This window comes from Saccostrea echinata, unplaced genomic scaffold (assembly GCF_033153115.1).
Source record: "Saccostrea echinata isolate AGI-Se365-2 ecotype Australia unplaced genomic scaffold, CSIRO_AGI_Sech_v1 ptg000002l, whole genome shotgun sequence".
NCBI lineage: Eukaryota > Metazoa > Mollusca > Bivalvia > Ostreida > Ostreidae > Saccostrea > Saccostrea echinata.
The window spans coordinates 7,334,542-7,406,630 of NW_026889751.1; the positions used below are offsets into that span (position 1 = coordinate 7,334,542).

Below are 72,089 nucleotides of genomic sequence, written 5' to 3' on the forward strand. Positions count from 1 at the left end.
TCAGTCGCGATATTTCGATGCACAGTTGAAAAAAAAAATGAAAACTTTCCTGAGAAAGACGGTGTATGACATGCATTGGGTTACATTTTAAAATTTAATCACATAGTAAAAGAAATTGAAGAGTTATAGACCATGTATCACTTTCAAGAAAGGTTATGTATGTGCACACAGACGTATTTTCTATGATTTCTTACCTCTTGTTGAAATCGTAGGTATGTATCCTTAAGTAAAACCACAACTTTGTTCACTTTAAACAAAGTATATCAGAATTGAGATATTTACTGGTATATCTCTGATGTAGAGCCACCTTAATACTTTAAAGTGTTACATTACACCAAAGGATAAAGTTCTGCACCCTACTGTCAGCACTGTATAACATGAAATCTTGTGTGCATGTAAGAAGTTTTATAACATTTTCAACAGTGAAATACTATATATATGTTAATTGACTGGGTTCGAGGGTAACATGCGTTTTGTCGGACCCAATAACCAAACTGTTTGCCTGAGGCGGTTAGGCTGAAAGCAAACGGTTTGGTTCGAGGGGTCGACAAAACGCATTTTGCCCGAGAATCCAGTCAATAAATGCTTTGTTATACCTTTTTACTTTGACATAACATGATGTAAAATTTGTTTACCCGCACTGCGGTTTAAACTTGTTCAATTCCGTAAAGTTCTGTCGAACTCCAACGAATGCAAATAAGATACAGTTGACCCCGCCCACACTGTGATGTAAGCGGTCCAACACCTCATCGACAGGTCCAATATCTTATAACAGAATTAACTGCGGTCAAACATCGATTTTTTTATGAACGCTCAGTAAAACATTTGAAATGTTAGACTTTTTTAAGTATAGAATTATATAGGAAAACAATTTTTAAAGGTATAACAATACAATTTATTTATTGAATAAAAGTGATATTCTTTCACAGTGTGAAAGAATATCAAAGTGGTATTCTGTCACACTGTGAAAGAATATCAAAGTGATATTCTGTCAGAATGTGACAGAACCCTTATCACTGAGAAAGGAGGCAAAACTTAAGATTTTCCTTCCCTTCACGAAGAGAGTTGTAAAAATATCTCTGGCCTGTTATAAGATAAAGTATATAAATCATTCTGTCAGAGCTTAAAACACCCAAAGTTTCTTCAAATATGCTGTTGAAATTAAATGCTTACAATGCTTTCAATCTCACGATTTGGCGTGGGTTAGGGCTGAAAAATAAGATCGGGATCGGCATCTTTCAAATACCACCACAAAACAAAGGTATGTGGCAGACGATTATGTAAAATATAATTTAATTATTTTATTTGATAATAGTTTTTCTTAATAGGCCTAATGCTTTTATGTTGTGTGTGCTGCTGCTGCTTGTTATAATTGAAGGTCTGCTTTACGATTGACGACCCCGTCTCAATCTTTGAACGCAAAAAGTAGCTAAAGCACAGGAACTACGGCCTGCGGAAAATCCCATATTTCCATATTTTAGTTTAATCTGAGTACATCACATGTGATTTCTAACCTTTAATGCGAAAGTGGCCTGGTGTCTCCCTAACACCGTGATTCCTCTGTATTTTCATCCATCAAAAACCGGTTCTCCGAATCTTGCGCACACAAAAACAGTCAGACAGCAATGTATCCATTATTATTGATTACAATTAAGTCTTTCACAAAATATTCTTTACACAACAGAACCCTACAGCATCCGAATTCAAAGCGTTACCTCTTTCCATGCCGATTTACCTCTGGCGCCATTTTGTCATAATCTACCATGAGCAGTTACTGCAATATTTTTATATACGAATATCTGTCTCAAATGTATATATGAGAAACAAGTTCAAAAACTTCACTTGGAAATAAAGTGGATTGATATGTGATCAGATCTTTTGAGAAGCCCTTCGGGCTAGGGACCAACCCACTAAAGTAAAGTTTTAAAACTTGTTACTTACATGGATTTCTTAAATATGTTATTTCCTCATCGAAAATCTTTTTACAACACTATATGAATTGAAGACGTCTTAATAATTCTTAAAAGAGGAAGGAAATCCACCCTTTGTTAACTAGTAACTCTTTCTGGTGCTTCTCTGTACAAGTATATAGTTTCTATAAATAACACAGATTTCTTATTTTTAACAGAACACTATCTTTTTTAATTATTTGCAGTAAGAATTTGAACTACTGGAGGTCTTAGAACTCTATAGGCAAGTATGAAATACAGTTGTTGTTTGTGGGTGAATACTTTTTTTTTTAAATCTCATATTTAATTTCTCAAGAAAAAAATCATAATCATATATAGATTTCTTCTCTAGAGTACAATGAGACATTTAACTTCCTAAAAGCAATCATTATATATGACTTAACTGTGAGGCAGAGATAAGAATTCCATTTTTATGTCAGCTGATATTCATATATTGTTACAGTTGATATGACTTGTTTTCACGATAAAATTTGTAGATAGATACATGACTGTAAATAAGGAAGTTTGTTGGAAAGAAAGTGGTGATGTCAGTGTTTTAGAGTAAAGGTAAGCCAATTTTAAGGACGCTCTAAACACTGATGAAAAAATGTTTTCATAGACTTTTGGAAATTTTTATCATATGATGAATATACATATTGAGTTTATCTCGTTCATTTTCAACATAAGATATCTGGCATTTTTCTCCAGGAAAAAATGTTGGAAGACAATGAATTATTAGTACAGAAATCACTGTTTACTTACATTTGTGAGAAAACATGCAAATAGTGTATTCAATAACTTTACCTTGGACTAATAAAATGTTAAGAATACTTTAATCTATTTCAAATTATGTCATTTACACTAGATTTCCATTTATTCAATATTACATCAAAGGGAATAAACTGCATAAAACTGCCATAGATTTAGAACTCTTCTGTGAGCAGTGTTCAGAGCATCCTTAAGATGCATGTATACTATAAATGACAAGGTTAAGTTTGTAAAAGACTTTTGATCATTTCACAACAACACGTATGAACAGGAAGTGAGAAAGATACTCCATTTTAATGTGTATCATATTATCTTTTTTATGAATTTCCGTCCTAATACTTGAGCTTAAAAATAAATTTAAAGATAGGTTTAAATGTCTGCTGTTATATTTTAAGATCTTTCATGGATGAAACCTAAACCGAAGGGCATTGCATGATGATCTATCTCACTTGTCCTCTATAAGGTCTATTGTAATTCGAATGAAGTCAACATTTGATTTCAGATACACACACTTCTGACTTAGAGAATCTGGAAAGTTTATGAGCAACACATTGGAACATATAAAAAGAGTAATTATGGAAGATAATCCCAGAGTACATGACTTAAATCGACAAGTCGATGATGTAAAGGTTGTGATGAAGGACAATATAGGGAAAGTTTTGGAAAGAGGGGATAAGATAGAGGATTTACAAGGCAGGGCAGAAGGCCTAGAGCAGACTGTGAGTTCCTTTTTATTAATGGGTGCTGATTACTAATTTTGTCTTGATACTTGTTTTGATGTGCTTTTAAGAATTTTGATGGGGAAAATGAGGTCAAGGTATTTTATCGACCACTGTTCGTTATTTTAACATTTTTCATCTATAATAAGTTGAACATATTTTATCAAAAGAAAAAAGTCATAAGAATCAGACACAAGTACTAAATCTTAGTCTTCTTCTTACACAAAATTTTGTAAATATCTATAATTGATGATATATTGGTATAAAATTATAACTAGTTTACTCTATATGTTGATAACTTTTAATGTCATTGTGCAATATTTACATCCACTGAATATTATCTTCTTTATTTATTTAGAAAAAACACGGTCGTTTATCAATACTTCAGTGCCTCTAAGCAAGCCACTTGTAGATTTCTTGAGTATAGTGGCTCTTCCATCAACATGATCAATGAAACATACAATGACGTACATATCAATTATAAAATATTTAACGTACTTAATCCTGCTTTATATGATTATACAAACATAAAGACATGTATAAACAATAAAATGTTTGTCTTTGTTTGATAGTGTGGGATATTAACGTTGCAGCTATTGCAGAAAAATACATGTATATAACTGGCTTACGTGGGGTATGCATTAATTCTACTATAGCTGCAACATTATTTCATATACTAACAATAAAATAAAGCATTTAATTGTGTAATGAAACACTGGTTTAAAGTTGCACAATTTGTTCACAGGCACAAAACTTTCAGAGGACTACTAATAAGATAAAGAGGAAAGAATTATGGCGGAACCGCAAGATGACAATAATATTAGCTGGTGTCATTATAGTGATTGTCCTTGTCATAATTCTGATTGTCCTAGGAGCAAGTGGAGTATTTTCTGGTGAAAACTGAGAATGTACAGAAGTATGAAATCGACTTGATACACCAGGATCATGTCGCATCTTACTTTGGTTTAGTAAGAGGTTTCAAGAGGATTTTTAAAAATAGACAATACTAAGTATTTACATCCGATTTCTGTAATATTCAGAGAGTTACATTATAGGTACAATAAACATCTATCATGAGATGTAAATTTTTTTTAAATGTATCAAAAGGTTTATTACTTCTTTAGGAGCAATTGATAAAGCATTGATTATTTATTATAGATGTATCTTAGATGATCAGAGCGAAATGGTAAAAGATTATAAAGACGTCAGTTTTGACGTTTAAAACAGGAGTTTTAAGACACACTGTAAAAGATCTTCGTGCTTGCATTCAAAATTATTATAAAGTAACCAACTGAACACTTACCCAGATATGACAGATCAAGCATCCCATGACAACTAATAAATGTGATTTTACTGTAAACTCCAATTCTTGTATCCATTTAATGTTTGTTGAAATTTATTTTATTAATAAATGATGTAGAAAATAAAACAAAGGTGCATTTTATGAAAAATGCAGTATTGAATGTTCTTCACACATACGATTTTTAGATAAACAATCCACTGTTACAGTACGATATACATGTAAATTAAAAGTATTTCCCAACAGGAGCTCAATCGAGCTTACGAAAAGGAAAATGGGCAGGATATGCTAGGATATAATCATCTATGATTAGGTGGACAACTGTACAAATGTTCAAAAGGTCTGTTAACGTTGTTGTGATTATGTTGACATGGAATGTCATGATTGAAAACGGAAAATTTGTAATTCAAGATGAATTTATGTTAAAGAGCAATGATGGTAAGGATGTTTTATAATTATATGATATAAGAGAACAAATAGTTTGATATTCATTTGACAAAGGCCGTTTCCAAACTTTCTTCTGAGTGAAATCCTTCATAAAAGAAGAAAGAACAATGACATATTAACCTTGGTATATGCTTCTCTTTGTTTATATTTGTTCAAAACGTCAATCTCTGTGTATTTACACCCACTGAATATTTTCTTTATTTTTATGAAAACCACTTCTTTTACTCAATCCATTAAAGGGACCTGGACACAAATTTGAAGTTAGTATTTTCTAAAATTTACAGTATAATATAATGACATATGTTGCTAGAGCATTTCACACAAAAATATTTAAATTCGTGTTTAGAAACTTCTTTTAATCTGGAAATTATTAAACCTATGAATTTCGGGACGCGTTTGACTGACACACATACTTGCACTTTCACGAAGCAAATTTTATCTTTAATATTCAAGAAAAGTGGAAAATTTGTTGTGTATTAATGAAAAAAAATATTTAAAATTCTAATCCAGAAAATTCAGAGTAGAAAGGTGAGAAAGCAAAACCAACTCACCAGTATTGTGTGCAGATTAACAAATTAAACACGTAAACATAAACACTAAAAGAGCTCGTGCCCTGTTAATAAACACAGGTGTTTGACGTGATGTTATGAAGAATGTTTTTGTCTTTGAAATTTAAGACTTTTTGTGTAAGTTCAATTCATTAAAAAAGGCTATTTTTTTTAAAAAAATTAAAACAGAAATTTAAAATTGTAAATAAAAATGGTAATGCAAGCATGTCCAGGTGCCTTTAACACCGCTAAACTAGTTAGAATAGCTTTCTCATGGCAACCTGTATTATCATCCGTAAAACATATATGACATACAGACCAATAATACATGTCTGTAAAATGAAAACTATTTTTTAGATCAAGCTTTTAAAAAAAATAAAATAAAATAAAATAGCAAATTGTAGTGAAACAATTTACTCTGGATAATTTATTATTTTACTTTATGTTTAATCAGTAAGGGAAGTTTTGAAATGCTAGGCTCTCTCTCTCTTTCTCTCTCTCTCTCTCTCTCTCTCTCTCTCTCTATATATATATATATTCTTCGATTTTTGCTTTTGAAGATCTTGAGATGAGATTTACCATAAAGTAAATTTTAAGAAGAAATGCCAAGACCGTTAATTTGACTTGAAAAATCATGCGTCTCTTTTCAGAATAAAAGACGAGAACTGGTAAGACACTATAATATGTTAGTTCATGTGTAGATTGTAGACTTGCTTAGAAATCGGTGTTTTATGCAGTATACTAGTAAATCAAAATAAATGGATAGCATTATAGCGTTTTAATTTCTCTACCTCAGAGGACGAGAGGAAACAGACATGCAGTTTTCCTCACTGATTTAGAACATGAAGACATCAGTACAATAGTAGAAAAGGAACAACGCAAACATTCAGCGTCCACTAATCAACCAGCCATTGAAGAGATTGCGAAAGATACAACAGATGCTGCCTTGGATCCGGTGAAAACTATTCTCGTCTTTCCTTCTATCATATAAAGCAACTTAAGATTCTTTAAAATTCACTCATCAATAACCGCATAATCATATCGCAACACTGGAAAATACAATATATGTTACAAATGCAAATGAGAAATACGCGAGAAGTATGCAATTGGCCAAGAATAATGCGATGTTTTGCAATTTGGTATTTTAAGCTGCTATATGTATCCAGTTTTAATGGTTTTTAATATATAATGATGTCATATATTTGTACTGACTGTGTTTTAATTAATGTATGAAAATGTTATATCATTATAATGTTTACGTTATATAATACTAGTGTAAAATCACATATTTCGTGAGGTCAGATTTTCGTGGTTTGAGGACAAAATACGGGTTCGTGGGGATTTGGTTTCGTGGATTAAGAATTGTTGAGTAGTAATATACAATGTACATGTATCTGAAAAAGTACATTTCGTGCTAGGCATAAATTCATGGATCTCCGAAAACAACGAAATTTTAACCCCCCAGAAGTAGTGATTTCACCTATTTTATATTACTTAAGTAGTTGATTAAAAAAATACAAACAAGAGTTATTTGTTCCATTAATACATGTATATATGTTGAATTTTAGACATTTTTTATACTAAGATACAATTCTTAGGAAATAATATGAGAGTGTTGTTTACATATAGCAGTTTAAAAATGAAGAAGACATTGGTTCAGTAAAGAATGAAGAGAAGGAAATGGATAGCTTTATAGTTGAATGTAAACCAGCAACGGATTCTTCAAAAACTGGAACGGAGTCCTGTAGCCAGTTTAAGGTAGTAATTGGGAACTTTTATTGGACCAAATTTTAATGAAGGAAGATTTTAAAAATAATATTTCAAATCTTTTTTTCAAAAGCTACTTTTATATTACTGTCAAGAAATGTAAAAAAAAAAAATGAAATGGAAATTTTGTTCATCAGAGAGATTTTTTTCTTTTCAAAAATTTCAAAGATATTTATTTCGAATAACAGAATTCATCATCAGATCTGTCCAAATCTGCTTCCAACGAGTCACTGAATTCAAATAGCTCATCTGTTTTCCATGACGATGTTGCAAAAACTGAGAAAAAGGTTGCCATAGAAATTAATAAAACAACGAAAAAAGAAGAAGAAGAAACAATGCCATTGCTTGGCCCCCAAGAGAATAAACCGGTAAAGAAATATCAAACTTCCATTGTATCCACCCACTGCCTACAAATTTCAATTTTTTAACAATGGTAACTTGAGGTCAAGATCTTGTGAATGAAAGGTGCCCACAGATTTCTCAAATTTGAGATACACATTCTTTTAATGATCCTTTACGAATATAGGTTGGTAGAATAGGGTGTATCCGGACATAATTTTGGGGTAAACTCATCGGAAAAAACATATTATAAACTGTCCATTTTCAATGAAAAATGAAGAAAGTCTGGTATAAAAATGGGAGTTTTTTCCATCTCAGACAAAGGAAATGTATCAATATTGCCTACAGTCTCTCAGAAAACGGTTTTTCATATCTTCTTGATCTCTACTTTACAATGATATTAAACGGAATCAGGGTATCGGTGTTACATTTGGCATGATTTCAAATTTAATTCCATGAAAGTGCTTTATTTTCTACATAATTCTATTGAAGCCGTAAAGTACGGGAAAAATTAAGGTTAAATCAATTATGACGTCATCATGAATCTAGCACCAAGAAGAAAGTCTAAACTCATTTGCTAGATCTTGACCTTAACATAATAAAAATTTTAATGTTGAATAATTATATTTTTCATCCGTAAATACCTTTGAAAAAAGTGCTTTCAGTGACTTTTTTATGTTTTTTATCGTTTCAGGTATATACTTTAGCAATGACACCAACCTCAGAACAAAAGAGAATCAGGAATAACAATTGTCCACTTATTTTCTTTGTTATTTTATTCTTCCTTATTGCAGTCGTGATTATATTTCTCATAATGTTTTTCTTTGTTTGATAATTCTGATTGGATTTGAATTTTGATTACAAAAATGGATGTTAATTCCAAACAGGACTATCTAGTATTTCGTTTTTCATTTTCATTCGGTATGTGTGTTCTTGATATGCGCATAAAAGCAAGAATTATTTAAGGAGGAGAAGGACCTTGAGCTGAAAAAATATTTGTCATTCAATTTTTTTCATATTTTGTATATTTCTAATTAAGTATGTCCCACATATCTTAAAGCAGTTATATCATTAGGTTTCTAACCTTATTTTGGAGATATTGATTGACAAATACTACGCCCTACAGTATCTAAGTGGAGTTTTAATTCTCCATGTTTCCGGGCGCATTACTCTGTCCATAATGGGATTTTTTAAGCATACATAAAAAATATCAAAGTGGACATGTATCTTTTAAATATTTCAGAGTATACCTAGGATTTAAAATTCGAAAAAGCAAGTTTTTTCTATCACACTGCACCTGGATAGGGAAAATTACGCACTTTTTAAGACAACTTAAACAATAAAAAACGTAATTTACAAAAAATTCTATCATTCAATATTTTTTAATTTACGTTGAAATGCAAATCCTTCAAATTATTGATTAACTGTAAAAGTTTCGAATGATGAAGCTGACCTCATTATTTCACAGGACATCGTTAAAGAGGAAAACGTGTCATGTACGGGAAAAACCAACTATGACGTCACACGTAAGCTACATAAGCGAAATAAGATATACCTACATAAGATTTCCGTCATCAGCCATGCAAAAATAATTTTTGTGTTCCCCGTTTCTCAAAATATTTCGTCATATTGTTATGAATCCATTGTGACAGTAATAGTTGTTTATTGATTTATTCATTGTTGATATTGTTGAAATATATAATGCAACATTAATAGGAATAATGATAGTTAATGATTATTCCTGAGATATGAAGGAGTTACAATTGTCATGTGTATTGATGTTTACTTTTGTGCGGTACTGTACTACAGTGCATGTAAACATTAACAAGGATCGAATAATTCTTGTATCCAGCAAGAAATACAACCCCAAGATGATTCAACAATTAGTTAGAGGTGCAGAGACAACTATTTATCAACTTAGTCTATCAGCAACTTGTGTTATATAGAATTACTACACGTAATTACCCAGCTGACAGCCAGCTATAATTATGTCAACACGTGCTCAGCACATCGTCACCTCGAAAAGATGATTCAGCTTTAAATACCATTTACCATGATTTATAGACATAATAAACAGAATCTACACCTTTTAATTACTCACGTATGAAGGTTAAGACATCGTTAAATACTTTGTATAAGCTGCATCAGTCGTAATCTCTAGGCAGAATTCAGCAATGTTTTCATTCGCAGACGGCCATGTTCCTTCATGAATAATTATGAAGGGTCACGTGATAAACACTATATAAGGCCGATCCCGACCTGAAATCATCACTTCGGTCACATAGCAAAATGAGTCAGCAGCAACTTTTCCAGCCAGACCATCCGGCTCCGAAGGTGAATATTTTGCACCTTCTCTATTAGTTACATAGGTTTGAACATACATTCCATTCATGATCTATTGATGTTTAGTAGGAACACCACCTTCTGTATCATATTCAGCATCCCTACTCACCTTCCCTAGAAGGTGCAACTAGAGAGAGTTCAACACCTTCCATCACCTTTTATCAACTTCTACTAGAATTATAACTGCAATTATATAGCCTGTATATTATCTACACTATATGTACCTTGGTTAGGTACCATAGTTAAATACACTTTCAGTTGATAGGTCATCTTCTACACCTTCTCTGTACCAAGTGTACCTTCTAGTTATCAATAGAGATTATCACCTTCTCAGAACTTCTACACCTTCTTATGAATAGCCAGGCATCACCCCGAGAAAACATCAACACCTAGAGACCTGAGCTACATTAAAGAGCGCGTTTGACTCTGTGCTTTTTAACTTAATAAATTCATAGATATTTTTAATCATCTTAGTCATTACTTGATTTCTGACAGGTGCAGGAGGGCCCACAAACTTTGAAACGTCTGCAACCTTTACTCATAAAATAGTGGGTCATTATAATACTACTGGTTTCAGCAGGTGTATGCGTTTCAATATACTGATTATGACCTGTTTTTACATAATAACACCGCCCCTCTGTTCACCGAGTATGATCTTGCTGTACTAACAGATCGTGTATGACGTCACCGACTTGTTGGACGCGAAGTTTAGGGAAACAGAGGAGTGGATCAATCTTTTTCATAATTTGTTAATGTTTACAAGAATGTTTAAACTTTTTGATTTTTTTATATAAGATGGTAATTAAAGTTAAAAAATTGTCAAAAAATTATACAAGAACTGATGCTTTACACGTTTTGCACTTATATAAACGGAGACTATGACGTAGTTAAACAGAGTCATGTGACCATGTGTCCTTCATCCCCTTAAATCAACCCACGGGCTTTTAGATGGCTTGAATCCAACTGACAAACTGAGGGAATGAAAAAGTAAAGGTGTGGAACTTCTCAGACAGGGAACAAAATTTCGCCGAAAAATATTCAAGAATCAAATAATTAAAAAATATATACTTTCTGTTAGCATATATTCACATTTAAACAGTCTACAAAAAAGTACCAAATATCATTCCAAAATTCCTTGTACTTCCCAAGATATTCTAAATCAATTCCAAATTGACCTTTTTTCCATTACTTCTTTCTTAATTTGGTCATTCACGTATATACACGATGTTTGAACTACTGCATAGTCTTTCAACATTTTTAAGGTGATTTTTTTTTCATCCCAGACCTAGCTGAAGTTTAAATCTCTAACAATTCCTTTGGACTAAAATTTTATATATAAAAATGATCTGCCTCAACAGCCGTACAGCCATCTTGTGTAAAAAGGGCTACGACTAGACAAAATTTTCTCAGACCATCTTTAAAAAACTTTGTTTTCCCTCTCCCGACCGACTGACTAAATAAGTCCCGACTCCAAACTTTTTTTAACCTCCAAGAAATAATTATTTTTTAATTCATTTTGAAGTTTCTTATCCCATTAATAACTATTTTAATATCACATTCGCAACTTTTTTTTAATTAAAAAAAATATACCCCCCTACCTACCGATCCAATTTTTTATCTTGATCGGGAGAGGGCAAGCAATTAAATTTTTAAAGATGGCCTTTATTAAACCGCTATTAATATTGTTGATTATTTAGAAAGGCGATATAATCAAACCAGATAAATTTTTAAGTTACATAATGAGTCAAAATCATGTGTTTCTTTTAGCATATCTGTATCATAAAGCGAAAAATTTATGAAAATAATGAGTATAGCGAAGATATGAAAACTTAACTGAACTGTAAGGCAAGAAAAGACTGCACAATATAGGTGTTGAAAACAGAGGCTGTATCTACCGTTTCGTTGTTATCGTAAATGTTAAAGTCACGTCACGTCTTTTGTTAGCGTAAACTTGTAAACAACATTCAATTGGAGCATGCAAAGGTGAGAAATATGTTCTAATAATCTTTTTTTAAAGATTGTATCAAAATTCTTGGTCTACCGACATTCATTTTTGGTACTTGAGATCATGGTAACTTCTTCAACTTTTCTGCGCACGCATACAATAAGAAGGAAGAAGTAAAGCAATATTTTCGTGTTGTGCCATACAAAAATTTTTTTTCTTTATAAAAGTAGATCTTTTAGGTTCTGGAACCTGTAATTTTCCAAAACCTATTACATGTACTTTTAGGACTTGAACATTTGCAAGGGGCAGGCAAAAATTCTATGTTCGTCAATTTTCCCGTTTGTGCGTCACGGTGTCGCTTTATCAAGGGATTGAGTGCCACTAAAGATTTTGAAATTTGTGGCTCCAGGGTCGGGGGCTCTGTTTTTTTTTTTTTTCAGGAGGGAGGCTCTATTGATTATAAAGTGAAAATGCTTTTTAAAAAAAAAAATAATTCTCTACTCCTGGATATTAAGAAAGTAAATAAATGGATGGTTATGTTTCTTCCAAAATTGTGAATTTCGTGGCCCCTGGGTTAGGGGTTCTAGTGTTAAGGTGGGGTTGTGTTGAATCTACAGTGAAAATGACGTGTGGAAGTGAAGATAGCGTACAGTGATCGATCTAAAAAAATCTGCAAACAATACAAACCTGTGAACAGGATTTAAAACAAGGACCCCTGAAATTTCAGAGATGGAATAAGGTGGCAAGGAGGAGTAAGCATTTTGTCTGGCCACACCTACATGTATTGTCTGGCCACACCCACCGTGAGCCCTCTGTATTGATCAGGTAGACGGAACATTCCGTAGTCAAATTAAGTATAAAAACAGAGACCTAACAATGGCATGAAACAGGATAGCCAAAATACGATCCAATGATACATGTAGGTTATAATTGCTAACAAGATCATTATAACGACCATAAACTTTACGAAATGTTGACATCGACGATGTTGTTGAAATCACTGTAACATCAACATATCTGTCAGTAGCCTGTCTCGGTTTAAAAATTGATCGTACTCAGAGCATGCTCTTTAGTATCGAATAATTTGGGAGACATAATCACCATGTGCAGCTGAGAGCGGAATATTATTACATAAATAAGGAAAGTTGACGATGGAAAAGTTATCTCCTTTGTCATGCAATTGTCATACAATTTAGTTGCTAGTTGGCCCTTATCGTCTATTGTCAGTAGAGAATCCAATATTGAAACAGATGTGGAAATCCATAGTGTCCTTTATTTTGAGTTCACTTGGATATATCGAGTGGACATATAAATGGAAATGACTATTGTTAATTGACAAAACATCGTCGAAATATCTGAATGTCGCTTTGAAGGCCATACAAAGCAAGTGTTTTCTTCTCGTTCTAAAGTTTTTGAATAAATTCTGCTTCATAGGAATATAAAAACAGGAGCACAATTAGTTGCCATCGGACAATGATGTAATAAGCTAAAGTATTTTTACCAGATTATTGAATTTCCAGAACACTTGGTCAAGAGTTCTTGTGCCGGGCAGGGCACATTGTATTTTACTGAGAGAAGTTATTCTCTTTGCTATTCACCTATGATAACTAATCATTTTCAATAATGTAATTTTAAGGTCAATTGATTAAAAGAATTATACAAGAATCTTTATAATAATATGATTATCTCTGGATTTTGGGCAAAATAGATTCATCTATCAGTTTATATTGTTTTATTTCACAATTCTATGGATCCTTTACAGTGTTGTATTATGCAAAGGTGAACGTTAAGGCCATTGTGCCTCTTGTTAATGTAGAAAATCAATATTTGTTGATATAGAGCTAGAAGGGAAAAAAATATAATATATATTTCCGAAAACATATTATTAAAAACCCTTTTCATGTAGTTTAAGAACAATCATATAGATGTGATGTATTCTGGACGTGAATTTATGAAGATTGTTTCCTATTTATTCACATAACTTTAATTATAATCGCGCTCTTAATAATTGAAGAAAGTTTGAAAAAAGTATGTTGTAAGTTCATCACAATAACAAACTCATTGAAGACATCTTTCATATTTGCGCGAATTCTAACATTCACATTTTAAATTTTTTTTTCTCCAAAGGAAAAGTAACTAAATTATTCTTATGAAAGTTAGGCCCTATACATTATAGTGATGTCAAAACGTATAAAAAAGGTACAAAGTACTAAAAGAATTAGCGAAAAATGGCATTGATTTGAGAAACAATTTTTAATTTTAATTCTCTTTAATGCAGGCATACAATAAGCGGAGTGAATTTAATTAATAAAAATCCAAGAATTTTCCATGAAAAATATTTTTTCTCTCTCAAAATATTTACGATCAGATTAAAATTAACTTCTGTCAAAGTAAATGATATCGGTGGGTTTTTTTTTTAAACAAATACTTATACATGTATTTTTGATAAATGCAGATGTACTAAAATGGGTCAATAAAAGGGGATTATTTTGTTTGTTGATACAGAAATGCGATCAAGCGTTCAAAGAGGTGTTCTGTATATTTGAGTCTTAACAAAGCCAAAATACTTAAAATACAACGTACTCGAGAACTCGCCATTTTTTTTTTATCGAACTGCACCCGTTGTAATATCCATTTAATCACCAAATGAAACAGCAAAACTTAAGTTCACATTTTTATAAATTAGATCTATCCCATGTTATGTTATATTTGAAATTGTGTATTAATAATTGTATAAATAAAGAAACTTATGTGTCCTGCAATGGTTGAAGCTAGCATACTTTGGTACAGAATTTTGTTTCTTAAAGGGGCTGCGACACAGATTTGAAGCTCATATTTTCTAATTTTTTTCTAAATAATATCATGACCTATATGTTGATAGAGCATTTCACACCGAAATATATTAAAAGTGCGTTTAGAAACTTCTTTTATCTGGAAATTATTAGAACTACGAATTTCGGGACTCGTTTGTTTGACAAATATCTTTGCTCTTTCACAAAGTAAACTTTATCCATAATACTTAAGAAAAGTAAAACAATTTTTTGCGTATTAAAAATAAATATAAAAAATATAATCCAGAAAGGTCAGAGTAAAATGCGAGAAAGCAAAACCAAATGACCAGAATTGTCAGTCCGTGCTCAGTGATGTGTGCCGACTAACCAAATTGCACACATGTACACCCGGTAAAACGTACTAGTAAACACTAACAGAGCCCTGTTTACAAACACATGTTTTGACGAGATGTTATGAAGAATGTCGTTGTCATTTATATTGAATTCTTAGAATTTTTAGAAGTTTTTGTAAGTTCAAATCATTTAACTGAAGTTAGTTTTTGAATAAAAATAGACTTTTAAATTGTAAACAATGCAACTGTGTCCAGGCCCCTTTATCTTTGGTGAAATTTTCACAGTGACTTTTTCGTCGATGAAGTTTGGGGAAATTAGCCTGGTAGGATAGCTACTCGCTTTTTCTACTGTTATGCTAAATTGGCAAAGAAAAACAATTCCGATTAAAGTTGAACGATGTTTATTGTAAAGTCAGCAGATAGAAAGTGAATTTGCTAAATTCACAAACTATCCGGACTCTGCATCGGAATTGAACTCTTGACCAATCAGGAAGCTTGTTACAAAAATTACTACAGGTAAGTCGGCAATTTCTCTTGATAGGCTTGACACTGATTACTTACATTATCAAAGAGCCGAAAGGTGATGAAGTCAATTAGCTAAATTTCCGTTTTGAGTTTTTAACAATAGGAAGATTAGGTGAAGCCGAAACAAAATAAACAAGATCTAAATCGTACAATTAATTTAATACCTGTGTCATAGCAAAGTGTCAAGCCAATCTCGCAAAGAATTTGCCAACAAAAAGGCCGAAATAAAGAAGAATTTTACAGTTTATTTAGTAGATAAAATGATTGTTTCACAATCTGTCATGAGTAAATTGATTTCCGAAAGGTGACAGATTGCTCAAATTCCACATTTAATGGATTCAAGAAAGCGTACTTTATTTTTTGTGATACAGAAAAATAAAAATTGAAATTATTTTAAGAATGTTATAGTTAGTTTTAAATTCTATGAATTCTAAAACTTTAATGTAACAAAATACCAAACAAAAGGTAGTGAATCTTATAAAACGGGGGCCTTTATCTGTTGCAGCATAAATGCTGATTTCTTCCAGGGTTCGAGCTTGCTGATTTTTAAAAATGTTTTCCTCGCTATTTTGAATGCTTCTTTATGTTTGCTGATTTTTAAGTGCTTTCTTATACAAATGTACTTGCTAGTATGAAAGCGTTTTTATACTTGCTGACTTAACTTTTTTCTTATAGTAGAACATGTACCTTATGATTTTATTGCTTTAATTCTTATGGTTTCTGATTTGATTGCTTCCTTGTGCATGCTAATTTAAATAATTTTTATGATTGCTCATTTGAATGCTAGGCATGCTTGTTATATACTAAGCTTACTTTGAGATAATGAAGACCATTGCTACTTAAGTGTGGTAGATACTTATTCCACAAGAGTAAGAATGGAGTAGAGAATTTCACCATGTCACAAATTATTGATATTTCAAAACAGGATTGTAGAAGAGTGCTAGTAATACAACATGTAATTATCTTGTTAACTCATCGGTGAGTGATGATGCTGACTGGTTGCTATTTATGTTGATTAGTTGCTGTTAATGCTGATTGGCTGCCGGATTTGCTGATAAGTTGCTGTAAATGCTAATTGCGTAATTGCTGTCAATGCTGACTGATTGCCGGTATAGCTGCTAAGTTGCTGTCAATGCTAAGTGGTTGTTGTCAATACTAATTGGTTGCTCTCAATGCTGATTGGTTGCTATGAATGATTTTAGTCGTTGTTTATGCTGATTGGTGTCTGAATGCTGGTTGAGGCTTATGCTAATGAATTGAGATGCTGAATAGGCTGATGCTGATTTATGTGATAGAAAAAACTCTGCATTATTTACGTCTTGTATTTAACTATTTATCACAAATTTATTTGTGTATAAACGAAATAATTGGTGGGTGAAGTTTTGATGGGAACTTCGCCTACTTTATGTATTAAAAAACTCTCTCATGATACACATAGAAGTTATATATTTTCCTTATATCCATTAATCATGCAGTTTTCTCATATATGTTAATACACGCGTGTTGAATTGCTAGAACAATCCATAAAGAAATTCATGATTTTGTTTGATAAAACATACCAATATAATTAATGTTCTCATTTTTTTCAAATACCATTCTGCAATTGATATTTTAAAAATCCTTCGAAATGGCTATAAGAATTCACTACGATGTAATTACGTAATATTCTTTCCTCCCAGCTTACATGTAGGACAAGAGACAGGATGTTTATACTTATGACATTAGGAAGTCAGTTACTGTTACATTCATGCCTCTGTTTTTGTTGTAAATACAATGTATGTGTTGACATGTGTACATTTTATTTTCTATGGCTGCCCTAAGATGCAATAATGGTAAGAAAATTCAACTTGATTTTTAAAAATTATTTTATTACAATATAGTTATTACATGTATTAAAAAGTGTTTAAAAGGTCTTGCATATATATATGCACAAAAGTTATGCATTAAGAATCAAATATTGGTAACATCTTGGTTTGATTTCCCTGCCCTTTTCTTTACCATGCTGTCTTTTTTTTCTTTTTTCGTTTCTTTTAAAATGTATATAAAAGAAATAGAAAGACTACGAGAATAATGTGGTATGGTTCCAGCAGACAAGGCTTGTAACAATATCGTCTTTGTTTGTAGGCGTTTGTAGGCTCATTACTATTAATAACTATATTTTAGAACAACTTGGTTTTAATTAAACGTCTGGAAACCCAACCTATACTCACAGTTCAATTTCTAAAGATATTCCTATGAAGCAGAATAAATTCAAAACTTCTACATGAGAAGTTTCCTGTTGCCTTTAGCTACATGTAACTAGATATATCGGATCAGATATCAGACAACTCGACGACTTTTTAGCAATTAATAATAATTATTTCCAAACATATGTCGATTCGATATATCCCAGTGGACTTGAAACAAAAGACACCATGCCACAAAGTCTGCAACTCTGTTTCTTATTTGGATGTTTTACTGACTATAGACGATGTGGGCCAACTAAGAACTATAAATGTATGACAAACGAGATGACTTCAGCATTTCCATCGTCAATTTTCTTTATTTATGTAGTAGTATTCCGCTATCACCTGCATATGATGTTAACGTCTCCCACCTTATTCGATATTCAAGAGCATGCTCTGAGTACGATCAATTTTTAAACCAAGGCAGGCTACTGACAGATAAGTTAATGTTACAGGGACTTCGTTTAAAGTCAGCATTTCGTAAATTCAATGGTCGCTATAATGACTTGTTAGCAAATATAACCCATTATTGAGTCGTATCTTGGCTGACATGCTTCATACCAATTGTTAGGTTTCTGTTTTTATACTAAATTTACTAAGGGATGTTTCGTCTATCTCAATTCATAGGAATCACGGCGGATGTGACCAGTCAAGAGGGAATGCTTACTCCTCATAGGCACCTGATCCTAACTCTGGAATTTCTGTGTTTTATGCTCTATTATCGGATTTGTATTATTTGTAGATTTTTTGATATTGATCTCTGTTATCTTCACCTTTTTATATGATAGTTTTTTTCATAATTAATCACAGTCAAAGCTAACAATGTCAGCAATATAAACAGTGTTTACAAAACAGAAATTCCAAAAACACGTACTATTTTTGAATATCAAAATCGCGGGTTCAAACCCCGGCTGCAACTGACCAAAGTCGATAAAAAAAAATATAAATTGTCGCGTCGCCAACTGCTCGGCAATTTGAACTGAAAGATACGGTTCTTTTGGATGAGACCTTAAAAACCGAGCCACCATGTCGGGACAGGCGTTGGCAAGATAATGATCCCTCACTTCTCAATGGCCCTGAGTATCGAGTTAAAATCTAAATTTGAAGCCCTTCACAGGAAATGGTGAGAAGTATATAAGTGAGAAATTCTCAAATGGCACGTAAAACAACATACAATCAGTCAGTCAATCATCTGAAATTTCTACAGTATTCTACAATAGGCTTGTCAAACAGGGCTTAGTTCTTCTTTCTCTATCGTTTGCTTGGTTATTTATTTGTATGATGAATAATTTTTTTTTCAAAAGTTTTTTTATTGAGATGTTAAATATTAATGTGCTCTTGAGGAAAAATGAAATGGGTCAGAACTTGTGGTGGTGTATCAGTAAAATATTGGTTATTTAAAATTACTTCTTCTATTGTCTTGTTAAGACACCTTATAACATAAACAAAGAAAGATAACTCTGAGTAGTCTGTATTAATAGTTGAAATACTCTCTAGGAAAATGTTCAAGTTTTTGGCTTCCTTTATAACAGTTTATGTTTATAAAATTATGTTGTTTTTAGAGGTCCGAGATTTTGCCTTGTTCACGATTTGTGTTGTGTACAGGATATATTTTATTGACCACTGTTCGTTAACTTCACCATATTCATTTGATAATCTTTTTAAACTGAAAAGTGTTGTCAAATCAGAGTCCATAAAAGAAAAATGTAATAATTTCATAATGGCTTATCTCCTTCTTCATTTATGAAATATATGTTGATGTGGCGTTCATTTCAAACATTGCTAGTTAAGTAAGCTGCCCTAGAATAGAAGCACTGTTATCATTTTGTGTTTATAGATATTGTGCAGATGTGACAGTTTAATGCATTTTTAAATCTTTACATCTCTTTTTCAGAATAAAAGACAAGAACTGGTAAGAAGATTTATACTTTTCGGTTTAAAAAGACAAGGATAGAAATTCTAAGAAGCAAATGATTTTTTTTTCTTGTTTCTCAAATTTTCCTTGTCTCTTGCACAGTGCCTGATGCTACTTTTGTCATCTTTTTGCAACAAATAAAAAAAGAGTAAATTAAATGGAATCTGATGCACAGCCAATGTAGTATACATAATAATAAATATTACACTGGCTAATATGTTATATTTGTACTAATCGAGATACACTGTATATAAGTAAAAATCGAAGTCTTTAAAATGGTCTCAAAGTTTTTCAAAAAATAGTTTATTAACAGCAACAAGACTATACTTTTTAAATCAAGTCATCTTTAAGTTCTTTAAAAGAGATAGTCTCTGTAACGGTAACCACTAAAACTTTTTTTTCATGGTCACCGATTTTGATGAAACTTTGTCCATTACAACTTGATATCAGAAACAAACATGAAGTAAAATTTGCAATTCATTGCTATATATCTTGGTTGCCATGGTAACAGTCGGAAAAGTGTGAAAAATTGAGATTTTCAGCTACTTTGAAAATCTTCAATGAACCTTAATAAAGACTAAGTATATCGATCAAACAAACCACTTTCACATAAACATAACACCTTGCCACTAATGCTATAAAGAAACTTTTAAGAATATATCTCTAGGTAAGTGGTAACCATATTGTACGTTTGGAATACCTTTTAAATGTTGAAAAAATACTTTTAAAAGCCAAATATTCACTCATGATAGGTATTGTAAACATGATCAAACTCAATCAATGGACCAAAAACAGTAAAAATATTTGACCTTTAGAAATAAGGTATTGACAATTTTATTTTAAAAATAACTTTTATAGTTGCTATGGTAACACAGTGTAACCACACACAATTTGTTGCAAAGCTTAAGATAATGCTTGAAATTCAAGATCGGCAAATATACATCTTTAGGACCTTGTAACACAGATAGCTTAAGAAAATTTGGATTAATTTATATATTGTAGTGTAACCATGGAAACAACGCACCAGTGGTTAAAAGTGATAATATTTTGCTGCTTTAGGGAATTTGTTACTTTTTAATGAAGAAACATATTACTTGACTCACCTTGAATTGGACGTGATAAAAGAAAAGTTGAATTTCATAGATTGATCAAGATGAAGAAATAACGCTGTTGCAATGGTTACTAAGAAGGGAAAATGTACAATTTTGTTAACTTTAAAGCAATACTATACCCTATATCGTAGCCTCTTGCATCCAGTTAGAGATTGTGTGGTATTCAAAATTGAAAGCCAGGTTAGTTGTTCACAAATATCAAATGTTTTGGGAATCTACATACAAAGGAAATAAATTATTTTTTTTTTTAGATTTTTATTTATTTTTTTCCGTAGCATAGTCTATTTTAAGAATTAAATTAAAATTTCTTTCAATACCACACGATTGTCTTTTAAAAGTGATCACTGGTTGTATTTTTTTTTTTCAAACTATGTTGCCATAGTAACCATGAGACATAGCAACCAATATTTATAAAAAAAAAAAAAAGTTTAAGTCTTTACAGAGATTGGCTCTTAATTTGTGCTTGGTGTTGAAATAAGCAGAAATTTGTATTTTATATTTGCCTTTTTGAGACACACAAATCGAATTTAATTTACATTCATGTACAACGATTGTCTTTTTAGAGTGTTTTGGCCTAAAACTATGAGACTACTTTTTGTATAAAATTGAAGATTATAAATATATCATTGTTTACATAATTTTCCTGTTGAATGCAGAAAAGAAAGGGAAACAGACGTGCATTTTTTCTCTCAGAATCAGAACAAGAAAACATCAATCGCATAATAGAAAAAAGACAACAAAGAAAAAGGCTGAAACAATCGACAACAGATACAATAGACGCCAAGAGGCATCACCAAGATTCGGAAAATAACCCGGTATAAGCGAAAAACGACGCTACAGTTTACACATCTCTTTAACATATTTTCTCATTAAGTCAATTTGAATCAATTAAATGAAAATTTGTCGTATTTGGTGTACAGGATATGACACAAACTTTTTAATGTGTATGGACTTACACGTATTTTATATGGGTTGTTGCAACCACTATTGAAATAACGTTCACTGTTGAAATAATTATTTCAATAGTGGTTGGGAGTGCATTTCAAAACCATACACAGGTTGCAACTACTATTAAAATAACGTTCACTATTGAATTAATGATTTCAATAGTGATTGCAATGATTATTTTAATAGTTGCTGACAATGATTTTAATACCAAAACCACACTGCAAGCCTTATTGAAATTACCCCACTATTGAAAAAAATATAAGGATAAATTCTTCATTATGTTTTCCAACACAATAAATGAATGATATGTAATTTTATGTTTTTAATTTCTGTCTAGAAATAATATTAATACTCGCATAACTGTGATTTAACTGATCTATGTAATTTTGTTATATAAGTTTCATCTTTGCTATTAATTGGGAAAAGTTAAAGATTATAAATACATATAGTTGTAGAATATTTACATTAAAAAGAAGAACGAAGACATCTATGTGATATCTATATATAAAAACTTTCTTAACTATAAGCGTTATAACATTAAAGGTTGTTATTTCAATATTGATTACACGTATAAAACCACTATTGAAATAATATCCACTATTAAATTAATTATTTCAATAGAGGTCATTATTTCAATAATGGTTGCAACATTATTTCAATAATGGTTGCAACCTGGTTCAGCTTTTGAAATGCATTAAAAACCTCTATTAAAGTCATTTTTTTAATGGTGAACAATATTTCAATTGTGGTTGCAACCTGTGTTTGGTTTTGAAATGCATTTTAAACCATTATTGAAATAATTATTTCAATAGTGAACGGTAATTACAAAAATGGTTGCAACTTGTGTTTGGTTTTGAAATGCACTTTCAACCACTATTGAAATAATTATTTCAAAAATGGTCGTTATTTCAAAGTGTAATGTCACTGCGACAAAATTTGATTTCCAAGATCTTAAGTTTGATTACAAATTTATTTCATATTAAAAGGATGTGTTTATTCATCTGATATCTTGTACAGAGCAAAATAAATACATTATGAATGTTCTACGATTGGATTAAAAGTCAGATTTTCATGTCCAATAAATGCTCAATAAAAACAACAAGGTTGAATAATATTGCAAAATATGCCAAGCGTGAGAAAGATGAAATAGATGTTGCTTTGATGACTCTATTTAACTTTCATACTAGTACTTTCAGAGTATTGATCTTTTGACCTTGCAATATAAACTACTTAGGTAATATGACATATTTATTATAATTAGCAACAGTGTAATGATTTGCATAATTTATGTAAAATTCAAAGAGGCTGTGACTAAATTGTGCTATTAATTCACTTCTAGCCATCACAAAGGAGCAGTGCGGAAAACAATTTGGCTGAAAAAGAAAAATATGAAAATAAAGATGTCATCCGATTAGATGAAAGTGATTTCTTTAGACAGTTTATAATTCAAGTAAGGATTCTTGACTTGATTCGTATATCTTTGATAATTTAAAAAAAAAATTATAAAATCATTTTTAATGAATTTTATATAATAAAACAACTTAAAATTTACAGCTGGTCAACATTTTCCCTTTTTCTTCTATTTTAGAATTCCCCACCAGATACATTTCATTCTAGAGAGGGATTTCCAACGTCAAAGAACTCCACCTACGACTTTGTTTTACAGGACGTGGCAAAAGTCAGTGACATAGCTGCTAAAAACCTGAAAAAAATTACAAATCTAGAAGAAAAAATGTCATTGCTTTCATCTCAAGTGGATAAACTGGTAATACAAAATTTGGTGATATCAAAGAAATATTTGTAAAATGCTATTATCATACATATCATTGCTATATGTATATCCTTGAAATACTGTTTTAAATAACTTTGAAACTTGTTCATTTCAGAAGTATGCTTTGACAATTGCAATTACATCGGAACAGGAGAAAAACAAGAAGATAAAAAATCCCCCCGTTTTATTTAGTATATGTGTATTTCTGATTGCATTAGGGATAATTGTTTTAATGATAATCTGGATCTCTCGATAAGAAAAAAAGATGTATTTGTGATATTTTTAAAAATAGCAGAACATTGGATTTGGTTAACGTTGTAGATATTCTCTATAAGATATATGCACACAATGTTAATGTGATTAAAAGCAGTTTTACCTAACAAAAACTTTAGAATTAGTTATTCCTTCGTCAAACCATCAGGCATTTACTGGTGAAAATCAGTGGTCTTTCGAATGTGATTAAAGTTTGATATTACAATTCACGATGTTTAAAGCCATATAAGCTGTAATTTTTACGTTTGAAGTTATGTTGAAAAATTTCAATTTACTATTTTTAATGACAGAAAATAATTATTGTTTATAAACTTCATTGTTGGAAGAATTATTTAAAAGCTCTGATTGAATTAAATTAAATGATTATCGTCCAAACTGATTTCTTTTATAATACAATTAACATGTACATTCTAAAAAAAAAAATTAAAAGCATGGCTTTAGTAGTCTTATTCATAAAAAAAAATTACAGCAATTGAGAAAAATTCTTATAGCACATTTCACAGTATAATGAAATTTTGAAAATACACTTCACGTTGCTTTAATTTTAAAATTCAAATACTTATACATTTACATATGAAATGTGAAATACACTCAGAAATACATTTCTGTAGAAAAAACAATAAATTCAACAGATTAAGTTTTAAGTAACTACCATATGTTACATCTCTAAGGAAAAATTAATTTCATACAATGCTTTAGCACAAACTTTGTAACCAAGGCCAAGTTATAGAATAATTGGTTACTGTGATAATGAAATACTCTCATATATGATGACCGTCAAGCGAAAACCACCCTTATGAGCATTGTGACGTTATCGAGAAATCGAGCGCTAAAGTTGACGTCATAAATGTTTGCCGTATTTTGCAAATAAAGTGCAGTGTTAAGACTCATTATTAATAAAAGTCTTTCTTTATAAAGTAGATGCCTAGACTAGACAACATACTGAGTATTTTTGAGTGTAATTATTAAAGACTACTGTTTAGTATTCTTGAATTTTTTTTTTACCAGTTAACAGCAAACTGAAAGTGAAAATTTTACGAAGTAGCAAATGCAGGATAATTTTACAATTTTAAAGAGCATTTTTTTTTTTACTTCAAAAACATATATATGGCGAGAAATCGCATATTATCCTGAGGCTTGGGCAGTAATAAAAAGATCATACTCATATTCAACAGTATTTTGTGTTACTATTAATTAATATTTCTATTCAAATTTAGAAGCATAGATATGCTGCTGCCACAACCTAATCAAAGTGTAAAACCTATGTACATATTACACAAAAATGTGGAATTTCATTTGCATACTAAACAGCATTGTGTACCAAAAAAGAAAAACAGGCCTAAAAAAACCAGGGGGAATGGGTTCCCAGGATTATAATTTATCAGTATAATTTAATACCTTAGAAAACAAAGCTATAATTCCATTTGTGTTCCTTAAGTATAATTTTGCAGGTTACAACTATAACAAAATGAGAAAAAAAGTTCGTTTTGTTTTGCTTTGTTTCTGCTTGTCAAGAATGCTTGTTTTGTTTTCTATTGCTTGTCAAGAATCCTCCTCCCCCAACTGAAATTGTTTCTTACGTGCCTCATATATATATATATATATAATGTTAACATGTACCGTTATTAAAGGGAAGTAACCAGCATTATAATTGTTTAGTGGTACTTGGCAACAGAAGGCGTTCAGTATTCACCACTTCCTCCAAAGATTTTTCGGTTTCTGTGTGTATTTTATTTGCATGTTTATTGATTTTTAGAGGGGGAAATATAGTCTGTTGATTTTTAATTCTATAAAAGAGTTGTTACAAAAAAGAGTTTTAAACAAAAAATTTACATGCTTTTACTCAGTTCATACTCTGAAAGGAGTAATACTGCAACATTGTGAATCCTTCGATCAGTTAATCAAAGACCAACACAACCTCTATGGGAAAAGATGATAAATTATCATAAATATAAAATTGATATCATTTAGACTCTAAATTGTGTTGTATCGTAAATTTACTGAGATAATACTAGTAATACATGGCTTAAATGGGTAAAAACAACTATATATATATATATATATATATATATATATATATATATATATATATATATATATATATATATATATATATATATATATATATATATATATATATATATATATACAACTTTGATGAGGTCGTAGAAATAAAATCAAAAAGTGGGGGACTAACCAGCATCTAAAGGAAAATTTACTATAGCATATTACCATAGAAAAAAGTGCGGGGGGGGGGCTGCCCCCCCCCCCCTCTTCGCGTTCTACGGGCCTGTTTAATCGACCAATCAAACCACAATTGTACAGTTTTATTAGTTTTATTAGAACACAATTTTTGTTTTTAACATTAATATGCAGCTTTTATATTTATTTATTCATATATATAGACATTCGTAGCAGAATTTCTGAATAGACAAAGATTTGACTCCAAGGGATATTGGTGCAGGGGAGAAAAGAATTGTTTTAATGCTGCATTTTTGCACGAATCGTCTCATGCCACGGTTCACATTTTAGCTCTCTCCAGAATGAGAGAGGATCGTACATTTTGGTCATTGTTTCTACATTGTTTCTACATTTCACGGAAAACTTAGATTAGGCGAAATCGGGTGTTATTTTTAAAAAGTGTAGTTGTGACAATCCTTCATATGTCATTTCTTTTAAATATAAAAAAATATGTCACACCAAGAGGAGGGGTGCACGAAACGCGTGCTTTATAGAGAAAGTAGCAAAAATCACCCCCCCCCCCCCCCCCCCAACATGACTGGTCTCTAAATGTTACGTTTGAACAACTTAATCCTCGACGGAAATCTTCATCCTGATAATTATATATTGATAAAAAATATGGACCCCAACCACACTGCAAATTCTATATTCAATCCTGGTAATGCATTTTTATATGCATACCTTAAACAAATAGGTCAGGTTTTATTTGTGTCTTAAATTTAGCAAAATCGTCATCTATAATCAAGGAGGAATAAACACATTCTCAATTTTTTTTCAAATAATTAATCCTTTTATTCCTAAAAAATGTGTACTTATTTATCATGGAGAATATAATGACTTGCTATCATGCAGTCAAAAACTTTTCTTCGTATGCAAGTCCTGTAACTTGATAAAAGTTGGTGGATGCTGGGATTGCTTTAATAAGAAACTGTAAAGACGGAGAGAGATCATTGCTCTGTGAGCTTGCTTTCCACCACGAGGAAGAGCGCCATGTCTAAGAAAGTTACATTTTAAGCAGATACATAATGTGAGGAGGGGGGGGGGGAGTCTTTCCTTTTACGGGAAAACAAAGTCCAGAGCAAAAGTTTCACTGGATCAAAATTATATTACAGCGATATGTATTATCTGTGTCTTTAAATTTGTTCATCTCCTTCCTGTGATAATTGTAGTGACGGCTAGAGAGAAGGATTTCTTTAAAAAGTTCTGCAGGCCATTTGTGCGAGTACAATAGAAAGGTGCTATCGAACCTGCTCCTCCAAACTGCTCCAAAAAAGAATAAATTCCGGAACATAATAATTATCATTTGAAAAAAAAAAATCAGGACTGAAAGTACATGTATTTTAGACGAACGGCTTGATTTAGTTTATTTGTGAAATAATATATTAATTGGCCATTCTCTCTTTCTGGAAAATTGGGGGCCGTTGGTTATAAGAATCGGAGTTTCCTCTGAAATTGTTCAATTACCGATCATAGAATGACGCAATAAAACTTCTGAAACAGAAAAAAAACATAGAAACAATTAATCTAATCTGAACGGTGTAACTTTTGGGGGGGGGGGGGGCATGAAAGCCTCTAGTATTAGATTAATCTGAGTGTATTAGATTAGTATTAGAAGAATCTGAGTGAGTTTTCCGCCGAAATTTTACAATTACAGATCATATAAAGGCACAATAAAAACCACCCCCCCAAAAAAAAGATAAAAAAAGATAAAAAATGAATCAAAAAAAGAATCAAAACAAAATGATATCTCTTGTCTAGGCTGCTTTTTTAAAGAGGGATTGTGTAATAGAAACCTGAATTTTCTTCTGAAATGCTAAATATATAGATCATAAAAAGGCACAATACCAAAGTTATTTTTAAAAAAAATCACATTTGTAATGTCATCTGTAGTCCTAGTTGATTTTTCTTGTGCAGTTTTGACAACGCAACCATGGACATGTGAGAACAAAAAAAAAATTTTAAAAATGACGTTTTCCGATAAAACACAGCGTCATGACATAGAATTTGTACTTTTTATTTTAAATCTATAACTTATTTTTAGTCTATGAAGAATGACATGTTATATATAATTTTAAAGAGGAGAAAATTGTCTATCAGGATGACTAAACACCTCAAAATGTAAAATTTTAGACTTAAGGGTGGTTTTTGCTTGACCGTCATCAATATTTATTTGAATATTTTTGTCTTTATTTCTTATTATAACCAATTGCTGTAAAGGTTTATTTACAGGATTAAACAATATTTACTTTTGAACTAGTTATATCTATTCGGATCTACATGCAACAAGTTAAGAAGTAAATATTGTTCATTCCTTCAATATAGAGCAATCGGTTTTAACAATAAGATATAAGAGAAAATACTCAGTTGATGTAAATATTTTATTGTCAGAGTTATTGTTAATTGCTGCCATCTATATGAAATATTTTTAAAAGTGTCAATGTTCAACTGCATGTTTCATAGCTCGTCCATCAATGAAGAGTACTGATCGATAATACATTATTTTTTTGTACTTTCGCCAATTCTATATGATTAATTTATATATCTTAATAGAAACAATAAATTTTTACTTTCTTTGTTTATATGGAGATGATCGTTTACAATCATTGGAAACAAATACATAGTACGTTTTTGCACATCTTTTTCTACAAGGTTGCACCCGTCCAAATCGTATATATAAAGAAAACATTTTATTGTTGAACAAAGTTGCCGCTCTTTTGTTATAAACACAATTCTTGTAAATACTGTATGTTTGATATTCAAAGTTATACTGAGCTCAGATACTCACTAATGAATAATCGATTAGATAATAGAAGTAAGTATACAGAAATATAACACTCTCTGTAAAAACAATTCTAGTAAACTATTTACATATACATTTTTTGGAAGACGTGATTATGAAAATGTGCAGATTTAGATAATAAAGTTTCAAATACACTTTTATCATTATATGATACGTTTTATATTAAATCATTTCAATATTTGTGGTAGCTCGATTCAGATCATAACTAAATGTGGGGAATGTAATTTTATTTCTTTGTATTTTTCAAGCTTTTTACAGACACAGAGGTAATATTATATGAAATTAACTAGATTGTGTCAATAAAATGAAGGCTTTGTGTTCAGTTATCAAAATATGCATCGTAGGGTCTGCTTCTGGTTCGAAACAGGATGTTTAACTATAATACTAGAGGATGAAGAGAATAAAGAACCCATTGTCAAGCTTTACATGAAATAGACTTGTAAATAAACCAAAGCTAGACATTATGGTAAGGTTTTACTCTTTATGGTATTTGATGCATTTATAATTTTTAGTAATTTATGATTAAACAAGTTGCAAATTGTCATGGACAGTACCTACAAAATATTAATCAGTTAATAAAAACTTAATCGGCAAATAACTTTTTTTCTTCAGTCGCTGAAGAGAAAAGATGCGATGGTAAGTTTTCAGTTATACATATTTATTGTTTCTCTGATCATCGCTTACCGAATGCTTTCTTGGACATATTATCTAATTTCGATATACTTTGACAAAATGAATATACCGATGCTTTATTTTATTTTTATTTTGGTATTCAATCGTAGCGGTCTAAGAGAAACAGACAGGCCATGGCTTTCACAGACAAAGAACACGAGAAGATTAACATTCTGGTCGACAAAGTTGAATCCAAACAGGAAGACAGAATCCGCGAAGTTAAGAAGATGGTCACTGAAGTGACAGGAATCATGAAAGATAACATTGAGAAAGTTGTTGAAAGAGAAGGAAAGCTGAATACCTTAGAAGTCAGGACATCGGAGCTTGAGTTATCAGTAAGTTGTCACAAATAATTCACAAAATTGTCACAAATAATTCACAAAATTGTCACAAATAATTTATGGTATAAATTGTTAAATTGACATTTTTTTTTAAATCATTAGGTAACTGAGAGAGCTATTTTTAGATTCTAGATAAGCAAAGGAAATAGAAGACAATCTTATAAGTCAAATTTAAATCAAGTCACACAAGTAAAAACACTTTCAAAAGTGAAATTCATTTCGTTCAGTATAATATATCTGTCTATATTTCCTTTGCTTGCAGTCACAGAGCTTTAAGGTAACTTCGACCCAGGTAGTGAAAAAATATCGTTCCCGTCATCGGAAGCTCGTGTGTATCATCGTCTTGACTATATTTTGTATATTCCTGTTGGGAGGTATTATCGTCTTTATGTACTTTGGTGGCGTATTCTCACAGACAACACCAGCACCACCAGCAACCTCTCCTGTACCCAATAGAAACATTTTGTACAAAAACGATGGTCTATCAACATCACTTTCAAATTGATAAAATTTAAGATCTCTCTCAGAGTTCAAAGCTGCATGCAAATGAATGTTTATATGTCTTAAAAACTAACTTGATTCAGTTTACAAAGGAACGGTTTCGGACTAAAGTCATGAGCTACTGATCTAAACCACAGAACGAATTTATGCATATACCTAACAAAACTAAATATTCAATTCACGAGTATTTGTACCTTTATTTGACTCTCGGTTGTATTGCTGAAGCTTCTGTACATGCATCTGTCTTTCAATAAATAAAAAAAATTGCAATAGATTCATTTTTGTTCTTAGTTAATAGGGGTTTGTTACGACTTGGTTAAAAATTCAACAACAACAAAAATATCTAACATAAAAAGAAATAAAAAAAATTAATTTACTGCACTTGTAAAATTATGTATTTCATGTAGCTCTGCATTAGATGATAAAAACTTTATAACACTGCAGATGTTTAAAACTATATATTAGAATAGATTCATTAAAGGACTGTGAGAAAAAGTTATCTGCCACCAGGGTTTATTAAACTAAGTTAATTTTGGAAACTCGAAATTGCATTTCCCAGCTAAGTTATAATATTGAATATACATGTAGGTATAAATAATGCTACTTCCTTTGTTATTATAATAACTTCTTTTGTACAAAATACTGATAAACCTTTAATTTCCTTTTGGAAAACTTTTTTACATTTAGAATAACCTAAAAAAGAACAGATGATTAATTTATAATCCTATTCACAATAAACATCTTTTCTTCGATTTTGATAGTTACCAGTTCAATTGGAACGAGTAAAATTATGAAAACAATCTTTGCAAAGCAAATAACATTTTTTTCATAATTTGCAAATAAACAATATATCTCGAAGACTATTTCTTATTGGAATTACCCGTGGCTTTTTGATTTGATAAACTCGATCAATGAGGTAAACTACATGAAGGATAATTGTGTCGCTGCAAAGAAAAGCGACTTTAACAGCATTCTGCCTAATAGTCTTTCAAACTCTCTTTTCAACTGTTATAGATAGGGATTTAGTCTTTGTGCCACTAGAGGTTTTGCAAAATAAGAGGGTTTCGAACCTTCAACTTGGTTTTGACCTGCATTTGATGATTATTTTACAATATTGATATATACTGTATCGTTGAGAACCTTGGGATGTATATGACTTAATTTTCTGTTTTCCGTGCGGAGTTGAGTTTCCATGTTTAGCATGGAATATGGAGATAACAAACAGTATTCAAGCTCAAATTTCATCAAAACAATACAAATCGGGACCATAGCAAGCATCCAAAAGCATCAAAGGTAGAATCTGGTGCTATGGAGGAGTGAGCATCCCCTGACGACCGGTCACACCCTCCGTGTGCTCCTTGTCATGATCGGAAAATAACGGAAAAATCTGTCGACAATTAAGTGTGTAAATAATTGCCTAAAAAGTAGTATGAAAAACGTCAGTCGGAATATGACTTAATGATACATTGTATTTGCTGACAAGGTCATTGTATCGACCATAGAACGTACGAAATGATGACTTTTAACGAGGCTGTCGATATTCTTGTTTCATCAACTAGTTTGTCAATAACTTACCTCGTTTTAGAAATTGTTCGTACGTATGCTCTTGCGTATCGAATCAACTGAAAGATATACACCCCATATGCAGGTGATAATTGCTGCATAAGTAAAGGAAGTTGAAGATTGAATTGCTGACGTCATCATGTTTATCAAAAAGCTTTGTTGTTCGATTACCATTAACGTTTTTTTCCCTAGTAAAATATCCAAATATGAAACAGATGTGTCAGACTCTGTGGTATCTTTTATTTTAAGCTCACTATGATATATCGTGTCGACATATGAATGGAAATAACTTTTGTTAATTGATTATACGTCGTCGATATATCTAATCGAGTTGATCTGAAGGCCACAGCAAGAGATTTCGTTTTCTCATGCATGTATAAGATTTTGAATAAATTCTGCTTCATATGAATACAAAAATAGGTGCATGCTTATTGCTTATTATTTTAAAAAAAACAAAGTGGGTACTAAAATTTTTATCATTAAATGACCCCTTTTAAACGTGGTATTAATAGCACTCAACTTTATTATCAAAGATATGATTTAAGTTAAAAACATAGTTATGGTTGGGTGAGAAAATTACTTATAGAATAAATGATCATTAATTTCGATGCGTATGGTGAGAAAGATGAATTACACGAGCAAATGATACGGCACAAAGAATTTATTTATGCTGTTCATCACTTTTTATTCACAAGAACTTTATTTTTGCGTAATAACGCGAAAGGGTATGCTAACGAAAATTCAATTCTCTCGTATATATTCATTAGTATAGGTTATCTAAAACAATACCTAGAATTCGTGAAAATAATTACCAAATACCTATGTCGCGAAAATAAGGTGTCGCAAAAATTTGGTGATCTACAGTATATATCTTCTTCGGCGTCCGATTACCACACTTGACACCCATCCTACTGTTTTGCTTCCATATATGGCTAGAGTTTTCAAATTTGCCATTTGCATAATTGACTTTATCTTGTTTCTCCCTTTTCACTATGAGATCTGAAGTTTCAAATCTTAAAATGTTCAGACTCAAGATAACTGTGAATAAGACTGACGATTTTTTTTATATTGCAAGATACATAAAAGTTATGGAGATATCCCTATATATTGTTTTGTAAATGTTCTCTATACTAAAATGCATATAGTTGGTTTATACGTTTATAATGTGTTTCAATTGTCAATTAGCCTTTTAAAATCACAAGATACTAAAACCCTCGATCTTTGACCTTGCCTTTTAATCATAAATAGCAAAGAAAGTTAGTCTTAACATGCATATATTATAACAGTAAAAAATGGGAGTTTGAAATCTCTCCCGCCACACTTTTCCAAGTTTAAGATAAATTTGCTACCCAGACCTATTTCTTGACTAGTTCAATTCTAGGATAATATATCATGCTTCTTGACAACAATTTTAAAGCAATATGAACTGCATTTTTGAAAATTTTATTTTGCTGTTAAAATGTGTTTTTATGATAAAATTGTGTTTAATTTAAACGTTTTTGATCACTTAGACAGAAATAAAGTATCAAAATGTTTCAGAATAAAGGATTCTGTACAATCAAATATATAGTATTATAGAAGAATTCAATATTGTACAGGACGACAATAATGTAATTTTTTCTTCAATCAAAGCTTATGAATAGTTCTTCCATCGTCAACAGAAGTTAATAAACGTTATTTTTTCTGTCATTGAAATTGTTAATTACAGTTTTGCAACAAAAATTTCTGACATCAAAGTTGCAGCTCATATTGCTTTAACTTCTTCTCCATTCTATATATACATGTAAGATAGATGAAAATTTAAAATAAACTTACTTAATTACAACATTGTATATGTAAATTCTATCATGTCTTAATTGTTGCTGTTGTAGGCATTAATTTAATTGTAAATAATAACCTAGATCCAAAATATTAAAAGAAAGAATAACACCAATGCAATCCAATTAAGTGCACCCTGGCATGCTCAGTTATCTCAAATTTGTTTTCAAATGCAATAATGATGAGGAAACTGAAACTATTTAACTTGATAGATTGAGATATGGATTTTTATTTGAACTTGTGAATGGTAGAGACAATTTCCTCTTGTTTATACTTTCCTTTCAAAGGGGGTGATCCACATCATCATTTGGAAAATTATTATACTTCTTATAATCATTGAAAAAGGATTGCAATATTTATTCCAGTGAAGGTAAAATAAAGAATATTTGTGTGAAATGAAATGTTTTCTTTGAAGTAAAGAAATAATAAGCAACCAAAAAATTCTTGAAACAGATAAATAGTACAGATGTCAATAACCTGAGCATCTTGTTTCTTTTCATGATATTTTAGCCATCAAGATCTGCAGAACCATTAACAGACGAAGGCCAGACTGATATGTTAAGCTATGTGAACCAGAATCAAAGCCAAGTTCCAGAGGAAGTGGTGTGCCGGAGGAAAAAGAAACAGATTTCGGACGAAGATCGACTGAAAGAAAGGAGTATAGAAGACAAAAGTGAAGAATGTGTGGAAACGATTGACCAGGGAGAAACTTCACCAAATGACCAAAAGATGTATATCAGAACAAATGTGACAGAGACTCAAATATCGAAAAATATAGTTAACGAAACTTTAGCACCACCAACGCCTTTGAGAATAGACAATAGTGATGCATTAAGTGTAGCGACAATTCAAATTAATGATCAAGGTGTACCCAGTCTAAAGCCCCTAGATGAAGCTGACTTTTATGCTTCACCTAAAACCTTTTATAAAGGAACACTAGACACTTCTTCAACACCGTCTGAAAGCAAGGAAAATAAAGCATCTGCATTGATGTCTCCTGTCGAAATAGATATATACTCTTTTCCCAGTATTTTTGGGGGTAAAGATCAAAATTCTCCAGCAAGTTCTGACAACGATTATAAGCAGAATCAAAATGATGAAGTTATTTTGAGGCGAGAAAGCAATTCATCTGCAAATATGACCAGTGAATCAAAAGTAAGCATATTAAAAGTATCATTGGTTATTGTATATATATATATATATATATATATATATATATATATATATATATATATATATATATATATATATATATATATATATATATATATTGATTGACGAAAATGATTAAAAAAAATCATTGATTTTTTATCGATCTATTGAGCCGTAGAGATAAAAAACATACACTTATGTTATTGAGAGTGAATTACGTGATAAGTCATGAAGGTATGAATACACACAAAAATAACTTTATAGCCAATTTCCTTCCTTGAATATAAAAGGATAAATAAATAACCCTCTTCGAGCCCTAAGCTTTTATAGTTTTTAAATTTATATAGATCAACTTATATCATCTGTTCAAATGCATTGCTTAAAAACTCAAAAGAACAGCAAAATCATACTAAAAGAGAGAAACGAACAAAATTACAAGGGACACTTAACATAGTGCTTTGTATCCACTATTTTTTAATGCACTTTTCAGAAGTATAATGCATAATTATGCTATACAGTAATAAATGTGTTGTACATAAACCCTCTTAACAGGCCAAGAAGTTCTCATTCTTGCTAAGTCAGGATATCACTCCCTATTATAATACAGATACCACAAAGTCGGGAATTTATTTTCAATGTTGACCAATTCCAATAAAATGCGTTTTTCTGGTACTTTATAAATGTATTTCATATAAAAAGACTGTTTATCACCTTCAAATGTTGCTGAATCACAGGAAGTTTACTACCACAGGATCGGATATGTTTCCTGGTTATTCCCATTCAAGGCAATGTTAACCCCTTTAAGCACCCATCACGCATTGAAAGTTGGTTGTTTAAGGATTATTAATTAAAATAGTTTGTTTAAAGGAAGTTGACAGCTTGGTGTAATTTTCGATGAAACATACAGGATGCAAACAACTGACTGTTACAACGTCCTTGTATAATATTACTACATCTATAATGTAATGTATTGTAATTTTGTGAATAATATGCAAAAAGCATGATTCGACATGGTAAGTTTTTTCCTCATTTTAGAGCAGTGAACATTTTTTTTCGAGAGTGTATGCTGTCTTCACTTTCTAATAGACTGTCAAGAGAATTCTCCCTTTATGGGATGCAGTTACTTACATAGTTACATAGCGTGATAACACTAAATATCTATAGCAAGCGACATACTAATGAAGATGATTTAGATTTTGAACTTTACAAGTTATAATCACTTGTACATGTACGCAAAAAGTTACTTTCAGATAATTGTTTTTGTTTAAAAACTATTCAGGCTTTTGAAGGGTATTTCTAGAGTTTAACTTTAATTTTGTACTTTTCTAATGAAAGCTTAGACGTAATAAGAAATTCCTACAATTAATTTTTTCGACTCTATAAAGGCATAATAAATATTCTCCCAGCCTATACGAAAACTTTTCCGTTTAAATACCATTTTCCGTTTAAATACCATATCTTACATGCATGCAGTAAAAATAACAGATTTGCCCTAAACTGGGAAAATCTAGGGAGAAAAGACGTATTGACACCAAACAGGAAACCAACACTTGTTTTATAAATATACAGAACAACTTGTTACATATATGCAGATAATGTTTTTTCCCTTAATGATAAGTCTCATAATATTCATGCATATGGAATTCAGCAGTAATATAGATAAAGATTCCAAACCCATGGCGAAATTTCTCAAACTGAAAGTCCTTTTTTTATCATTTTCAACAGAAATGAGGTTTGCCGAGTGTCTTTTGAAAATTAAAAAAAAACTAGATTTAAGAAAACCGCTTACTAGCAGCACCAGCTAAGTACTGGTTATGGGACCTATTTCAGTCGATTTAACGTTCACTTTGAAACCTATGTGTTTCATAACATGTTACAAGCTGATTATAGGAGAACCTAGTTTCTTTTTTTTTTTTTGCATTTGATAGGCTGCAAATTAAAAAAAAATTATGTTATCGTTCACAATATTTTGCCTGTTTTCATATAATCAAATTATCTTTTTTTTTTAAATTTATATATATTTAAACAACAATTAAGATGCTTTCTTTGGTTACTTGTACAGGAACAAACATTGCAGTTATTGCAGAAAAACACTAAACCTGCGTAAGCGGGTTATGTTAATATTTCCTGCAATAGCTGCAACCGTTAATTCCAGAACTAACAAAGAATTATGTGGTATAAACATGTATTATGTTTATATAACTAATCAAATTTGCAAAGTAGGTTTAAGTACATTATCTATTGGATTCATTGTCTATTTCTTGATTGAACATGACGCTGCACAGGAAATATACACAATTGCCTGGAACCGGTAAGCGACGTTTACAAATTGATAAATGGCTGTAGTTTTCATTAGAAATAAACCGATCGCGGTAGCCTAGTGGTAGGGCATTTGCTTCGTGATCGGGAGGCTTGGGTTCAATTCTCTTTTGAGCTGCGTCAAACCTAAGATGTAAACAAAAGTAGTGACTGTTCCTTCGCCGAGCGTTCGGCATTATGGGTCTTTCGGATGAGACCTTTAAAACCGAGGTCCAATGTCACGGCAGGCGTTGGCACGAAAAAGTACCCTTTCGCTCAATGACCTTAAGCGCTGAGTATAGGTCTAAATTTGAAGCAACAATTCATCGGTATATTGTGACGGCTTTATATAAGTGAAAAAATCTCGAGTGGGATAAAACAACATACGTTTACAATCAATCAACCAGTCAGTCATTAAAAATAAAGGGGGTCGTAATAAATTTTAAAGCTTTAAATTTAACAGTTAAAGCTTTTGTTTATGTATTGTCGTTTAAGATTTGATCTTTAAAAAGTAAGTTATTTTGCCAATTTTACTTGAATCGCTGACATTTCTTATTCGTTATTTTTCCTAGGTTGTAAGGACTGTACAGTATACATAATACATCACTGTTATGCTATCAATACTTGCTAAATTTGTTCTATCCAAACGGACTTAAAAATTACATAACTGTTGAAAATGTAGGAATATATGACTAGAGTTCAAACATAACACTAATCACACGTGTGGTTCCTCGCTCTAGTTCAATATTGTGCTGAGGATATACTCAAGGGAATGATATACAGGGGATGCTTACTCCTCCTAGGCACCTGATCCCACCTCTGGAATTCCCGGGGGTCTGTGTTTTCCTGTTCACAGATTTGTATTGTTTGTAGATTTTATTGAGATCAGTCACTCTTCGTTATCTTCAACTTTTTCATTTACATTACAGGCCCGTAGGAAGCAATTTCACTTTGAGGGGGCACAATCATACATTTTCAGTTGAGGGGGCACTATCGACTCCAAAATTCCTTGACAAGCAAAAAAAAAAAAAAAAAAAAAAAAAGGTCATCGGACGTTATTAATGAGGGGGCACAAGCATGTAGTAGCTATGTTTTCTATAGTATTCTATATATCGGCAAAATTATTGGGGCGGCACGGCCCCCCGTGCCCCCCCCCCCCGGTTCCTACGGCCATGCATTAAAATAAATAATTGCAAAAACCTATTCCGACGGCTCCAAAGAAAACTTTCATAAACACATACACATAAACAAATCATACGATTAATTCTGGCAATATGAAAAAGTTTTTTTCCCTAAACATGTATATGATTGCGTGCTATTGATATATCATGCATAATTGATCACATGATACTTGAATAAAGAGAACTTATGTCATACTTAGTGTTGACTCGATGGAATCTATTAAATAAGTTTTTAGTATTCGATTTGTCAATGCTTATGACTGAAGGTCTACTTTTTTCTAATTTTCCAGCCACTACAAAGACACAATGCTATGGTATGTACGAATGAAAGACCTTCTGATTGTATGTATGAAAGATAATTAAATAATTTTTTCGCATAATAATGTTTATCCTGATTTATCATTTGCAACATATTGCTTGCAATGTTATACCTGAAAATTATACTTTGATTGAAACTTATATTATCTGAATATAAATTAAAAGTCTCTGATATGCAATTCAGAGATCACGGAAAAATCGTTCTGCTGTGGCATTCTCGGATACTGAAAAACTAAACATTATCAGCAATGCAGAACAAATCCAGAAAGAAACATCTTCAGATGAAGCTGGCCGTAGAAAAAGGCAAAGACATGTCTCAGACGAGGTACGTCTACAAGTTCAAGAGGCAAAGACATCAATGGAAGAAAATATCAAAAAGGCAGAAAAAACTGAGAGATTATTAGATGAAGTAGACATCTATGCTACCTCCAAAGTGACAAAGAGTCGATCAGTAGAAAACATTACTAAGGAAACGACAACACCAGTGCAAAAGGAAGGTAGACCCTCATCAGATGGGATTGACCCTACAAAGTCATCAGCATTACCAGTTACCGATAAGGCTGAATTGAAAGTAAGAAATTTATTCGGTTTTAAATAGCACATCAAGCAACAAGTGAATCAACAGATAGGGACAAACAGGACAATCTAAAAAAAAGTATTTCCGTCATATAATACAAAAACCATACACTATATAATTATGCATATAATTTATTAAGTAATTATTTTATTTATTTAGAAAGTGGTTTTCATTACTACATATGTACGTACATGTAGTTGTCATTTTTCCAGCACTTATAATATGGCCTACCTGGGACATATTTTCAACACCTGTTTTATCCAACCAAATCCAAATCAAGCAATAAATATATCTTAGTTACTCTTTATTTCATTTTATTTGGATGCAATTTGACGATTAACAGCGTTAATTATGTTCGATGAAAATAATTTTCCACGACAAAATAGTTCTTAAAGGTAAAAATAAATCTATTCAAAGAATACAGAAATATGTATTTACTTAAACTTGTATATTTAGCAGGAACCTGTTGCTGATTCCATTCCTGAAAATAAACGGAAGAAGAAAAAACCTTCAACAACATCAATAGAAGAATCGGAGTCAAAAATTGCGTTCGTCAAAAAGAAAGCAAAAAGGGCCAAAGTTTTCCTCAAAGAGAGATTGATAGATCACCACAGTAACACAGGAAACTCCAAGGAATACAGAGCCAATGAAGTATGCACTGTTTTCTCCAATGAATATACTAGTAGATTTTTTTTTTACCTATGTCACGGTTGGTCATTGTTAACTTACTACTATGCATCCTTTTTCTATTAACCGGTCACGGAAGCCTAGTGGTAGGGAGTTCGCTTTGTGTTCTGGAGGCCCTTGTTGGATTGATGGTTGGAGAGGTGGTACGATAAAGAACCCTTACTGCTCAATGACCTTAAGTCTAAATTTGAAGCCCTTCGCCGGTATATGGTGACGTCTCTATATGAGTAAAAAATTTTCAAATTGGACGTTAAACATTCAATCACTCAATCATTTTTTCTTATTTACTTTTATTCAAAAGCTGTACCAAATTCAAAGTTATACTGTTTGCCTTTAATGTATGATAACTATCAGTAAATTTGATGCTATTAAGTAAATTTGATTTGTTTGGAGAAATTTTGTGGATGGCTTTAAATTTAAGGTTCGTTGGGGCGTAATTGCGTGTACGAACATCTTTTCAAACTATCTTTCAGCCAACAGCTCTATATATGAAAGTTCTAAGTAAGAGTCGTGAAGGAAATCATACAAATTAATCGAAATTAGGCCTTCGAAAAAAAATGTTTGGTTACCTTTACATGCTTATTAAAAAAATAAGGTCGACAGGTAGGATTTTGTTTCTATATTTAATTTTTTTTTTTTTTTGGACATAAAGACATAACTTTAATATACATTTTTTTCAATTTGTTTGCATCTCTAGCCATAAAGTATGTTTTCTTTTTTACAATCTATCCGTCAGCTCTGAAAAAGTTGCCTTCCTAAACTGTCACATGAAATATATTGAGATAACGAACAGTATTCGAGCTCAAAAGCCCATTAAACATTACAAAATAGGAGCAGTACAAATACGGACCTCTAAGACGTCAGAGGTGGGATCAGGTGCCATGGAGGAGTGAGCATCCCCTGCCGACCGGTCACAGCCGCCGAGTGCTCCTTGTCATGATTGGGACATAACGGAAAAATCCGTCGACAATTCAGTGTGTAAATAATGGCCTAACAATTAGTATGAAAAAAGTCAGTCAGCAATTGTCTTAATGATAGATTGTATTTGCTGACAAGGTAATTGTATCGACCATAGAACTTACGAAATAATGACTTTAAACGTGATTGCTGGTATTCTTGTTTCATCAACTTGTTTGTCAATAACTTACTTCGTTTTAGAAATTGTTCATACGTAGAGTATGCTCTGGCGTATTGAATTAACTGAGAGATATAAACCCCGTATGCAGGTGATAAGGGTATATTGCTGCATAAGTAAGGGAAGTTGACGATTGAAAAGTTAAAACACGTTTATCATAAAGCTTTGTTAAACTACCATTAACGTCTTTTTCTAATTAAATATACAAATATAAAACAGATGTATCAAACTCTGTGGCACGTAAAACATACATGTACATGTTTCAGACTTTACAAAGAAAAAGCAAATATTTGGGTCGATCAGTGTTATGTAGGTCGGTCGGGTAACCGTAAAAATAACGGCAAACAAGCATATTTTTCTTAGGTCTTAAATTATTCCATACCATTTATATATTACTTAGCCAAAGAATCACGCCTTTAATTTTGTGAATTTGAGATAAACATCGATTTTCTACTCTGGTCATAGTTATTATTTTGAAATAAACATTTACCGATTGATTTTCTCGAAAAGAATATTAGAAAAATCTTTGTATATGTTATCTCTTTGGTCTTATATTTTCTATTATTTCTAATGTGTAAAAGTTCACTGGTTTGCTTTATTTTTTTACGCAGGGTAACAGTACAACTGTCTTTTACACCATGGAATCCAGTGCGCCTTCAATTACAAGTCAGACTGCTACACCAAGCCCGTCACAACATCAAGAAGGACAACAAAACCAGCAGCAAAATCAGACAAAGAAGACAAACATCGACGATCTACGTTGTCAGGTGCGAGAAGTTACAAACATCATGAAGAATAACGTAGAGGAGGTAGCAAAACGAGGAGAAAAATTAGAGGAACTGGAATCGAGGTCTGGTCATTTGGAGGATTTGGTATGTCTGATTGATGCATTATAAGGAAGATTTGCTGTTATCACCCTTGTTAACATTTTTTTTTTCTTTATTTTACCCACTTTTTTTGATGCAGTGTTTGTTATATCAGACTTAACATTTTTCATTGAATATCCTTTAATGCCTGTATCCACTAGAGAAACTTCAAATATTTATTGAAGAACTTTCGAATAATAATTGTTTTATTCCTTCTTCAGAAATTTCTTCTTGTATTAATTTTTTTAAATAAAGAATAACTACATGTATAAAGGGCAACTCAGATTTCATATACTAGTATATGATACCGGGTGTTTTACTTCGTTTTCGTAACAGACCGTTTCTTGTTTTAACCTTAGTTTGGGATGCCATATGTCGTTCCTAAGAGGAACATGAAGGATCCTCAAACAAAAGTCTTTTTTATGACTGTTCAAAATCTGATGTTCAAAATCATAAACGTTTTGTCTTTTTCAGTCCAGTTCCTTTGCTAAATGTGCAGCAAATGTGAAGAAGAAGATGAAAAGAAGAAATCGGAAGCTGATCTGCGCCATTACTTTGACAATCACAGGGATAGCCCTGATTGTAACTGTGATACTTCTTGTTTATTACTTAGGATGACCGTGTCATTGGTAGAATGTTTTAATTTGTTACTAATTGTTTCTTTTTTCTGTTATTCTTCAGAGTACAAGTTGCAATGTTGGTTAGATCTAAACGTTGCAAGGTGTCATTATATCTGTGATTTGATTAAGCAAAGTATGAAGTTAATGGCTTTCTCGTTTGTACTTGTCACTTTAGAGGATAATCCGCAAGACCATAATCTGTATTTAACAATTACAGTCTTTATTTCTTTAAGAAATGGATTTGTTCAATTGGCTGTTTTTTATATAGAAAAAAAAAAGGACAGAGAACCCGAGATGTCCTGGTCTAAATTGCAAAGTAAATCGTATATTTTCACCTTGTAAGAAAATTATGCACAAATATAAATATATATTTACTTCAAATTTGCTTAATCATTTTTATAATTATACATAATTTAACAAGATCTTCTGTCTCGTGTTTTATTATTTAATTTCATGCATTACGTAGCAAAGGTAAACGGATCCTATTCAATGAATCTACTGTGTATAATCATGTTCATGCATGTATGGAAGGATATTTAACATTTCTTGTCTTAAATGTTGTGTACATATGTGTTTTTGTGAGTAGGTTAAAATTGCCATTATATGAATTATTAATAAGATAAATATTTTATGATATTACACTTTCATGTAAATTAACTACATCTAGTTGAATTTATTTCCTCGAAAACATTTGGTAAAAATACTTTTATCCTCTGAATGACGAAACCATACCCTCAAGCATAGAACACAAAGCAGTGTTCAACATTAATTGTCGACGTGTGGTATTAAAAAAAAAAAGAGTCGGCTGCGCGGAATACCTACTATAAACAAGTCCATAACATGTCTGAAAATCGTTATGGGGTTAAGTCTATAATTATTTTTTTTTAACCTCGCACAGTCACATCAAGTATGAATAAATCCTGTTATTGAGGTGTTTACCCTAAAATACAAAAATTACCCCAAGAATACTGGAAAATACGCACATTTAACCTCACAGCGTACCCCTGGTAAGAGCAGCCATTGTATGTCTGGGTTTTTTTTTTCGCAAAAACTTTAACCATGTCCATAAAATTTGAATAGTTTGTGCTAGGGATTTCAAATTTCACTAGTGTATTTCTTGTGACAAGACCTTTCGTTGGATTTGGTACAAACATTTTTTTACCTCTTGACCTTGAAATTTGAGTTTAACCTACTTTTGCAAGGTTTTACTTTAACCTTAGACATAACTTTTGAACGGTTGGTGCTTGGGATTTTACATTTCACATGTGTATTCCACATATGACCATATGTGCACATTTCTTTTGTACCAAAATTTTTGAACTCTTTATCTTGACGTTTGACCAGCATTTGAAAAAAAAGCTTTTACCTTGGCCCTGAGCTGCCATATGGGAGAATCAGCGTTTTATCATAAACACATATCTTGTGCTGGCTTCAATGTTTTCGATGAATACGACAGATTTTTATGTAAATTTTGTTTACTGAGTATTTAACGTGGTCTATTCCGAAAGTAAGATAATAGCTGATCCCACCTACGAGAGACGTAAAAAATGTCATAGCGATCCAACATCTCATCAACAGGTCCAACATCTCATCAAGCCGTCCAACATCGATTTTTTTTTTACCTCTCGGTAAAAATTTGGAAATGTATATACTTTTTGTAGTGTAAAGTTATAAAGGAAACAATTTTTAAAGGATTTTCACACCACCTCCCCCGAAAAAAAACGTGGCCCACCTGAGGTTGACAATGGTTTTCAAGGAATGGATATTTTAAATATTATCCTCAACTATATGTAATAGTAATTATATTATACATATACATATATATTATTCAAATATTATATTTTATAAAAATACATATAATAGTAAACAGTACCCGCACAAATTCTGAGTGGTCAACAGTTTTTGGAATGTCACCCGTCGTCAAGCAATGTCGACTGTTACTACATTTTTTCATCATTCAGAGGGTAGTCATGTTTTTGAAACATGTTTATCGACTAATCAGATTCAATTAATTTACAAAAAAGTATTATAGTGAAAATTTACACCACTGGAAAAAAAGTGAGTTATTACAATTTGCTTTAATCTAGACGCAAAATGTAATAATACAGAAATCGTGTTTTTACACTTTACGTTATAATAATGACATTCTGCATTGATCTCGAATATAATAACACAAAACGTAATAATCACAGTTTGGTGCAATATGGGAAAATCAGTGTTTATGTACAATTATGTTTATGTAAACAATTAGTTGGATCAAACAAGTTGATGAAACAAGAATATCAACTGTCTCGTTTAAAGTCATCATATCGTAAGTTCTATGGTCGATACAATGACCTTGTCATCAAATACAACTTATCATTGAGTCAAATGCTGACTGATGTTTTTCATACTAATTGTTAGGCCATTATTTACACACTGAATTGTCGACGGATTTTTCCGTTATTTCCCGATCATTACAAGGAGCACACGGCGGGTGTGACCAGTCGGCAGGGGATGCTCACTCCTCCATGGCACCTGATCCCACCTCTGATGTTTGGAGGTCCGTGTTTGCTCTGCTCCTATTTTGTATTGTTTAATAGACTTTTGAGCTTGAATACTGTTCGTTATCTCCATAATTTATGTTTCATTTATCATAGTTTGCGTTGAACATTATTACATTTCGCGTTGTAACAAGGTAAATAACGACATAAAAGAAGTTCTACCCTCGCTACACTAAATGTATATATGAATGATAATTTATATATAGCATTTTAATTTGCAAGAAGGAAAGTAATCGCTTTGTTTACTATATATAAAAGGATACATATCTTGCATGCATAACCAATTCTCTTTCAAGCATTTTGTAAAAATAAATTGAAATTTATAAGTTTCAAGTTAAAGGCTATCAATTATGAAGTCTTTTTTTGTAGTCAGCCATAAGGTAAACAAAACACCTGCTTTTTGTATTTCTTATCAGGAAGACTGATATATGTACAGAATAACGACGGAAGATAATACATGTACCTTGTACAAATACAAAGAACAAGCCCTTTTACCTTTTAATTAAGGTAAAAGGGCTTTATACTAGTTTTATTTATTTACTATTAAACATTTTACCTAAACCAGAATGAATACTTTTAAATCAATGAAAGTTTTCGTTTAGATCATTTAATATGTAAATAAATTTATTGATGAAAAAAAAGTCAGTGCGACATTTAATGCGGAAGGACAATCAGATAACATATTCATACCAAGTCGCAGCTATAGTGGAAGACAGTCAACCGTATCCACACATACGACTCAGATCTGGAGCCCCACTCCAAGATGCAGTGATCTGTCACGTGAGGAAATTGATCGTATCGTCTGTTCACTACAAAGAGTTCCCGTCGGGGTCGGGAGAGGAAGTATTGGGCCCCGGAATGCGGGAGACCAGTGAAAAAAAATCCAGAATATGGCTTTACACAAGGTAAGTATGATTTGTTTATGTCGTCTTTACATTTCTCATAATCGATAAGTGATCCAAAATATCTGTGTCGGAGTAACTTCCCTTAGATAGCACGAACTAAGTAGGCCAAAATGTATGTGTCTCATCGTTCAACTTGAAAAATACTAAAGTTCATCGCTCTCTTTTTTGGTTAGTTTAAGGCCTAGGGCAAATTTCATCAACATTCCATTCATTGGTAGCTAATCAGTCATAAGCCATTGTCCATTTGAAGTCTATTTCAGATAAGAAAGGGAATTCTATGTTATGCATATCACTTTCACATTTATAGCACCAGTTAACATTTTTCCTCAGTTTTCTTTTCATTGCTTTTTTCCCTATATTCTAAGAGGGAAATTCGTTTAATTTTGGTAAATTTCTGTAATATTTATGTACATGTAATACTGTAATGCCGTTGCGATATCGTGACATTTGCATTGCATGATAGCTGTATTAATAATACAACAACGTTATATTGGAGAATACAATTATTATAGATTTTTGCAAACAGATGTGCGTTTGCAATAGTCAAGGAATCGATTGGAAAGTGAAAACAATTAGTATTTACGGCATTGGAGCAATTGTCGTGTTTTAAGATCCGTTAAGATAGAATTGTAAACGTGTATTTGATCGGTTAATACGACATGTACTTTTTACATATTTAAACAAAGGCCATCTTGGTTTTTACATGTATATCTTTTAAAGACGTTGATAATGTTTTTATAGGGCTTGATCGCTGAACGTAAAAACACTAACGCCGTATAAAGCATTGATTTTAATTTCTACTTGCCATGGTGAAGATTTGCGAGACATATGTTGCCGTAAGCAAGGTTTTTTTTTTTTTTTTTTTTTTTTAATCGTTTATTTGAACTTGTATCAGTTTGCCATCTCTAAGCGATCGATGCACGTTAGATATAAATTACAATCCTTTTTTATTGGAAAAGAAATATAAATATATGAAAACTGCGCAAACGGCTTAAAAGATATTATATATTATACTTTCATGTACATTAGTTTAATATGATTCGCCGAGAAACATTTGATAGAAAAATATATTACCCTCTGAATGATGAAACCACTTCCTCCAGCGTGATAAAGCGTAAAGCAAAAGTCAAAATTGCGTGAAGATGGGTGATTCTCAAAAAAAAAAAAAATAGTTGACTGCAAATTTGTGCGGGCACCGTTCACTGTTATATCTAGTTGCATAAAACATTCAGTTTAATGTAATAAATATCGCATGTAGTTGAGGGTATTAAACATTGAAAATTTTCATCCTCGACACCATTGCCAACCTCGGCGTCTCGGTGATAATATTCAGTGTTGCCCTCAACTATACATACAATATCTTTATAATATCTTGCGTTTCTGTAATACATATTACCATTTTTAAATTTAAAAAAAACTCTTTTTTAAGACTAATTTATAATACTGTGGGAATGTATCAGAGTTATCTCGCATGCTACATACTTTATGGTCATTTTCTGTTTACAGACAAAATCGGAAGATGAAATCGAGATGATAGAAATACAGGTAACATAGACTTCTCTTAATTAATCCAACACACCAACCTTGTCCTCGATTATATTATTATTATAATGGATAAAAATTAATGCATTAATTAAATGTCCTGAAAACATAGTTCAGATGTTGTATATTCATCCGTGATTGTCTGTGAGCTTGTATGCAAGATATATCAAACCGCTGATACGGGGTTTAGTAAATGATTCAGAAAAGTTTTTCGGATAGAACCAGTTACGGTTAATTTGATGAAATACATTGCCCATAATGACTCCAAAATATCGAACTTTCTCTTGATATACGTTGGAAAATTGATGTATTATCAATGAATTATTATACACATAGTTACAGTTTTAACCTTTTGAATTAAAAATAAACATCAAGATATAACGATTGCCACGGAATATATATTTCTGTAGTTATTGTAAGATGTTAATATATTTGACAGTGACCTTTAAAATTGTAAGATAATATTACAGCTTATTGTAGAGAAACTGAAAAATTGCCCTCCGTTTATCTTTCCAGATCTTCAATAACAGGAAGAGTACCGTTTGTTGTTGTTGTTGTTGTTTTAAGCCATGGCTCTTTAACCAGAATGTTGCTGGCTAAAACATTTCGTATTGTGAAATTAAAGCACTGACAAATAAAGCATGCCCCCCCCCCCTTTTTTTTTTTTTGCTTAAAAGAGAGTCATATAAATTCTGTTTTATTTTAATATCCAACCTTTCAAAAAGATCAGCAGTATATATACTATCAGAGCGTATTAAAACATATTAAAATCAACTAAAGACAGACTTGAAAATTCATGCACGTTACGCACGAATGAATGGGTGTCAGGTTTAGGGGTTAGATGGATCAAGTCGAAGATATTGATTGATTGATTGATTGATTGTTATTGTTTAACGCCGAGTCGGCAATATTTCAGCCATATTGGCGGTTCGAAGATATTGAAATGAAAAGTTAAATTCCACTACATAACATCCGGTTTTTGATTGATTATTTTACCCTGATCACTTTTAAGAAGTGCACGTGGATCCAGGATTTTAGAATTTAAGGGGATGCCAAACGTTTGATAAAATTAAATGACAGCAGAAGCTTACAGTTCTTGGTGTTCAAATAAGTATAATAGCATAAAGTTGATCATGACTCTCTCTTAAGGTGAAATATCCCTCTGCTCTAAATTTCACTAATTTTTTTCTTAATCCGCCCATTGGGTTAATTACAAAATAAAATTCAAATGTACATGTCTGCATCCACCATAATATGATTACACGTATAGCGATTAATATCGTATCTTAGTGTCTTGCTATGCTGTTAAGCATCATTTTCAAAATTGTTCAAGGTATATATGCCCCCCTCCCCCCCCCCCCCCCCGAACCATGCTTCTGTAAGTATCATACGAAGGTGAAGGGAAGATTTTTTTTATAAAACATTTTTCTGAATTTGCAATAAGTCGAATTTAAGTGTGCTGTCGAAACGTATCCTTTTATATCATTGTTCATTAACACAAAGAGCACAAAATAAGTCACAAATGATATGTTATTATTGTTTTGAATTCATGTGTGCTTGATTCATAACTATTAAAATCTTTGCAGACTAAAGATACAGATGAAGGATTTGAGATCATTGAAATCCACAAGGTAAATTTTCTTCAAAAAGTCATTTGAGGTTTAATGACCCTCTGATAAGTGATAAGAGAAATTCAAGCATCTCTAACAGGGATAATTAACTGACTCTAATTCATTCATAAAATTATAAAGTTAAACGACCAATTCTGTCAAATTTTTCACCCGCAAGTAAGATACAATTGTGTGAATTTTGAATATCAATTGCATTTGGAAAATCTTTAGTATTGATTTTTTATGCAGAAATATAACACTATGGTTTTATGTCTCCTAACTTATATAAGACTCAAGATCATGCTCTAATAGAAAACATTTTAAACCGAGGCAGGCCATTGACAAATAAGTTGATGTTACAGGGATTTCAACAACCTAGTTTAAAGCATCATTTCATTAATTCCATGGTCATTATAATGACCTTGTTAGTGACTGACATATTTCATACCAAATTGTAAGGCTTTTGTTTTTATACTAAATTGACTACGGATTATACGGTCTACTTGATCAATACATAGGGCTTACGGTGGATGTGACCGGTCGAGAGGGGATGCTTTTTCCTCTTAGGCACATGATCCCAACTCGGGAACGTCCAAGGTCGTGGTTTATGCCCTGTTCATAGATTTGTTTTGTTTGTATTTCTTTTTTTGAATCGATTACTGTTCATTATCTTAACTCATTTCATTATTATATGAGTGAACAGATGATAAACATTAAAGTCAGTTGAGCAGCCATAAAAGTATATTTGAAAAATAGCCTTCGTGCTGGCTAATTTTAACAATAGTGCGCACCCATTGTGTTAGAAATTTTATTATGAATTACTATATTGTTTGAATTATTGAATGTAGAGAAAAACATAACCATCTTCAATTTTTTAGATAGTTTACAATGTAGGAAACAAAAAACCTCAGAATTATCAAGATACACTTTAAAGGGGGGGGGGGGGCGATAAGGCCAGAAAAAACAAAGTCAATTACTAATTTTCAGCCACTTAGATAGCACGAAAGAAACCCTTAAATGATCTCTCAATGTTTGAGAAACCGGTAATGAGTAGAAGGCAATGTGCATAATACATACAGTTATGATAATAGAATGGGCAGCTGTCATCCAATAAGAGTAATTTCCCGGGTAATCACGAAAACAATAAACAGCAGATCTTAAAGGATTGATTGTCCATAACAAAGTAGGCATGGTAACTCAGTTTGTTACCAACAATGGCAGCTGGTCAGAATTTCGTTAACATTTCAAAAACAAAAAAAGTTACTAGGATGAAACATATGTTAATATATTTTCAAATAAATTTAAAATATGAAATTTTTTTAAAAAATAATTTTGAGTTACCAAAGATTTGTTCTGAGTTTCAGATTGGTCGACCGGTCACAGTAGCCTAGTGGTAGGGGTTCGAGAAGCCCTTCGATTCTCGTTCGCTCTTTCGCCGCGCCTCTTTAGTTTGGGAAGTAAATAGGGGTATAGTTCTGTAAATGTCAGTTATAATTTTACTTTAGACCTGAATAGAATCCATTTCCATAAAAATAATGATGTTAAATAGAATAATTTGTACTATCTCATTTTGCAATTGAAAATTGGTTCTTCGTCTATATGATATGTTATGCATTTAAAAAATCTGTTTACAGTCAATATCCTATTTCAATTTTCTTCCGTGATTATTATTTAGACTTCTGCTCTGTCATGCCGAATATCGACTAAATATTTTTCACTTAGTTACTAAAAAAAATAAATAAAAATATACTACTGAATAGTAATTATGAGTTCAAATTCAAAAATTGAGAGATTTTTATTCATTTTCAACTTGTCTATTGGTGCTTAAGATTGTACCATCATCTGAAGTGGATCAAATTATCATATATACATGTAATTAGGAATAGAGATGTGTGCGTACTTTGATATTTTTTTTTATGTCTACCTTGATCTAATGTGTATTTATTTCATGATTGGATTTGTTGTTTGCACAAAATTGTATAAATAATATTTATGGCAAGCTTTAAATGTTTTGATATTAAATAGAGTTTAACTGTTTTCAAATTGCGGAACAATAATTAGCCAATTTATGCACTGTTCACACGGAAAGTTAAATTCGAATTAAACGTTAGTTACTGCGAATTAATTCTGTGAACGTTAAGCGAAGCTAATTCGAATTAAATTCTGACGTACGCATAATGACAAAATTATGTCACATGCCACATGCCGGTGATCAGATGTAGGCACCTATGCTATTTCTGAGTAAAAACATAGAAAACAAGATGTGCTTGTAAAACACTGATGCCCCCGTATGGCAGCTTATGGTGAAGGTTAAAGTTTCTCAAATTCAAATCAAAATCCAAGGTCAAGAGATCAAAATGTTGTTACCCAAAGAGAGGACTTGTATCAATGGATATACTAGTACCTGGTAAATATGAGAGCCCAAGCACCTACCATTCAACAGTTGGTCAAGGTTAATGTTTTCTAAAAGTGGGTCAAACTCCAAGTTCAAGGTCAAAGGGTTAAAATTAATGGTATGCAGTGGAAGACATTGTAATAAGAAATACACATATAAAATATAAAAGCCCTAGCACCAACTGTTCAGAAGTTCTGGTCAAGGTTAAAGTTTTCAAAATAACGTCAAATTCCAAGGTCAGAAGGTCAAAATTGTTGGTACGCAAAGAAAGGTCTTGTTACAAGGAATATACCTGTGGAATTTGAAAGCCTTAGTGCTAACTGTTCAACAGTTAATGCCAAGGTTAAAGTTTTTTAATAGTGGGTCAAACTCTAAGGTCAAGGTCAAAAGACAAAAACAATTTCACTCATGGAAAAGTCTAGTCACAATGAATATACAAGTGGAATATGAAAGCCCTAGCACTAACCGTTCAAAAGTTATGGCCAAGGTTAAAGTTGGGTAAATTTTTGCAAAAGTGGTTCAAACTCCAAGGTCAAGGTCAAGATATCAAATATGTTGGCACCCAATGGAAGGTCTTGTCACAAAGAATATACATGTGAAATACGAAAGCCGTAGCTCAAACCAATCAAAAGTTACGGGCAATGTTAAAGTTTTTGCTGACAAACAGACGGACGTACATGGCAAAAACTATATACCCCCGAATATTCAATTAAGTAGTCATAAATATGGTAATCTCCAAGAATGTGTACAGAAACTTTGACATTATTCAAATGGATCTGCTCTGCATCAGGTGACGTGATTTGCAAATGACATCATAATAGCCTTACTGAATAACCTGTCTAGAAATCTTTCTTTTTTTTTTTTGAAAAAATTGCGCATTAGTCTACTTTGCACTAACTGCCTTGTGAATGCAATTTAATTTTAGTATGTTTTGTGTTGTCTTATTTGTGTTTACATACACATGTACATGACTTGTTTGATTATCCTGTCATTTATTTTACTAAATAAATGACCTCTTCTATTCCTCTACTGAATGTTATGTGTTGTCTTTAATTAGGAGGTTATGTTTAATCAGGTACCCATAAAACAGGTTTATAATAATAAAACATTTATGGGTATTGATTCTTGCTATTTTGTTTTTGGCACCTTTTCTTTAAATAGAAAAGTCGTATGTGTCCTTTGCGCATGCGCAGTTTCTAGCGTCAGTCGCCATTTTTATTAATTTACAGAGGAATTCCCCAAGAAAATAAGTAACCATCACCCACCCCACCTCCATCATTTTTTGAACATTTTTTGTGTAAACAATTTATCCAATAAAATGTAACCTTGATTGTATTAGTATTATGGCGGTTGTGCCCCATCTTTCAATCACATTCTGTATATTATGTAAGAATATTGAGCCTACTTCAGAGAAATACTTTTATTATGTACATCATATTTCTGATAAATATTACATAATTGTTTGATAACTATGTTTAGTATGTTTTGCTTTGTCATAATTGTTTGAGGACTATGTTTAGTATGTTTTGCGCTGTCTTATTTGTGTTTACATATACATGACTTGTTTGATTATCCTGTCATTAATTACCTCTTCTATTCCTCTACTGAATGTTATGTGTTGTCTTTGAAAAGGAGATTATGTTTAATCAGGTACCCATAAATATATATATATATATATATATATATATATATATATATATATATATATATATATATATATATATATATATATATATTCTTTTTTACAGCCAAAGTCTCCGAAGATACATGTCACAAGAACCAAAAACAACAACGAATCCAGCCATAATGATAATATCGAACTCTTGCATGAAAGAAAAGACAAGTTATCGAATTTGGCAGCTTCCACTGAAAATCTGGCAAATCAGGTACAAATAGATATTTTGATTTTAGAATTTTCCCTATAGAAAGCATTCCAAGGCTTATACCTAGGTTTAATGACTAGTTTTAGTTCCTTGAGCTTACAACGCTCATGTAGAAGAGTTAGTGGTTTAATGAACAAAAAATGAAAAGTTTATATACCTTTAGAATTATACTTGTATATATATACATGTATTTACATTTGCAAATGTTTTCCCTTAAGTAACACTATTTGAACAAATCATTTTTACACCTGTGTAAAAACAGATTCGTCATGTGACCATAAATTGATTGTCCTAAACGAGCTACTTAATTTCATAGTGACGTCATAAGTGATCGACGCGCTCAGCACATTCAATTTATACCGTTGAGGTTTTAAAAAATAAATCAATTTATGGGTTTAAAACCCTAGGACCCAATTATTTGTAATAAATCAGTCACAAATGTAAATATAAGTAATAAGGTATCATTTTAAACTTTTATCGGGATGTAAATTTGGGTTGGTCATGTGATCAAATCCCATGAAGCTCTTCGGGCTCTATGGTAGAGTTGATCACGTATTTACATCCCGATAAATTTTTTTTTTCTCAAATAAAGTTGATATGGACACAAATCCAAACTTGGACACAAATCCAAACTTAATAACAGAATTTGCTTACAACGCTCATGTAGGAGTGTTAGTGACATAGTGATAAAAAAATATAGATTTTATATTTTGATTTAAATTCTAGGTATGTTAAGTAGATATAGAGACAGATCGAAACTTAACAGAATTCTCTTTTCTTACAAAACAACCAATCTTATAATTTTGCATTAGGATTTCTCCTGCTTACGTGATCTACGTCATCTAACGATCTCAGACATTATAATACATATAATCAAGTTCAGATTTCTTTATATGAACAAAAAATATATTACAACTTTTGAGATATTTTCAACTTTAAATTTAAGTATGGATTGGCTAAAAGCATTTCTTACCTCAGACTATTTTTCTTTTGGTGATGAATAATCACAAAGGAAACCTGTAGTTTGAAAGAGTACAGCCAGGTAATTGCCACACAGTTATTTGGGAAATAAATCGCTGGTTTTCTATCAAAAGTGTCAGGTGTACAAAAGGTCCTTTATATACATTTATATTGTCTTCTCAAATTCAAGCTGTATTATTATTATATTGATTCTGGAATTAGAAATGGTTTGCAGTTCAACAAAAGGACAGACAAGAGATTGGATCGAATGAGATTCAGTTTGTCGTCACTGCAAGGTTAAAGTCCTTTTTGTCTGTTAATCTTTTTTTCTTTTTATTTTGAGAATTAGGAATAGAAATTGTATACGATAAAGCATCTTTTGTACCTTTACATATGAACGAGGGTTGTCCCAGAAATACGCGAACATTTTCACTATACTATAAAGTTAAAAATTGGTATACATCATGATCAACACTTTTTGAATATTGCATAAAAATTTCAATGAAATATCACTATAATTAACATTTCCCTCTCTGGTAAACGAATCTTACAACTCAATTGTCAGCGCAACACTGACGACGTCAAAACGTATAGCTAGTGGCGTTGGTGAATTTGTTCTGGAAATGTGCTTTTGATAAAATTCGTTTAAGCATAAATTCGGCACTGTATTTACTTTTCTTTCATTTACCAAGTAATACATTTCAAATACTAGTGTAACCAAAACATTGCGTAATTAATTCTTTTAATAGACAATTTCTCAATCCCGATAATAAACCTAAAAGTTCGCATTGTTTAACGACGGCCTTCAATTAGGCCTATAACGTCCAGGTTGATTAATCTTAGAATGTTTTAATCTTTTTCAACTCTTATGAAATGCTCATCAGCAATCTGACTGTGTATTGATAATATTTGAAATTGTTCCCTGAGCCCTGAGTAATTGTTCAGAATATACAGAGAGGGTGAACACTTTTCACAAATGGAAAGATACCCTTTTTATTCTTACATATTTATTAGTTTACGCCCTCCTCCTTTTGAAAAGTTTTACACAAGGCATACTCGGATAAGATATTATTGACACTAAGGCTAGGATGGAGTTACTTAGTACAACAAAACAGTATTATAACTCTAACCGGAATATCAATCTTATAATATTCATGACCTCGGGAGAAAGGTTGAGCCACAGTAGGTATCAATGTTTTACAGAGAAATGTAAGGAAAAAATCTAGCCGGCAACAGCAGTAACATATGATTAATTATTGTATTAAAATGCAAGCATCCTGATAACTCGAAGATTCAAGTTTGTTGAAATCATGGCTCCCAGGGGTCGCATGTGGCCACAGCAGAGGATCAGTTTTATTTAAGCATTCTTTGAATATCCTTTTCTTAACATTAGCTTGTCCACGGTGAGTCATATTATTATGCAAGCATCAAGCTAATTCAAGTTTGTTCAAATCATGACCCCCGGGGATAGGTTGGACTACTATAGGGATCAAAGATTTATATGGATTTAGATAAGGAAAAAAGTCTTTAAAATCTCTTTTCAAGAACAACTCGGCAATGTTTAATAATTGAAATACATTATATGTATACATTATAATTCAGACAGCAGGAATTTAAGTTTGTCCAAATCATAGCCCCAAAAGGGGATCAGGGTTCAACATGGAAAAAAATAGGAGAATAGAAAATCTTTTCAGAATAGCAGGGCCACACTTAATCAAATTGTTATTCTATGCTAATATTCTTAATAGCGTGGATTCATTATCTTTTCATATTATGGGTTATAAGGATCGGGTTAGGCTACAAAGATAGGGGATAAATTTTTACATCAATTTTAATATATGTGAACTCAGAGTACTATAAATCATTACGCTTGAGATTGGAAAGGGGCCATAATATGGGTTCATTTTTTTCCCTTGGGAATAAAAGAGGAAAAGAAATCATTTTCAAAATCGTCCCCATAAGAACGGCAGGGTCAAGGTGACTCCGTTGCCCATGAGATTGTTTTGTTGTGTTTGTATTGTTGTGTTTGTTTTGTTTGTATAATTTTGTTTGGAATAACGATTAGAACAATACGCTAACATGTTTCACTAGCATACCGCAATCCAAGTTATCCAAATTGTGAATTTTTAAAACGTATTTTATTGGCGTTAATAATGTAAAAGTTGAAAAAAAAACGAAAAGTTATGAAATTCATAAATCCAGTAAACAAACCAAATCGTGAACAGTGCAAAAACACGAACCACTATGTTTTATTAAAAAGATGCAGTTCGTAAAAAGGAAAACGTGACGAAGAAGAGTAGTATTGGCATTGGTTTTTTTTCTTTTCAAAAATATTATTTAAATGTGTTTAAGATAGAATGTTTTTAAAAAGCCATATAAAGTGTTATATCAACTACCTGGGCTGATATAACATAAAATATGAATTGTAGTATGTTGTATTTTATTTAGCGTAAATTTGTCATATATTTGTGAATATATTTGCATTTTTAAGTCAACTAAAAGTGTACATGTACATGCAAGGTGCATGTATATGACATGTTTTAGAAAGAAAAATTAAACCAATTTGAGATCCTTTTAACACTTGTAAAATCATTAAATTTTAGTACATATATCGTATTACATGAATATAACAAAAAATTATAATTTTGATATGTACTTTTGAAGCCATTCTCGCTTTCCTATGTAATATGGGTTATCGACGCGGACTATTCTTTAATATCGTGTATTATGAGTTGAACCAAATTGCACAGAGTATGGAATCTGTATTTATTAAGTATATGATAAGTAATAGTTATTATTTCTTACTCATAATGAATACTGAACAATTACTAATAATTCTTGTTTCAAATTCCAGACGCAGCAATACCGAGATAATATGAAGGCAGTTAATAAGGCTCTGGCTGGACGCTATAGACTCTCTAACCGTCGTCTGACCATTGCTATAATAGTTATTACCGTGCTGGTAGTGATTGCAGTAGTGATAGCTATAATTGTACTCACCAAAAGATCCTAGCATAAAGACCATCTTGTCACCTTGGCCTGTCCTTGCCTTCTTATGTGAACATGAGAAGTATGAATATGGTCATAATACATTTTTCTCAAATTTTATCTGTTTTCAATACATTCCGAAAAGAAATGTCCAATTAATTCTACATAGGTTTCTTTTTTGTCGATATTTCTTAATTACATCTGTAGGTTGAATGTTTGAGGCAAAGATAGAGAGAACATATGTCTGTTAGTCACCCGTCTACACAGTTGAGACGATTTTTTTGTTAATCTGATTGTCCGTCTGTATATCATAAAGTGGGTTTGTCTAACGGTTTCGTAATGTTATCAAAAAAATTTAAGATGGTTTCGATCAAAATTGGTACAAAGATGCACATCCTCCTCATATGTAAATTATAGAGATAGTAATAAATTATAGAGAGAGTGAATTGTCCTTTCATGAACATTATCCTTGCCATTTTTAAAGCGTATTTATCACCCTTTCTGCATTTCTTATTATACACAATGGCAGTTAGTAGATTATAAAGATTATAAAGATACCAGTTGTACATCATTTGCAAGGATAGACATGTGGAAAAATAATTCTTCGTCTATATGTCTCTCTGCATGTATACATTTTTGAAATGATGTCAGATATTTTTATTACATTTATACCTTTGTAAGAATAAATATTTTAGTCCCTCTGACAGCATTTTGGAAGATATACACATTGGTCTTGAAACAACTTTTGTCTCATATGTTTAATATTTCCCTTTGAGTTATTAATTATTAAGGTTATTACTGACTAACTCGGTAAATGTGTACCTTTCTAGTTATATAAAAATTATGACAACATTTTTGAAAATGCCATCTCTTAAAAATGCAAACTATTTTCCACGCTTCACTTTTTTTAAAAGTATTTATCTTTATTGAAACTGGTTTGGGGTCAACTGGGGATTATAGCTCTTGCCCTCTTTTCCTCCTCTTAGATGAAAATACTTAACGTAGATTATTATGCTTCTTTTCATTCTAGATTTAAATGTTTAAAATTGTTCTTCCGAAAATGTATAAATGTTTGAATCATTTGTTTTACCATGTTTAGTTCGTTTTCGAATATTATTAAATACTTGTCTAACAAGGTATGTATACATGTGTCAATGAAACTATTCAACACAATTATTGTACAATTAAGCAAGTTATATGTTGGGTTGCTTTTAATACCCTCTTGATTTTAAAATGCTTTTGTAATATTTTAGCTTTATAAAAATGACCTCATTTTGAGTTAGTGCAATATGAACCATTTTTGCATATTTATATTAAATTTTGACGATTAAATATTATGCATGAAAGATGTTTTGTATTTACGAAAAGAATGCTGAGACAGCGTCCAATTTAAAAGGACAGTGTGAAAAGGAGAGAATTGTGTCCAATTAGGAAGTCATTATGTCTGGAACTTCTGTTTCTCTTTGAGTTGAAGTCTTTTTGTAAGTATGTTCCTGTTCATTTTTAAAATAACAAGATATGTTTATGAAACGCTGATGCCCTCGTATGGCAGCTTATGGCGAAGTTTAAAGTTTCTCAAATGCAAGCCAAACTCCAGGTCAAGAGATAAAAAAAAATATTGGTACCCACAGAAAGGTTTTGTCTCGAGGAATATTCCTGTGAAATTTGAAAGCCCTAGCATCAGCTGTTTAAAAGTTATAGCGAAGGTTAAAGTTTTTTTAAAAGTAAGTAAAACATCAAGGTCAAGGTCAAATGGGCCCCAAGGGAAGGTCTTGTCACAAGTGATACACATGTTTGTGAAATGTGAAAGCCCAAGACCAAACGTTCACATCTTATGACCAAGGTTAAAGTTTTTTTTAAAGTAGGTCAAACTCCAAGGTCAAAGGGTCAAAGTTGTTGGTATCCAAAGGAAGGTCTTGACACAAGGATTACATATGTGAAGTATGAAAGCCCAAGCACCAATAATTCAAAAGTTATGGCCAAGGTTAAAGTTTTTCAAAACAAGGTCAAACTCCTAGGTCAAGGTCAAAGGATCAAAGCAGTTGATATCCAAAGGAAGGTCTAGTCACAAGGAATAGACATGTGAAGTTTGAAAGCCCAAGCACCAACTGTTCAAAAGTTATGGCCAAGGTTAAAGTCTCATAAAATTTTGCAAAAGTGGGTCAAACTCCAAGGTCAAGGTCAAAAGGTCATATATGATGGTATCTAAAGAAAGGTCTTGTCACAAGAAATACATATGTGAAATATAAAAGTCATGGCTCCAACCAATCAAAAGTTATGGGCAAGGTTAAAGTTTTTGCGGAGAAACAGACAGACAGATGGACAGGGCAAAAACTATATACCCTTTATATAACTATATACGGGGGCATAATAAGTATAAGATGAATAAAGAGGATATATCCACATTGAAGATGTTCATTTAATCAAAGGAAGTGTCTCTTTAGATTATCTTCTAATATGGTTAACATAATGATATTTTATCACCTTATATTTTGATATTTATATATTTTTGAAGATCATTATCAGACTAAACATAAAGTTTAGTCTAAATTAATCTTAAAAATATGAATTTACCATCCACTTATTTGTCAATAGCTGGCCTCGTTTTTAGAAATTGTTCCTTCATATAGCATACTCTTGCGTATCGAATCAACTTGGAGACATAAAATTCAGGTGATAATGATTTATTGCTATATAAGGGAAGTTGACGATAGAAATATTGGAAGTAATCACGTTTACCATAAAATTTTGTTGTAAGGTTACGTTTAACGTCTTTTTCTAAATAAATATCCAAATATGAAACATCTGACATACTCTGTTGTATCTTATACTCCGAGTTCAAAGGGATTTTTCGAATCAACGCAGGATTTAAAATGAATATTGTGAATTGATAAAACGTCGTCGATATATCTAAATGTTGAATTGAAGGCCAGAAGTTGACGATAGAAATATTGGAAGTAATCACGTTTACCATAAAATTTTGTTGTAAGGTTACGTTTAACGTCTTTTTCTAAATAAATATCCAAATATGAAACATCTGACATACTCTGTTGTATCTTATACTCCGAGTTCAAAGGGATTTTTCGAATCAACGCAGGAATTAAAATGAATATTGTGAATTGATAAAACGTCGTCGATATATCTAAATGTTGAATTGAAGGCCACAACAAGAGCTTCAAATGAATACAAAAACTAGGTCTGCTATTAATGGAGCACGATTAGTGATATGACGTCGAATTTAATTGATTAAACCACGGAAAGTATTGGTTTGGGGTTGCACTGAAAAAGGACATCGATGATATGCAATTTTAAAATCCTATGCACCAATTTTAAAGCTAGTATAAATACTGTAAATTAAGCCTTTTCCTGACGCAAAACCGATCTTTAAAAAGAAATGTCTACAGGTACATACACGTAGTAAGAGAAGAGGGCCTACCCCTCTTTTGCCGTTAATTTTGTATGGAAATTGTCATTCTTAGGCCGGTGTAAAGACGAATAGTGACCCCCATAGAATTATGACCGGGAGTCATTTTTCGCCATAGAATAATGACTCCCGGTCATTATTCAACGGCGAAAAATGACCCCTGGTCATTATTTGGCGTCGAAAAATGAACCTTTTGCCCGTAGAAAAAGTGTCACCCTAAAAATCTGCACACCCTACATGACGAAAAATGATCCCCGTAGAATAATGACCCCTTGTATATTAAAGTTGAAATTTTTAATGGGCAAAAAGAAAGAAAAATAAATCAAGAGTCATGTTGGCCAAAATGCTAACCTGAGCATGTCAGGCATGGCATCGAAAGGGAAATGGGCAATATAAGAGGCAAAAATGACAAGTTATCTTAGAAATATCTTTGATGAACCCCTAAAAAAGTTTATTGATGTAAGGGGGATTTCCTTTTACTCTACCCTATCAAAAAGTTAAGGGTAGGGCAACCAAACTTGCAATGAACATTTTCAAGCGAAAAAAATTAAAAATTACGTTCATGAAAATGGAAGGGGGAGGACACCCCACCCCACCACTGATTCTATGCGCCTGAATGTTATGTTCACATTGTCAACTAAAGTAGGAGATTTTTTTTAACTATACTATATAAAAAAGAGGGGCTGTTTACAAGACTTTAAATGAACTTTTTCAAACTATAAATTGCTAAAATTTACATTCAGAAAAAAGTGGGGGGGGGGGTATACCTCCCTCTTCTCTGATTCTTTGTGCCTGAATATTATGTCCACTAGAGTGGAATTCGGATGCAGGTGAAATAACTTTTCAGAATTGATTTCAATCCATTTTTAGTTCAGTGTAGGAAAAATAAATCCTTATGTTTATCTGGAAAGTCAATAAAATGGTCTATATTCAATGATAAATTGGGAAAAAAATGTACTTCAATATACACTGTATTGAAATGTTTCCATATTGATGTGACAATGTATCACTGTTTTAAAGTGGATTTAAAAAAAATTTATTCCTCTTACATGTATTTATCCTATTCTTAGACGACCATGTTAACAGACTTGAATGTACATTATACTGGGAATTATACTGGGATTCTTCTTTATTGCTTCTACATATTTGAAAAGAAATTCCCATAGACCACTATTTAAAAATAAAAATGAATGCACATTATACGATTGTGTATGAGACATGCAGAAATTTATGTCCTTCTTATGTTTGCCACGTCTGCTTCATATTTGGACGTTCTTCTGACTATAGATGATAAAGACCAACTAACAAATAAATTGTCTGACAAACGGGATGACTTCGGCTTTTTCCATCGTCAACTTTCCTTATTTATGTAGTAATATTCCGCTATCATTTGCATATTATGTTTATGTCTACCAACTTATTCGATACCCAAGAGCACGATTAATTTTTAAATCGAGGCAGGCTACTGACAGATACATGTAGGTTGATGTTACAGGGGTTTCAACAACCTCGTTTAAAGTCAGCATTTCGTAAATTAATTGGTCGTATCAATGACACTGTCAACAAATATAAACTGTAATTGGGTCAATTTGCTTTTGCTTTTATACTAATATCGACAACGGAATGTCACGTTTACCTGATCTGTTCATAGGGTTTATGGAGAGTGTGACGGGGCAACAGGGGATGTTTACTCTTTCTAGGCACCTGATCCCACCTCTGCAATTTTCAGGGGTCCTTTTTTGCCCTGTTAGCAGAATTGTATTGTTTGTGGATATTTTTAAACCATTACTGTTCATTATCTTCACCTTTTAGGAAATATATCCAAGGTATGTCGTTCGCATGAGATATTATGTCATTCTATTATGTCTAATGATATCATCATTTTTTTCCTTCACTTTTAAAAAAAAGTTAATCGTACTAAAAGCATGCTGAATACTTTGGGAGACATGTTTACCACTGAAAAGCCAGAACATCCCGCTTGTCTGTTATTTAGCTAGGTATGTCTATATTCAGTCAAATATCCAAATATGAAACAAATGGAAGCAGTCATAAAGGGAGATTATGCTAAGTGTTATAACCAATGGTAGCCATTTTGTGATTTTTTAGTATGTGCTGAGAACACAATAAGCTTAAAAGATAGAAATATGCTTGTAAATGTAATGCTGTTTTATTGCATTTTAATTGACCGTTAGTCCAGTGTTGTTCAATAAGGGCATGAAGAAGAATTAAACATTGAGATTTAAACCTTGGCATCAATCATTATAAATCATTATAAATTTTGTATCATTTTGTTGGAAAAGGGGTCATTTTTCAACGGGGTCAATTTTTTATAGGATACACATGTAAAACAATGACCACTAGGGCTCTTTTTCTAAAAAAAAAATTGATTTTTTTCTACGACTTGGGGTCATTTTTTGTCGTTGAAAAATGACCCCCCGGTCATTATTCTATGGGAGTCATTATTCGTCTTTACACAGGCTGACCCCCTACCCCTACAGACACTTTTTGTTGTAGGTCTCACCTTATTGTGCCCAATTTATTTTCTGATAAATATGAGATTGGAATCAAACAATCGATTAAATTGAATGAAATCGTTCAATTTTGAAACAGTTATTGTCTGTGAAGTACTTATACTGCTCAACCCATCACTCACACAATACACTCTTTGTTTTCAATCGCCTTACATTGGATAATGTAATGTCGTCAAAATCGCTTTCAGTGCCACCATATTTCTCTCTGCTCAGACTCTCTGCCCAATTTGATTATGTGTGCAAGAAAATATACCGTCACACCCAGTAATTTACGATGAACCTATGAAATCATGGTACGTGGAGTTTGGTGTTGGTTGACTGAATGACATGAAAATGAACATGACATAAGACATTTAGTTAATTTATTTTGTTTGGAAGGAATTTAATGTGCAGTCTCATGGTAACCCGTTTCAGGCTGCTCTCTATACAATAAATCCTTTACAAACAAAACAAAATACTATGAATATAACTTTGCGCAAATCGGAGCCATCGATGTATAAAAATACAAGGTTTTTAAATGTGGCAAAGACTGATTACATGATTTCGTCGTTATGCTAACTTTGCTTTATCATTAGGTTTTATACAACGGGCCACATGAATATGCTTTAGTAATAGTAGACCCTTGACGTCACATATTTTTGATATCACCAAAAATAATGATAATAACCTTCTCAACAAGGTAGGGGCTTTTTTTTTTATAAGAAAAGAAATTAACGTCATGTAAATGCATAAGTAAGATTTTTATAAGCATCAATTGAATGGAGTTCCATCAATGAAGTTATAGTTTACTTTAGTGCAATTTTGTGTTGCTTTAAGCATTCATGATAGAATTCCTAGTAAAATATTAATTGATATATAGAATTACAACACCCACCAACTCCCCAATCCCAGAAATTAGAGAAGTAAATTAGAAACGTAGAGTTTTCCTTTGAAATACATTAGAAACATCAAAAGGCGGTTTTCACTCTTTGTATCTTGTGATTTTTGATTGTTGAAATTATAGCCATCTGCTTCAGAATAATGACGTATGTTAGAGTCCTTTAATCGTGATGGCACAAAAAGTATAGAGCATTTCGTAATGTTGGTCACTGCTTGAGAGATATTAAAAGCTGAATTAATATTTTAAATGCAGCTAATTTGTACATGTATATCTGTAAGACTTATGGCACACACTGAGGAAGAATGCAAATCTATCGAAATAATGTATTTTTTATGCTTAAATATCCGAGAGATGCAGCAAACCTTGCAATTTCAAAATTGCCATCGAACAGCAAATTGGCAGTGTAACACTAACATATTTCAGGCCGCAAAAGTTATTTTAGTTTTAAGCGTCAAATGTAACTAATGTTAAAGGAGAGTCGAAAAATTTAACTATCTCTCAGTTCGGTTTAAAATCTTTAGCTGATCATATTTTAGAGATCAATTTTCATAATATAAACACTTAAATTTGTGTGAATATATATACATATATATATATATATATATATATATATATATATATATATATATATATATATATATATATATATATATATAATTTTTTTTTTCTTATAAAATTAGAAAATATCTCAGCAAGGCAGTGACGCCTTTTAACACCTACTTATAGATATAATACCAGAGACTCCTTTAGTGTCGTTGGATTATGAGAGATGAGGGTATACCTCAACAGGTTTGTCCATTCTACTTAAAATTGTTGTGATACATGTATGAGCTAACAATGGGAAATTGCATGTTATGTACTGTATACTTAGTAGTTGATTAAACTCTTTTTATTTCTATTTCATTTAATTTTTTTATTTTGTCTCTCGTAATTAGATTAAGGTAAAAATAATTTAATCCTTATTGTTGTAAATTTATACAGGTCCAGACTTGACTTGATTTTTTAAATATAATTATAATCTATTTTTGACTATTCAAAATCCTATTATCTGTGCATGAATACAGGCATGTATTTTTAAATTGACTAAGGTCAGGAACTTAAAAGTCTTTTTACAAAATGAAAAAGGTGAAGATAACGAACAGTGATCCATCTCATATATCATGTTAGCAATTTACAAATCATGAACAGTGCACGTGCAAATCTCGGGCACCTGGAAACACTACAGGATGGGATAAGGTGCTTAGGAAGAGTAAACAGCCCCTTTCGACAGGTCACTCACACCACAAGCCCTCTGTGCTGATCAGGTAGAAAGAGTAATCCAAACAATTGGTATAAGACATATCAGTCATGATATGATCCAAAACATAGGTTGTTTGCAAAAAGGTCAAAATATATCGACCGTAGAATTTGCGCAAATTGCTGACTTCAAAGGACATTGTTGAAAACATCAATGTATTTATTAGCAGCTTGCTTTGATTTAAAAATTGATCATACCCAGAATATGCTCTTGGGTACCAAATCAGTTTGGAGACAAAAACACCACACACTGAAGGAATTTGGCAATGAAAAAACTGATATTACATTTATCATATACTGGTAGTTTATTTGTTAATTGGTCATTAACATGTGCAGTCACGTATAGAGTCATTAAAACACTCAAGTATGAAACAGATTTGTCATACTCTTTGATATCTGTCTTAATTTTGAATTACTGGGAAATATCAAGTGATCTCTGAATAAAAATAATTATTGTTAATTGATTGAAAGTCGTCTATACATGAATATCTAAATGTCGAATTGAAAGCCACAAGAAGAGTTTTCTTCTCATTTAGAAGTTTATGAATAAATTTTGCTTCATAAGAGCACAAAGTAGCATAATTAGTCCCAAAGGAATTCCAGTAGATTGTGTTGCAAAACCTGGTCTCCGAAGTCCGCTTAGATATTGTAAATGAATTTTAACAAAGTAGCTTTGTAATTGACTTCTCAATTTCTGAGCTCTTTTTTTTTTTTAAAAAAAAGAAGTAGCAATTGCCTATGATGTCAGATAGCCTTGTCTTTAATATATCGTAAGAAGTAGTTGTATTTATCCTAGAAAAATTACTTTTTTATTCTACTGAGTTTGGAAAAAATGTTATTTTAAATAATTGTAAGTGTTTTTCTCATTCACAGCAGTTAATATTTTTTGAGGAGTAAAAATAGGGGGCTTCGTGGAACATTTACTGGATAATCCAATACATCTTTGTTTATAAGGATTTGGTGAAGCTTTGGAATTTAGTATTGGTAAAGAAACTCAAATTCACTACCGTTAATCGGATTGTTCAAAGTATTTAGAACTGAAAGATAATTTTGAAGAATTATCTCCATAGACAGAAACTTTGAGCATAAGTTAATATGAAACCTGAAGAGAAAACAAGCAGTAATCACTCTTAAAGGTCCACTGGAACCATACAAATTGGGAGCGGAACAAACACCAAGGTGAGATCATGGAAGAGTAAACATCCCCTGTCGATCAGTCACAACCGCTGTGTGCTCCTTGTCATGATCCGGCAAACGGAAAAATCTTTTGACAATTCAGTGTGCCATAATGGCCTAACAATTCAGTGTGCCATAATGGCCTAACAATTTGTATGGAAAAAGTCAGTCAACTTTCGGCTTAAAAAGATATACGGTATTTGCTTACAAGATCATTGTATTGACCATAGAATTTGCGAAATATTGACTTTAAACGGGACGGTTGATATCCTTGGCTCATCGATTTGTCAATTGTCAATAGCTTGACTCGTTTTAGAAATTATTCGTAGGTAGAGCTTGCTCAGATGTGGAATTAATGCCACTTCATCTAATATGCAGATGTAGCAATAAGCATTACAAAGACAATATTATGTCACACTTTATCAGCTGGATCCATTACATATTATTAACAAGTGACGATTGGTTTTCGGATATTGAAAAGAACTCCAAACAGTTTCCTGATACTATTTTTAAAAGTGCTCTGGAGAAGTAGAAAATTCAAGAATGTATCAAGAATCAAGTATCAAGAATGTACCTCGAACAAAGGATTTTTGTTGATATCAGGTACAAGTAACTTGGTGTACTCAAACACCAGGTTTCATAGTTAGTTCACTATGCTATTGGTTGCATACTTACTGACTATCATTGTCAATGATAGATAATAATGATGGACTTACCAGACAATGAAAGTTGGGCCAGCTGAGCTGCTTAACAGTCATTAAAATTTACAGAATTCGTACAGAAACTCAAACTCTCTCTCTCTCTCTCTCTCTCTCTCTCTCTCTCTCTCTCTCTTGGACAAATTTTAAGTTAAACATTTAAGACTGTATTTAGATTTTAGGCTGTGTCATTGGGACATCGGCCAAAATGATATATGACCCGATAGTGCAGAAATAAAAGTGTACTCACTATCTTGTCTTTGGGCTACATTAAATTACAAAACAACACACTCAGATGCCTTACCTCATCTTTTGTAACAAATTTGAAATACATATGGACGGTTCTACATTGCTCAAGTAGTCTGTTATAATTAGTTTTTCAAACATTTATAGCTAGTTGGTATAATAGCACATTTGCTGTGGAAGTTTTTGAATTCTCTGCTTTTCTGTAACAACGGAGTGTTGAAGAAAACGTTTGGCAAATTGAATCATGCAGATTCAACTTGGTTGCCTGGAAAATATTCTGGAGTCAAGTCTGTAAGCCTCTTTTGATATGTTTCAGTTTGAGTCATTTGTGTTTCTTATATTCGTTGACGTTAATTATATGTAGAATATCTAAATAAATTCATTTATTATATACCCAACTGTTTGTCACTCAGTTTTACTGTTGAATTTATGCAATTTATGACGGTGTGATCCGACGTTCCGGATTACCACACTATGGTTTTCTGAATCCATATCACCCCTCTCTGAAACTGATGACATAGTACACAGATAAATGAAGTTTTTATTCTCGCTCTTCAAAAAGTTCCCTGAAAAAATGGTTTGTTTAATGCATAAAAGTTATGTAATTTATCCAAAAAGTTACCTTTTATTACATTTTGCTAGTTGTAAAGGGGTATATAATAAATTTATCATTATAACAGTAACTTGATCCGAAGAGCCGTATCACGTCTCGTTGACAGGCGCGGATCATCAGATCAAACTCGACGCTTCGCGTCTCGTTTGATCTGATGATCCGCGCCTGTCAACTTGACGTGATACGGCTCTTCGGATCAAGTTACTGTTATAATAATATATATTTGCCAGACTTCGTCCACACATTTCTCCTATATAATGTCTGTAAATAGACTCTGAAATGTTGAAAAAAGATTATTTTAAAGGGGAATATACTATTAGTTAAAACCGGTGTTTCACCTATGCCAGAACCCTTCAGCAATATAAAGAGCATGGCATTATTGATTTTCTCTTCGATTCCATTGAGAATTCTGAACTTTGTTTTGCCTTTCATAGAGAAATTGTTATCTTATTTATCACAGAGAATGTAAGAAAGCGGCAGATGTATCCAAAGCAGATCTTTTAGTTACATGTACATGCATTAACATAAACCAATTCAAACCTAATTCTAATTACGCATACACAACAGAACATTTGAGCGTTAACTTGCTAGAGCTCCTTCTGAAACTCTGAAACTATTTGTCCGTTAATCAAGCAAAATATGTCACCATTTGATTTAACGTATGCAATTATTTGCGATCCATTTTACGTAGTTTTTATCTTTTAATATTTGCTAATTTTTGTTAATAAATAACCTTCGCATTTAATGTCATTAAATGTCATTCCTGATAATTCCATTGTATTTTCATGAAAAGTTGATTATTAAACTATTTGTAGAATATGTTTAATAATTGAATATTTAACAACTTTCAACAAACTCAGTATTTCTTGCCTTTGAGCTACAAAAACAAATGATTACTTTTCTTTAACATAATGTCATGTTAGATGTATTCCAGTTCTCCACTATAAATTAAAATGGTGAAAGCAATATTTTATCACTTTCATGCCTACCTCTGAGCAAATAAACAGCTGTTAAATATTTTAAGTGGCTTCTACCGAACAATCTTAAGATACTTTATAATTGATGTTTTCACAGCCTCAAACATATGATAAGCACCGAAGGATAGATAAATAATAGACTTAATATACTTAATTAGAATCTTTACAGAACTAGATAAATGTTTATTGCATTTAAGATAAATTAATCTCTTTCCCTAAGTGTGAGTCAAACTGTTAACACCTTGCATGTAAAAAGAAAACTTCCTTTGTAGATTTTATTTTTTTATTTAATCCATAAGTATAAATCGTCGAAAGAAATCAGAAGACTTTAGGTTTGAATATTTTTTGTGCAATTATTTTCAGACATTCTCCTCTATTTGTTCTCGTTTACACCATACTGACTAAATTAAAGTTAAATATAAGACTGAAATCAGAAGCTAGCATATCTAGATAATATTAAATTACTGCAAAACATAGGATTTTATTTTGGGGGGATTTCAACATGAAATACTATTTTCTTAATGTGTTCACAAACATTCAATAATAAAGGACACAAAAATTTAATTTCATCCGTGAAACATGTTATTTATGTCATTCTGCATTACATGTACTTTTTTACTCCCAGAGAGTTATATATATATATATATATATATATATATATATATATATATATATATATATATATATATATATATATATATATATATATATATATATATATAGTAACTACGGCTTCATCATTCAACTAAAAAGGAAACCGATACACAAATTTATTTTATATACTGAGTATCCTTATCCTAACGTCCTCTACTTGTGTTCCAAGAAACAATATTTTGAATGAATTATATATTTTTCTGGCAACTTTGGCAGGCCCGTTCATGCAAATGAAATAGAAGAGCTTTTCAAAGAAGAAGAAAACACTACAAACAGACACCGTATAATCTTGTCAAGTCCTCTGGTCAGCAACCAGAAAAGCTTCAAGATAGAAATTCTTTATTTTTCTCCATCTTGCGTAATAATCCTTCATTCTTAAAAGTATTCCGTAATATGACACAGATGTAATTTATGGAGACTACTAGTAATGCCGATTCAACCTATAATGACATTGCATTTTTGAACAAGTATTTCATTATAAACATGAACATTTAAAGCAAACTCTATGCACTTAAAATATGGTTAATGACATCACATATTCAATATCTCCAAGTTTCGTCCTTGCATTAGCATTAATATTCTTATTTATTTATATTATTCGTAATTTTTGTAATATTTTCTTTTTAATTTTTAGAGTAGATAAAACACACAAAACACACTCAAATGTGTTAGAGAGGACGCATATTGATATTTTAAGACGAATCGATCTTTGAAAATATAATAACTAAAAAATACATTTCAGTGCAAAGTACCAAATAAAATACATGTACTTTTCACCCTAACAACAAGCACACTGACTATTTTCATGATTTTGCAAGGTTCCTTGAAAATTTAAAAGCATACATTTTTGAAAAAAATTTTGGAGGTCCCTGTTTGCTCCGCGCTCACAATTTGTATTGTTTCAATAAGTACACAATAAGTATTGTTTCAAAGAGTCTGACACATCTGTTTCATATCTGGATATTTTACTAGAAAAAGACGTTAATTGTAATCTAACAACAAAGCTATATGATAAACGTGATGACGATGACTTTAACTTTCCAATCGTCATCTTCCCTTATTTCTGCAGCAATATACCCTTATCACCTGCATATGGGGTGTATATCTCAGTTGATTCGATACGCCAGAGCATGCTCTACGTATGAACAATTTCTAAAACGAGGTAAGTTATTGAAAAACAAGTTGATGAAACAAGAATATCAGCTGTCTCGTTTAAAGTCATCATTTCGTAAGTTCTAAGGTCGATACAATGACCTTGTCAGCAAATACAATCTATCATTAGGTCAAATGCTGACTTTTTTCATACTTATTGTTAGGCCATTATTTACACACTGAATTGTCGTTATTTCCCGATCATGACAAGCAGCACACGGCGGGTGTGACCGGTCGGCAGGGAATGCTCACTCCTCCATGGCACCTGATCCCATCTCTGATGTTTTAGAGGTCCGTGTTTGCTCTGCTCCTATTTTGCAAGTTTAATGGACTTTTGAACTCGAATACTGTTCGTTATCTCCATATATTCCATCCAAAAATCGCAAATTTAAACAGTAAAGGTGTATTCACTACCTTGCCATCGTTTAAAGGATACACACTGTTCACAACAGAGTATACACGCGCGCATTATGTCGCCCGCGGGGCGTAGTGGTTAGAGCGTTTGCTCTAGAGTTGTGGAGTAAGGAGCTAATCTTTACGTCGCGGGTTTGAATCCAATTCGGGACGTGAAGACAGGTCCTTCGGATGAGACCGTATAAACCGAGGCCCCGAGTCGCAGTAGGTGTTGGCAAGAAAAAGATCCCTCACTGCTCATTGGCCCTGAGTGCCGAGTATAGGTATAAATTTGCAGTCCTCCACTGGCAAATGTAGGCGTCTTCATATGAGTGAAAAATTCTCGAGAGGGACGTTAAACAACAAGCAAACAAACAAAACGCCCTCATATACTCGGTGAAAATAGAATTTTATGAAATTACCGTAACTCTTAGA

The 72,089-nt window shown here is 31.9% G+C and overlaps 3 protein-coding genes and 2 long non-coding RNA genes across 7 annotated transcripts; all 5 read left to right on the plus strand.

Annotated features, from left to right (window-relative positions):
* Positions 1-2,141: 2,141 nt before the first annotated feature.
* LOC133199762 (uncharacterized) lies at positions 2,142-4,831 on the plus strand. The gene is made up of 4 exons (XR_009722843.1): positions 2,142-2,197; positions 2,451-2,516; positions 3,220-3,436; positions 4,182-4,831. It is a non-coding gene; the product is annotated as an uncharacterized LOC133199762 (long non-coding RNA).
* A 15,034-nt stretch (positions 4,832-19,865) lies between these two features.
* LOC133199773 (uncharacterized) lies at positions 19,866-24,301 on the plus strand. The gene is made up of 5 exons (XR_009722848.1): positions 19,866-19,911; positions 21,683-21,841; positions 23,314-23,424; positions 23,563-23,739; positions 23,861-24,301. It is a non-coding gene; the product is annotated as an uncharacterized LOC133199773 (long non-coding RNA).
* A 5,330-nt stretch (positions 24,302-29,631) lies between these two features.
* LOC133199751 (uncharacterized) lies at positions 29,632-30,847 on the plus strand. Its single transcript, XM_061335610.1, has 3 exons — positions 29,632-29,695; positions 29,842-30,066; positions 30,335-30,847. The coding sequence occupies exons 1-3, from the start codon at positions 29,693-29,695 to the stop codon at positions 30,575-30,577; spliced, it is 471 nt and encodes a 156-aa protein (XP_061191594.1). The 5' UTR covers positions 29,632-29,692; the 3' UTR covers positions 30,578-30,847.
* A 5,254-nt stretch (positions 30,848-36,101) lies between these two features.
* On the plus strand, positions 36,102-43,445 carry LOC133199718 (uncharacterized protein DDB_G0284459-like). Its single transcript, XM_061335590.1, has 6 exons — positions 36,102-36,119; positions 38,876-38,899; positions 39,088-39,474; positions 39,937-40,131; positions 41,914-42,174; positions 42,643-43,445. Exons 1-6 carry the CDS (start codon positions 36,117-36,119, stop codon positions 42,784-42,786), a joined length of 1,014 nt encoding a protein of 337 aa, XP_061191574.1. The 5' UTR covers positions 36,102-36,116; the 3' UTR covers positions 42,787-43,445.
* A 2,599-nt stretch (positions 43,446-46,044) lies between these two features.
* Positions 46,045-58,933, plus strand: LOC133199730 (uncharacterized). 3 transcript variants are annotated; one of them, XR_009722828.1, is made up of 6 exons: positions 46,045-46,236; positions 47,743-47,781; positions 49,365-49,409; positions 53,532-53,669; positions 57,481-57,696; positions 57,822-58,933. XR_009722828.1 is itself a non-coding variant. In XM_061335598.1 (5 exons), exons 1-5 carry the CDS (start codon positions 46,222-46,224, stop codon positions 57,637-57,639), a joined length of 396 nt encoding a protein of 131 aa, XP_061191582.1. In that variant the 5' UTR covers positions 46,045-46,221; the 3' UTR covers positions 57,640-58,933. The 3 variants fall into 3 exon arrangements, 2 of the variants coding, with proteins under 2 accessions (XP_061191582.1, XP_061191586.1); XM_061335598.1 differs by having other exon boundaries at positions 57,481-58,933; XM_061335602.1 differs by lacking the exon at positions 47,743-47,781 and having other exon boundaries at positions 46,046-46,236; positions 57,481-58,933.
* Positions 58,934-72,089: the final 13,156 nt, after the last annotated feature.

What these genes read in the sequence shown, in the direction of transcription:
- LOC133199718 (XM_061335590.1), top strand. An exon ending in CCGATAAGGCTGAATTGAAA is followed by an intron (nt 39,475 to 39,936) that starts GTAAGAAATTTA and finishes TTGTATATTTAG; the next exon opens with CAGGAACCTGTTGCTGATTC. An exon ending in CTGGTCATTTGGAGGATTTG is followed by an intron (nt 42,175 to 42,642) that starts GTATGTCTGATT and finishes TGTCTTTTTCAG; the next exon opens with TCCAGTTCCTTTGCTAAATG.
- LOC133199751 (XM_061335610.1), top strand. An exon ending in CATCGGAGCTTGAGTTATCA is followed by an intron (nt 30,067 to 30,334) that starts GTAAGTTGTCAC and finishes CTTTGCTTGCAG; the next exon opens with TCACAGAGCTTTAAGGTAAC.
- LOC133199730 (XM_061335598.1), top strand. An exon ending in AGATCATTGAAATCCACAAG is followed by an intron (nt 49,410 to 53,531) that starts GTAAATTTTCTT and finishes TCTTTTTTACAG; the next exon opens with CCAAAGTCTCCGAAGATACA. An exon ending in CTGAAAATCTGGCAAATCAG is followed by an intron (nt 53,670 to 57,480) that starts GTACAAATAGAT and finishes TTCAAATTCCAG; the next exon opens with ACGCAGCAATACCGAGATAA.